This window comes from Eleutherodactylus coqui, chromosome 6 (assembly GCF_035609145.1).
Source record: "Eleutherodactylus coqui strain aEleCoq1 chromosome 6, aEleCoq1.hap1, whole genome shotgun sequence".
Taxonomy (NCBI): domain Eukaryota; kingdom Metazoa; phylum Chordata; class Amphibia; order Anura; family Eleutherodactylidae; genus Eleutherodactylus; species Eleutherodactylus coqui.
In genome coordinates this window covers 231937170-232009258 of record NC_089842.1, presented here as the reverse complement: position 1 = coordinate 232009258, position 72089 = coordinate 231937170, and the positions used below count along the sequence as shown (strand labels likewise).

Sequence of the window (72089 nt, the reverse complement as noted above, 5' to 3'; positions counted from 1 at the left end):
CTGGTATTCTATTTGAAAAAGATCAGAATCTTGTTGCAAAAAATTAAAAAAATTAAAAAATGGCTTGCAAAAAATTTAAAAATGGCTGAATTTAAAAATGGCTGACTTGCAATACCTAGATCACCTATGCCTTCTCCTCCCCCCCTTTGAAACAGGGTACGCAATTGGAACAAGAGCACCCGGTTTCAAGGTAGTATAACATTGTAAAAAGATTTGATGGATGCAGATAAGGCCTGTAAGATGTTAGCACCTATAACAGAAACATGAGTTACACCGGGGAAGAATAACCTACAAAACATCTATTCATATTTGAAATGTGATATCCCTTTAAGTGAATTCATTATTAGTCTGATCCTGCCTGCAATATCTTATAAAATCTGAGACAGGAGAAAAAAAAAAAAACTTTTACTAGCTGCTCAAGCTCCTCACCCCTCCCTTGTGCAAGAGGGATGAAACATTACGTACTATTACATCATCTAGCTCCACCCCTTCGATATTGGCACATTGCGACTTTTTTCAGAACTCACTTCAGCTTAACAGTCCAAGCATCCACATCACAACCAAGCAAAGTCCCATGCACGGGGAGGGAACTTTTATTCCCAGTCATTACCTGCATCACACATTCCACACAGCCCGAACACGGGTCACTAACTCTCATCCATCCATTCTCTCAAGTCTGCTTCGTCACCCCCCTTGGAGGTGTACCAGTACACACAGATGCACGGACAAAAAAAAGTTTGACAAACATACATACATCAGCTGAAAAACACCGAGGTGAGTGCTATAATTTTATAAAGTACATGATTCTATTGAGATGAGATTGTGAATGAGCGCTATCTTTGAGAAATTATGTGAAAAAGTTTGCTGAGTGACTGAAATATTCTATATTTCTTATCTACTGAAGCTATTATATGCTGTATTAAACGCTGAAGTGTTTTAGTTTCTGTGACCCTGAATTTGGAGTGAATTCTGAAAGCCCCCACCTTTTTTAAAACAAACCGTTATCTCTCTATGAATATGAAACACAGACTGAATTGTTTTAGCGTAAACTATTGCCTGACCTTGCAACATTCATTTTCAACCCCTGTATAAGTAAGAATATAACTTAGAAATTGCTATATTTCCCTGCCTACTAAGACAGTATAATTAATTAAATTCATTTCAAGCCTTCATTCCTTTACAGCAAGCAGAGATATTATCCAGGGTTATTATTGCATTCTTTCTCTCGCTTCGTTATCTCTTGACCTTGAAAAGCTTACACAGACTCGCAGCTACATGTCAACAAAACTCTTCTCCCCTAAAAGCAAGCTCAGTTAACTATTTGCACATACAGTATATATATATATATATATATATATATATATATATATATATATATACACATATATATCCATATCTATTATCTATCTTATATTATATTGTATTATACACATTTTCATCTCTCTTTGCCAACAAATCACATGCATTGTAACTTTCTTATCGACTTGCTTGTTCCCCTTATTTCTCTCCCCTACCTAACTGCCAATATAACCTTTAATAGACACTCTCCTGACGCCCTCTTGATCACTTACTGTACTTTTCAACATTTCACTTACGGATACTTTCTTAAACAAATAATGTGTACATACCTAACTTACTCTGACTGTCTCTCTCTCTCCTCTCCAGCACTTTCTAGAAAACCTTGATGTTCCAAGGCACCTCTCGGTCCTAAAGACCTCCTCCCAGATACCATTTTGTAATCTGCCGTGCGGGTCGGTGTCACACATTTTCATAAGTTTTCTTACATTTTACAGATTCATCCACACGGCGGCAGCCCTTGAGGGGCTCTGTCTTCTTTAATAAGATCTTACGCATATTAGAACATCAACAACAATAATAATAACACGCTCCATAGAGTGCATCCCTCTTAATTTTCAAATTGTCAGCCCCTTATATACCGGCAAAACAACCGAGGGTCCCTTCTCTTTATGGAACCAGCCTCATAAAATGCATCTCTCTGAAATCAAATCGTTAGCCCCATATATAAGGCAAAACGACCGAGAGTCCCTTCTCTTATGAAGCCTGTCTCACAAAATGCATCCCTCTCTGCTAAACCATTAACAACTAACTAAACTAAACTGAGGGTCCCTTCTCTTGTGAGACTAAATGAAAAGAAAGAGAGAAAAAAACTTCTGCAGATACAACAATCTCCACTATTATTAAAACGTTAAAACTTCAAAGTACAAATAGACTACAGACTAGTTTCTGGGTGACCTATTGGTGCGCATATCACGGTCAGTGGTCCATGACGGCAAACCCGGAGCCCACACGAGTTACCGTGTAGAACTCTTAACCCAACCCGTCCGGTCACAAACCACAGATAGTCAGTCCCGCTGCAAGACTCGCAGTGTAAAACACAACATAAATATATGCCGGTCTTACCTGGAGTTCTTGTGAGTTGATCAGGCTCGGTTTGCAGCAGGACGGCTTCCCCGTGGCGTGGATCCAGGTGAATTGCGCTGTAAGCTCCTGGTTTTACCGCCCCAGTTGGTTGCGCCATTTGTCAGGGTAATAAAATTCTAAGTACAGCACCAACAGGGCCCACCCCACTTGCCCCGCTGCCGGCGGTAACAAGAAAACACCACACAGAGGTCTGGTATCATTCCTCACACGGGACATGGCTGCGCTTTGCCGACGTGCTTTATTACAGATTACATGAGATCTTATACCCTTTGTCCCATCACCAACAAGGGGTGATGGGCTCATAACCATATATGGGCAGTCCGGATTTCCGGCCTGAGACACTGAAAATCATATAACAGTCATTATCTTGATACTGGCGCCTCTGGCTTACGTACAGAAAATCACGTATTCAATTAACTCCAGTGCAAATAATCACCCACTCAATTCTAAGAAAACGGCCAAGCATGCATTCTCCATATATGGGAAGTCCGGATTTCCGGCCTAAGACAGTGAAAATTATGTACATAGTGGAACATCTTGATATCTTGCTTCTGGGAAAACGGCCAAGAACACGCGGCCTTGTGTCTGGTTCCGTATCTTCTCTGAATTTCTAGAAACATCTTGTCTTCGCCTTGCAAAGCCTTAGGAATATCTGATTTAAGGCGACATATAAGTTTTTTCTCTCATTTGGAATTGAATAGAACTTGCATACAGGTATAAAACATAAAAAAACATATGGCAATATATATATATACCCTCACAAGAGTATAGGCGAACCCCTGAAGCATTTCTGTACAAAGAGTGTAGGCGAACCCTTAAAAAATTTGTGTACCAAGGGTACAGGTGTACCCCTGAAAAATTGTTGCACCACGAGTATAGGCAAACACCTGAAAAATTTGTGTACAAAGAGTATAGGCGACCCACTGAAACATTTCTGTACCAAGAGTATAGGCGAAACCCTGGAACATTTCTGTACCCAGAGTGTAGGCGAACCTCTGAAACATTTGTCTACCACGAGTGTAGGCGAACCCCTGAAAAATTTGTGTACCAAGAGTGTAGGTGAACACTAGAGATGATCGAGCACCAAAATGCTCGGGTGCTCGTTATTCGAAATGAACTTTTCGCGATGCTCGAGGGTTCGTTTCGAGTAACGAACCCCATTGAAGTCAATGGGCGACCCGAGCATTTTTGTATATCGCCGATGCTCGCTAAGGTTTTCATTTGTGAAAATCTGGGCAATTCAAGAAAGTGATGGGAACGACACAGAAACGGATAGGGCAGGCGAGGGGCTACATGTTGGGCTGCAACTCAAGTTCACAGGTCCCACTATTAAGCCACAATAGCGGCAAGAGTGGCCCCCCCCAACAACTTTTACTTCTGAAAAGCCCTCATTAGCAATGCATACCTTAGCTAAGCACCACACTACCGCCAATAAAGCACAATCACTGCCTGCATGACACTCCGCTGCCACTTTTCCTGGGTTACATGCTGCCCAACCCCCCCTGCACGACCCAGTGTCCACAGTGCACACCAAAGTGTCCCTGCGCAGCCTTCAGCTGCCCTCATGCCACACCACCCTCATGTCTATTTATAAGTGCGTCTGCCACAGGAAAAGCAGGCACACACTGCAGAGGGTTGGCACGGCTAGGCAGCGACCCTCTTTAAAAGGGGCGGGGCGATAGCCCACAATGCTGTACAGAAGCAATGAGAAATATAATTCTGTGCCACCGCCATCAGGAGCTGCACACGTGGGCATAGCAATGGGGAACCTATGTGCCACACACTATTCATTCTGTCAAGGTGTCTGCATGCCCCAGTCAGACCGCGTTTTTTTATAAATAGTCACAGGCAGGTACAACTGGGAATCCCCAACTCCGCAATGGGAATTCCGTGTGCACCCACAGCATGGGTGGCTCCCTGGAACCCACCCGCTGTACATAAATGTATCCCATTGCAGTGCCCTGGACAGCAGAGCTAATGTCAGATGAAATGCAGGTGGGCTTCGGCCCACACTGCATGCCCCAGTCAGACTGGGGTTCTTTAGAAGTGGACACATGTAGTTACAACTCCCTGTGGACCCACAGCATGGGTGGCTCCCTGGAACCCACCGGCGGTACATAAAAATATCCCATTGCATTGCTCATCACAGCTGAGGTAACGTCAGATGTAATAGAGGTGGGCTAAAAATTAATTCGATTACACTGTAGGCGAGGGCCCTCAAAAATTGGTGTATCAACAGTACTAATGTACCTCAGAAAAATTGCCCATGCCCAACCAAGAGGGCAGGTGAAACCCATTAATCGCTTTGGTTAATGTGGCTTAATTGGTAACTAGGCCAGGAGGCAGCCCAGTTAAAATAAAAATTGGTTGAGGTGAAAGTTTCAACGCTTTAATGAGCATTGAAACGTATAAAAATTGTTTAGAAAAATTATATGACTGAGCCTTGTGGGCCTAAGAAAAATTGCACGTTCGGCGTGATTATGTGAGGTTTCAGGAGGAGGAGCAGGAGGAGGAGGAGGAATATTATACACAGATTGATGAAGCGAAAAGGTCCCCGTTTTTGATGGGGATACAGAACGATGCTTCCATCCGCGGGTGCAGCCTACGTATTGTTTAGGTATCGCTGCTGTCCGCTGGTGGAGAAGAGAAGTCTGGGGAAATCCAGGCTTTGTTCATCTTGATGAGTGTTAGCCTGTCGGCACTGTTGGTTGACAGGCGGGTACGCTTATCTGTGATGATTCCCCCAGCCTCACTAAACACCCTCTCTGACAAGACGCTAGCCGCAGGACAAGCAAGCACCTCCAGGGCATACAGCGCGAGTTCAGGCCACGTGTCCAGCTTCGACACCCAGTAGTTGTAGGTGGCAGAGGCGTCACGGAGGACGGTCGTGCGATCGGCTACGTACTCCCTCACCATCCTTTTACAGTGCTCCCGCCGACTCAGCCGTGACTGGGGAGCGGTGACACAGTCTTGCTGGGGAGCCATAAAGCAGTCAAGGGCCTTAAAGAGTGTTGCCCTGCCTGTGCTGTACATGCTGCCTGATCTCTGCGCCTCCCCTGCTACCTGGCCCTCGGAACTGCGCCTTCGGCCACTAGCGCTGTCGTATGGGAATTTTACCATCAGTTTGTCCGCCAGGGTCCTGTGGTATAGCAACACTCTCGAACCCCTTTCCTCTTCGGGTATGAGAGTGGAAAGGTTCTCCTTATACCGTGGGTCGAGCAGTGTGTACACCCAGTAATCCGTAGTGGCCAGAATGCGTGTAACACGAGGGTCACGAGAAAGGCATGCTAACATGAAGTCAGCCATGTGTGCCAGGGTACCTGTACGCAACACACGGCTGTCCTCACTAGGAAGATCACTTTCAGGATCCTCCTCCTCCTCCTCAGGCCATACACGCTGAAAGGATGACAGGCCAGCAGCATGTGTACCCTCACCAGTGGGCCAAGCTGTCTCTTCCCCCTCCTCCTCATCTTCCTCCTCCTCCTCCTCCTCCTCACCGCGCTGAGATACAGACAGGAGGGTGCTCTGACTATCCAGCGACATACTGTCTTCCCCCGGCTCTGTTTCCGAGTGCAAAGCGTCTGCCTTTATGCTTTGCAGGGAACTTCTCAAGAGGCATAGCAGAGGAATGGTGACGCTAATGATTGCAGCATCGCCGCTCACCACCTGGGTAGACTCCTCAAACTTTCCAAGGACCTGGCAGATGTCTGCCAACCAGGCCCACTCTTCTGAAAATAATTGAGGAGGCTGACTCCCACTGCGCCGCCCATGTTGGAGTTGTATTCCACTATAGCTCTACGCTGCTCATAGAGCCTGGCCAACATGTGGAGCGTAGAGTTCCACCGTGTGGGCACGTCGCACAGCAGTCGGTGCACTGGCAGATTAAACCGATGTTGCAGGGTGGCAGCATCCGTGTGGGACTTGCGGAAATGTGCGCAGAGCTGGCGCACCTTTCCGAGCAGGTCTGACAAGCGTGGGTAGCTTTTCAGAAAGCGCTGAACCACCAAATTAAAGACGTGGGCCAGGCATGGCACGTGCGTGAGGCTGCCGAGCTGCAGAGCCGCCACCAGGTTACGGCCGTTGTCACACACGACCATGCCCGGTTGGAGGCTCAGCGTCGCAAGGCAGCGGTCGGTCTGCTCTGTCAGACCCTGCAGCAGTTCATGGGCCGTGTGCCTCTTATCTCCTAAGCTGAGTAGTTTCAGCACGGCCTGCTGACGCTTGCCCACCGCTGTGCTGCCACGACGCGCGACAACGACTGCTGCCGACGTGCTGCTGATACATCTTGATTGCGAGACAGAGGTTGCGTTGGAGGAGGAGGAGGAGGAGGGTGGTTTAGTGGAGGAAGCATACACCGCCGCAGATACCACCACCGAGCTGTGGCCCGCAATTCTGGGGGTGGGTAGGACGTGAGCGGTCCCAGGCTCTGACTCTGTCCCAGCCTCCACTAAATTCACCCAATGTGCCGTCAGGGAGATATAGTGGCCCTGCCCACCTGTGCTTGTCCACGTGTCCATTGTTAAGTGGACCTTGGCAGTAACCACGTTGGTGAGGGCGCGTACAATGTTGCGGGGGACGTGGTCGTGCAGGGCTGGGACGGCACATCGGGAAAAGTAGTGGCGACTGGGAACTGAGTAGCGTGGGGCCGCCGCCGCCATCATACTTTTGAAGGACTCCGTTTCCACAACCCTATATGGCAGCATCTCCAGGCTGATAAATTTGGCTACGTCCACGTTTAACGCTTGAGCGTGCGGGTGCGTGGCGGCGTACTTGCGCTTGCGCTCAAACACTTGAGCTAGCGACGGCTGGACGCTGCGCTGACAGACATTGGTGGATGGGGCCGAGGACAGCGGAGGTGAGGGTGTGGGTGCAGGCCAGGAGACGGTAGTGCCTGTGTCCTCAGAGCGGGCTTGGATCTCAGTGGCAGGTTGGGGCACAGGAGGAGAGGCAGTGGTGCAAACCGGAGGCGGTGAACGGCCTTCGTCCCACCTTGTGGGGTGCTTGGCCATCATATGTCTGCGCATGCTGGTGGTGGTGAGGCTGGTGGTGGTGGCTCCCCGGCTGATCTTGGCGCGACAAACCTTGCACACCACTGTTCGTCGGTCGTCTGCACTCTCAGTGAAAAACTGCCAGACCTTTGAGCACCTCGGCCTCTGCAGGGTGGCATGGCGCGAGGGGGCGCTTTGGGAAACAGTTGGTGGATTATTCGGTCTGGCCCTGCCTCTACCCCTGGCCACCGCACTGCCTCTTGCAACCTGCCCTGCTGCTGCCCTTGCCTCCCCCTCTGAAGACCTGTTCTCAGTAGGCGTAGCAAACCAGGTGGGGTCAGTCACCTCATTGTCCTGCTGCTCTTCCTCAGAATCCTCGGTGCGCTCCTCCCTCGGACTTAATGCCCTTACTACTACCTCACTGATAGACAACTGTGTCTCATCGTCATCGGCCTCCTCACCCACTGAAAGGTCTTGAGACAGTTGCCGGAAGTCCCCAGCCTCATCCCCCAGACCCCGGGAACTTTGCAATGGTTGGGCATCAGTCACGATAAACTCCTCTGGTGGGAGAGGAACCACTGCTGCCCAATCTGAGCAGGGGCCCGAGAACAGTTCCTGGAGTCTGCCCGCTCCTCAGAATGTCTCATTTTCATGGAGTGAGGAGGCTGGGAGGAAGGAGGAGCAGCAGCCAGAGGATTCTGAGTTGCAGCAGTGGACGGCGCAGAACTCTGGGTGGACGATAGGTTGCTGGAAGCACTTTCTGCCATCCACGACAGGACCTGCTCACACTGCTCATTTTCTAATAAAGGTCTACCGCGTGGACCCATTAAATGTGCTATGAATGTGAGGACGCCAGAAACGTGCCTCTCTCCTAATCCCGCAGCAGTCGGCTGCGATACACCAGGATCAGGAGCTCGGCCTGTGCCCACACCCGGACTAGGGCCTCCGCGTCCTCGGCCGCGCCCACGTCCTCTAGGCCTACCCCTACCCCTCAGCATGCTGTATTACCAGGAATGCAGAAACACAACACTGTAATTAAATTTGCCGCTTATTGGCCTGTGGTTGGAGGCTGAGTTCGCTTACGGAACGCCAGGAAATAATGTGGCGCAAGCCTGCTGTAACACTTAGCTGGCTGCGTATGATTTTGGAGAACTACTACCCCCAGCAGACACGGACCCCGAACACTGAGCACAGTGACAGGCAGGCCAAATAGATTTTTTGCCAATATTTTTTGGAAAAGGACCACTGCGTATATTCAATCAATAATATATGTCTTCTGGCCCTGCCTACACAATTCTGTCCCTGGAGTGTGTGACAGAAGTAAAGAGTGTTGCACTGTTATTAACTGCAACAGAGCGGTGATTTCAGAGCCAGGAAATAATTTGCCGCACGCCTGCTGTAACACTTAGCTGCCTGCGTATTTATTTGTAGAACTACTACACCCAGCACACACGGACCCAGAACACTGAGCACAGTGACAGGCAGGCCAAATAGATTTTTTGCCAATATTTTTTGGAAAAGGACCACTGCGTATATTCAATCAATAATATATGTCTTCTGTCCCTGCCTACACAATTCTGTCCCTGGAGTGTGTCACGGAACTGCACTGTTGCACTGTTATTAACTGCAACAGAGCGGTGATTTCAGAGCCAGGAAATAATTTGGCGCAAGCCTACTGTAACACTTAGCTGGCTGCGTATGATTTTGGAGAACTACTACCCCCAGCACACACGGACCCAGAACACTGAGCACAGTGACAGGCAGGCCAAATAGATTTTTTGCCAATATTTTTTGGAAAAGGACCACGACGTATATTCAATCAATAATATATGTCTTCTGTCCCTGCCTACACAATTCTGTCCCTGGAGTGTGTCACGGAACTGCAGTGTTGCACTGTTATTAACTGCAACAGAGCGGTGATTTCAGAGCCAGGAAATAATTTGGCGCACGCCTGCTGTAACACTTAGCTGGCTGCGTATTTATTTGTAGAACTACTACACCCAGCACACACGGACCCAGAACACTGAGCACAGTGACAGGCAGACCAAATAGATTTTTTGCCCAATATTTTTTTGAAAAGGCCCACTGCGTATATTCAATCAATATAATATATGTCTTCTGGCCCTGCCTACACAATTCTGTCCCTGGAGTGTGTGACAGAACTGCAGAGTGTCGCACTGTTATTAACTGCAACAGAGCGGTGATTTCAGAGCCAGGAAATAATTTGGTGCAAGCCTGCTGTAACACTTAGCTGGCTGCGTCTTTATTTGTAGAACTACTACACCCAGCACACACGGACCCAGAACACTGAGCAGCACAGTGACAGGCAGGCCAAATAGATTTTTTGCCCAATATTTTTTGGAAAAGGACCACTGCGTATATTCAATCAATAATATATGTCTTCTGGCCCTGCCTACACAATTCTGTCCCTGTAGTATTACTGCAGGGCGCAATGCTCTGCACAGCCGATATACCAAAAAAAAAAAAAGTGCAACACTGCAAAAAGCAGCCTCCACAGTACTGCACACGGTTAGATGTGGCCCTAAGAAGGACCGTTGGGGTTCTTGAAGCCTACACTAACACCTAACACTCTCCCTACAGCAGCTCCAACACGATACCACTGTCCCTCAGCTATGTCACAATGCATCTGAGGCGAACCGCGGGAGGGGCCGATTTTTATACTCGGGTGACACCTGATCTCCCCAGCCACTCACAGCAGGGGGGTGGTATAGGGCTTGAACGTCGCAGGGGGAAGTTGTAATGCCTTCCCTGTCTTTCAATTGGCCAGAAAAGCGCGCTAACGTCTCAGAGATGAAAGTGAAAGTAACCCGAACATCACGTGGTGCTCGTTACGAGTAACGAGCATCTCAAACACACTAATACTCGAACGAGTATCAAGCTCGGACGAGTACGTTCGCTCATCTCTAGTGAACACCTTAAAAAATTTGTTTATCAAAAGTATAGACGAAGCACGGAAGAATTAGTTTGCTAAGAGTATAGGTGAAGGCCTGAAACATTTCTGTACCAAGAGTACAGGTGTACCCCTGAAAAATTGGTTTACCCAGAGTGCAGGTAAAACCCAGAAACATTTTTTAAAGCTAGAGCTCGTTGTTGCTTAATTTTCTAACAGGGCTGGGAGGCAGACCTCTGAAAAAATTAGTTTTAACAGAGCCTTTTGGCCCTCTGAAAAATTGGCTGTTCAGCGTGATGTCATGCTGGATAAGGAGGAGGAAGAGGAGGAAGATCAGAGAGGGATAGACAAAACTACTTCTCCCCTTTTTTTGAGGTGATAGAGGATGCATGGTTCTCCTGTTCCAGCTTAAAGAATCTTTATGTTCCGCTGCTTTCCAGCGGTGGAGAAGAGAAGTCAAGGGAAATCCTTTGTTCATCTTAATAAGTGTAAGCCTGTCGGCGCTGTCAGTTGCCAGGCGGGTACGCTTATCTGTAATTAACAGCACTAAACACCCTCAGCAGCACTAAACACCCTCTCTGATAAGACACTAGAGGCAGGGCAGGTCAGCACCTCCAAGGCATACAGCGCAAGTTCCTGCCACGTGTCCAGCTTTGACACCCAATAGTTGTATGGAGCAGGGGGATCACAGAGAACGTTGATACGGTCGCTTATGTACTTCCTGACCATCTTTTTACACTGTTTCCTCCAACTCAGCCTAGACTGGGGAGTGGTGACACAGTCTGGCTGGGGAGCCATAAAACTGGCAAAGGCCTTGGAGAGTGTTCATCTGCCTGCGCTGGACACGCTGCCTGTTCCCTGCGCCTTCCCTGCTAGTTAGCCCACTGAAGTACGTCCTCTACCGCTAGGGCTGTCAGATGGGAACTTTAGCATCAGCTTTTCCACCAGGGCCTTGTGGTATTGCATCACTCTCATACTCCTTTTCTCTTCAGGAATGAGAGTGGAAAGGTTCTACTTATACCGTGGGTCAAGAAGGGTGAACACCCAGTAATCCTAGTTGGCCAGAATGCATCTAACACGAGGGTCACAGGAATGGCAGCCTAACATGAAGTCAGCCATGTGTGCCAGGGTCCCAGTACACAACGCATCGCTGTCCTCACTAGGAGGATAATTTTCATGATCCTCCTCCTCTACAGTCCATACATGCTAAACAGATGTGAGAGAAGTAGTGTGGGTACCCTCTGCAGTGTGGGCAGCAGGCTCTTCCCCCTCCTCCTGCAATACGAGCTGAGAATCAGGTGTGAGGGTGGTCTGGCTATCAAGCGACATATTGTCATCCCCCATCTCCTCTTCTAACCGCAAAGCATTGTCTTTTATGCTTAGCAGCAAACTTTTCAGAAGGCAAAGCAACGGGATGGTTACGCTGATAATGGCCGCATCGCCACTCACCTTTTGTGTAGACTCCTCAAAGTTTCCTAGGACCTGACAGATATCTGCCATCTATGAGTTCTTGGGTGCATGGCTGCTCAAAATCTCTCCTTTTCCTGGAGTGACCAGGCTGGGAGGAAGGAGTTGCAGCCTGAGGATTCAGAGGTGCAGTACCTTGCCTGGCATGAGTGGACTGCGTGGAAGACTGGGTGTTGAATAAAGTACTGGAGGCGCTATCCGCTATCCACGTCAGCACCTGATCGCACCGTTGTGCTTTTAATAATGGACTACCACGCGGACCTGCAAAATGTGAGATGAAGCTGGGGAGGGGAGATTCACGGTGCTCTACTAATCCCTCAGCAGCAGGCACTGTTTCACCCCGCTGAGGCCCTTGGCCTCTGCCCATACCCTCATTCGGACACCTACGTCTATGTCCAAGGCCTCGACCCTTACCCCTAGTCTTCATCATGTTGGTAAAAGTGTATACTGCTGTTGAATAGTGCCAATTCACAGCCCCCCAGAGACTGGTATATACTGTACGCTCTTAACTGGCACAGAAAAATTAAAAAATGTATACTGCTGTTGAATAGCGCCAATTCACAGACCCCCAGAGACTGGTACAGTATATACTGTACACGTAGACAATATTTGAATAGGGCTTCCGTGAATGGTTGGATGCTCAATTTTAAATAACACATTTCAGCATATCCTATTCTCATCTGTTTTTGTGGGCAATAATAGAATATGCAATATTGGTCCCCCATAAACATTGAATAGCACATGCATGGTGTCCATGTTTTCTCCAATGTCTGATGTGTCCTGTTTTTATGGGTGCAACGTAAGTATGCCTGTGTGAATAAGCCCTTACTTTTAGGAGTTCTAGAAGCACTGTCTGCAATTGCACCTTCATTATTCTGGCTTGGAAAAGTTGAACACAAATTCATTACATGATCCAGTGGCTATAGAAATTTTATGTTGAAAAATGTGAAATTTCACTCACTGCTTTTGAATTTTTAAGATTCTACACTGCATCTCGTAGCTGAAGTATTTGGTGTTATATTTTGTAGGGCACAGTTTAGAACTTTGTAGGTTGTGGGTTTCGGATGTTTTGTGGAACCCACAGAAAGGCTTCATTTCGCAACCCCACTAATGTGGAGTTCAGTGTTCTCTCCAGGGGACTTCTGTCCTACTAAAACACTTGACAAAACAGAACTCTGCAGTGAAATGGAGGAATATTTCAGGAGACTAAGCCTGAAGAAGTTCTTCCATGACAAAGAGAGACAGGACTTTCAAGCTCCCAAACACAGAAGAAACCAAGGGCCAATAAGAAGTCTGATTGAATCCGCCTCCAGGCTGCAACCCAATTTTGGACAAATAAATAGACTCCCTTAGGAATGTGGTGCAATCTACTATTCTGGACAAGCAGAAAAGGTAAGCATGTAATATTATTTTGCAGGAAAGAAGGTCCATCTATGCACTCAGAGACAACATGAGATCACCATTAACCCTGCAGATGAAGGTGGTGCTATAGTCCTTATGAACACATCAGACTACAAGAAAGAAGCAGACAGACAACGGATGGGCACTAGATACTACACCAAAATGGATCACGACCCGACTCAAAAATATGTGAGAGAATTGAGAAGGGTCGTCAGAATCCTGTTTGTGGGCTCCACAAAACCTTTGGACTTGATACCGGAGAACCCCAGCATTGGGACATTCTACATGTTTCCAAACCTACACAAAGCTGGCAACCTAGGGAGGCCAATTATATCAGGTGTGGGAACCCCCACTGAAGGAATCTCAGGATGGGTAGTTGTCCTGAAATCACTGGTGAGAAACACAACCAGCTATTTGCAAGACACCATGGACCTACTGAATAAGCTATCAACCATAGACCCCCTCTCCAATGGCGCCATCCTGGCCATCATGGATGTGGAATCCTTATATTCCAAAACCCCACACAAAGATATACTGACTGCCTGCCAGGCACACCTCGAGGCTAATGGGGTTGCCTCTGAATCCATCTTACAACTCATGAAATTCATCCTCACACACAATTATATCTCCTTTCGCAAAGAGATATTCCTGCAACTCACCAGAATCACTATGGGCAGTAAAATGGCACCGCAATATGCCAACCTTTTCATGGCAAAACTGGAGAGTGGCTTTCTGGCCTCCTGCTCCATCAAACTATTGGACTACTTCCGCTACATTGATGAGATCATAATCATCTAGACAATCATCTAGACTAACACCGAATAAGAATAAAATTCCATGAGAAATTCAATACATTTCACCCCACCATAAACCTGACATTAAGCTACTCATATACTGAAATCAACATTTTGGACACCACCATAAAAATTTCAAACACCTCAATACAGACATTACTATACCAAAAACGATTGATCGACCTCAGATGGGACAGTTTCCATCCGAAACACATCAAAAGGTCCATTGTCAACAGCCACACCGTCATATACAACCGTATCTGCTCCAACACAATAGACAAAGAGGAACATCTATACCATCTTAAAGGGGTTGTCCCGCGGCAGCAAGTGGGTCTATACACTTCTGTATGGCCATATTAATGCACTTTGTAATGTACATTGTGCATTAATTATGAGCCATACAGAAGTTCTAAGAAGTTTTTCACTTACCTGCTCCGTTGCTAGCGTCCTCGTCTCCATGGTTGCCGTCTAATTTTCGCCGTCTAATGGCCAAATTAGACGCGCTTGCTCAGTCCGGGTCTTCTGCTTTTTTCAATGGGGCTCCGTGTAGCTCCACCCCGTCACGTGCCGATTCCAGCCAATCAGGAGGCTGGAATCGGCAATGGACCGCACAGAAGCCCTGCGGTCCACCGAGGGAGAAGATGCCGGCGGCCATCTTCACCGGGTAAGTAAGAAGTCACCGGAGCGCGGGGATTCAGGTAAGCGCTGTCCGGTGTTCTTTTTTGACCCCTGCATCGGGGTTGTCTCGCGCCGAACGGGGGGGGGAGTTGAAAAAAAAAAACCCGTTTCGGCGCGGGACAGCCCCTTTAAAAGGACATTTTTAAATCAGGGCTACCATCCCACCTCAATTGATGACCAAATCACCAGAATCACCAGGATACCCAGAAATCAACTACTCCAATACACAGAGAAGGAAGAAAACAATCATGTTCCTCTGGTAGTGACCTACAATTCACAGCTAGAAGTACATAGGAAAACCGCAAAAAAACCTTCAACAAGGATGACCGTCTGCAAACCATATTCCCAGACCCTCATCTTCTCTCTTACAGACAACTCCAAATTTGAGAAACTTTATAATCAGGAGTGCATTGCGCTCTGTCACACAAAAAGGAACTTATGCCTACAAAGTAATGATGTAAGGCCTGCTCACATGTACAGACCACAGACAGAATATAAATCCCTAACACACAGCAGAGCTATAAGATCCCTGGGACATTCACATGTTCCACATCCGATGTTGCAATAAATGTTCTGTTGGGGGTCTTTATGTTGGAAAAACAGGGCAAAAACTGAAAGTGAGAATAGGGTCTCACCGCCACACAATTAAAGAAAGACAGAATTACCTGTGGCCAAGCACTTTTCTAGTCATGTTCTCAACATAGAACACATGAAAGTCACCATGTTAAAAGGCAATTTCAAATCAGAATTTGGGAGTACAAATTTTGACATTTTCAACACAGGCCTAAATTCTTCAAAATTTATGCATGACTGCAAAGTATAAGAAATCTATACATAGATAACAAAGTCAAGCAATAAATAAAAGTCCCACCTTTCTGCTGCATGCCGACTCTCATAAATTCTCCTTGGGTATACTCACTTGCCTTCTTACCTCTCGGTCCTAGTGGTTATTCATGTGTAAAAAAGCCATCAATTAGGGAATAGAGATGAGAGAGCGTACTCGTCCGAGCTTGATGCTCGTTCGAGTATTAGGGTACTCGAGATGCTCGTCACTCGAGACGAGCACCACGAGGTGTTCGAGTCACTTCCATTCTTCCCAGAAAATTTGGCGCCGTTTTCTGGCCAAAAGTAACACAGGGAAGGCATTACAACTTCCTCCTGTGAAGTGCCAGCCCTATCCCACCCCCCTGCGGTGAGTGGCTGGGGAGATCAGGTGCCACCCGAGTATATAAACTGGGCCCGCCCGCGGCTCGCCACAGATGCACGCTGAGAGACATTAGGGAAAGTGCTGTCTTGCTGTAGCTGCTATAGGGAGAGTGTTAGGCTGTTATTCTTCGTCTTCAAGAACCCCAACGGTCCTTCTTAGGGCCACATCTGACCGTGTGCAGTACTGTTGAGGCTGCTTTTAGCAGTTTTGCTAATTTTTTTTTTTTTTGGTATATCAGGTGTGCAGACCATAGCGTCCTCAGTCTGCAGTCATTTTACAGAGTATAAGGGCAGTACTGGTGAGGCAGGGACAGTGGTACAGGGAAAGAGGTATACTGGCTATATAGGCAGTGGGCTTTTTCAAAAAAATTGGGAAAAAATACTATATTTGGGCTGCCTGTGACCGTCTTCAGTTTACTGCGTGTCTGCTGGGGGTAGTAGTCGCTCATTATTACCCAGCCAAGCCTGTGACCATGTACAGTTTACTGCATGTCTGCTGGGGGTAGTAGTCGCTTGTGTGTGCAGCAGACGCTGGGTCGTGTGGGGCGGTTGGGCAGCATGTTACCCAGGAGAAGTGGCAGCGGAGTGTCATGCAGGCAGTGATTGTGCTTTGTTGGAGGTAGTGTGGTGCTTAGGTAAGTTGTGCCTTGCCAATGAGGGTTTGTCCGAAGTAAAAATTGTTAGGGGGGGGGGGCTCACTCTTGCCGCTATTGTGGCTTAATAGTGGGACCTGTGAACTTGAGATGCAGCCCAACATGTAGCCCCTCGTCTGCCCTATCCGTTTCTGTGTCGTTGTCATCACTTTCTTTAATTTCCCAGATTTTCACACATGGAAACCTTAGCGAGCATCGGCGATATACAAAAATGCTCGGGTCGCACATTGACTTCAATGGGGTTCGTTACTCGAAATGAACCCTCGAGCATCGCCAAAATTTCGTCCCGAGTAACGAGCACCCGAGCATTTTGGTGCTCGCTCATCTCTAATTATGATCAACATTTGTTTAACTACAACACCCCCAATGAAAAATAAGCAATGAAGTATAGAATATAGAATAAAACAGAAATATAAAGCATTTTGCTAAATGTTTCTGTCAAATGATGTTATAAATACAGCCCAAATATGTATATATTAATATAAATTAAAAGCCGGAGATTCAAAAAAGAAAAAAAAAAGCACTGCGCATGCGCCGGGTGCTGAAGAAAGAAGATGCGGCCGTGCTGAATCTGGAGAGGTAGGAAACTTACCTTCTCCTCTCCATGTCCACGGGCACGCATGAATACCGCTGCAGGATTCGGCCGTGGAATCTGTGCGTGCAATTGGACATTGGGACTAAACATCTCAATTAGGGCTCAGTCAGACGGGCGTTTTTAGCCGCGATTTGCGCATGCGCATGCGTCCGGCGATTTTTTAAAACCATTGCTTTGCAATGGTATCGGACACATGAGCGCTTTTTATGCGCTCGTCCGATAAATTATAGAACAAAAAATCGCAGATCGCACCTATCTGCGATCTGCGATTCCTGTTCTCTTCTCTATATGCGCTCAATGGGGCCGGCGGCAGCAGCGCCGACCCCAATGAGAACATATAGAAGACAGATCATTCTTCTCTGCCACAGCTGTAACAGCTGTGGCAGAGAAGAACGATGTTTGCCCATTGAATTCAATGGAGCGGCAATACAGCCGCTCCATTGAAAGCAATGGGCTGCCGGCGTGCGCGGGGTGAATTGTCGGGAAGGGGTTAAATATATAAACCCTTCCCTGCAATTCATCCTAAAATGTGTTAAAATAAAAAAAAATTGTATACTCATCTTTCCGCTGCAGCCGGAGTCCAGCCGCGGCCGCTGTCAGTTCTCCTGAACTGCTTCTCGGCACTATTCAGCCGGCGGGGCTTTAAAATCCCCGCCTGCTGAATGATCTGCCTCTGATTGGTCACAGCCTGACCAATCAGAGGCCGGTTTCACTCACACACCCATTCATGAATTCATGAATGGGTGAGTGACTGCTGCCTCTCAGCGCTGAGCCAATCAGGGGCAGGTCTGACTCACACACCCTTCACACCCACTGCAGGACGGCCGCTCGGAGCTCCGGCTGCCGGCAGGTGAGTATACAATTTTTTTTTATTTTTACACATTTTAGGATGGATTGCAGGGAAGGGCTTATATATTTAAGCCCTTCCTGACAATTCATCCCGGGCTCGCCCGCAGCGCATTGCTTTCAATGGAGACGCCTGTATTGCCGTCTCCATTGAATGCAATGCGCTGGACAGCTCCGGCCCGTTTCTAATGAAACGCGGCTAGGAGCAGATTTTCGGGCGATTTGCGGGCGACTTGCGCGCACCGGTCACGCGATTTGCGGATGCGCATCCGTCATGCGATCCGCAAATCGCGCGAAAAAACGCCCGTCTGACTAAGGCCTTATAGAGCATAAAGTTGAAGGCATTTCGGAGAAACATGCTATGGTATCAATAAAGCAAATAGTGAACTCTCTGGCTACAAATTACACTGGCAAAAATAAAACAAGAAACATTTTAAGACAACTTGCCATGATTATTTTCAAAAAGATTCACCATATAGGCAGTAATTGCATAATGGGTTTTTTTGTACAGTGTTGTTTATAATTGGAAACCAAGAATTGTACATATTATTGTCCAGGAGAATACAAAATTGATCAGTCGGGGAATAATTATTTTAGATGTTACAGCATGAATGTACATTTCCAAACAACATAATATCCCCTCTTGTCCTCATTTTCTTTTTAAGTAAAGAATATAAAAAGAGGAATGTTCAGATTGCATATATCTGCTATGGTATAGAGATGCGGTGTGATGCCAAATGAAATATTAGGTTTTCTAATTTTATGGATTTATTAAATTCGAGTCAGTAGGCTACAAGTAAGTAAAATAAATGTTTTATCTATAAAAATATAGTAACAAAGTTTTCTACCCTTGAAATGTAATCCAAATCAACCTATTGATATCCCATTTAGTAAATTAAAAAGGCCTCATAATAGAACTCTAACTGGGGTTTCAAATAATTGCATTACTAAAAAAAAAATATTACTAAAATAAATAAAACATTTGTGGCAAATCAGGGCATTATTACTTTCTTCTTGTAATGATGTGGAATCCAACTGCTCTAACTCCAGTTATCACTAGAAAAATCTGACAGAGACACTATGTAGCACTTCAGCTCCTGTTGGTATTACTCAGCTTTTTTACAGGCTGCCTTTTTATAGTCAATGGACGACCATGCAGCCTGAAAAAAAATTAAGCCTGAAGTAGTACTGTGCTCTACTAGTACTGCTTTCACGTTGTCCTAGGAAAACAAAACAGGCAGCATTTTATGTTATTTTAAAAAGTGGTTATGTTGTATATCTACACTGGATGCCCACTTTATAAGAGCCCCCGACCCTTTCACAATTGGAACTTCCCTATATGAAAATTAGAGCCGCCATTTTTTAATGTGTTTTTTCTTATTTTTTTTTTACTCTATCATAATATACTATGTATATTGTCCATTTATAATATTGTACATCCTACATCCTATGCCCGAATAACACGGGAACAAAAATACATCATCCAAAGCAGATAGCTGAGTGTTTTCGTAAATTTTGGGAAAAATTATACAACCTGAAAGATGACGCCTCTACTCCTCAACCGACACAAAAAGAAATCTGGTCCTTTTTGTCTAGAGTTAATCTCCTGACCATCTCAGAAACCCAAAAGCACTCCCTGAGTGAGCCTATCTCACATAAAGAGATCTTAGACACAATTAAATTACTAAAATCCCCAAAATCCCCAGGACCAGATGGATTCTCTAATGAGTACTATAAATATTTCGCTGATCAAAGTATAGAACAAGGCAAATTGCCGACAGAAATGCTGGCAGGTACCATTCCCAAATCCGGTAAAGATCCCTCCTCTCTGGCTAATTTCAGGCCTATTTCTCTTTTAACCCCTTGAGTGGCGGGTTTCCTACCACCCTGTCGTGCCCACCAGGGCAGGTGTTTTAAAATGGTCTAATCATTGAATTTCAACTAATTTTGCAGTTGCGTCTCAAGAGCCATAACTTTTTCATTTTTCCATTGACACGGCCATATAAGGGCTTGTTTTTTTGTGGGACAAGTTGTGATTTTTTTAAACAGGGGGGAGGAAAAAAAGAAATGGGGAAAAAAGAAAAAAAGGGTCCATGTCATTAAGGGTTTTTAATAATGTATTAACTTCCTTCGCTGGGTCATTACGATGCATGGATACCACATGTGTGATTGTATTTTTGATTTTTAACAAAGTAAAGAGAGACAAGTATTTTTATTATTTTTTTAATAATTTTTTAACTTTTTTTTTTAATTTTAAATTTTTATTTATTTATTTATTTTTCGTCCCTTTAGGGGACTTCCACAGGGACCCATCAGGACCCCCTGATCACATTCCGGGGGTACGATGGTGACAGCCCTTTACATGCTGCAGTGACAGCCCTTTACATGCTGCAGTCACATAGACTGCCGCATGTAAAGGGTTAACACAGCAGAGATCGCAGGTTTTCTCTGATCTCTGCTGTAAGAGCAGGTACCTAGCTGTCCTCTCACAGCCAAGCACCAAGCTCTCCCTGCCACAGAGACCATCGGCTTGCTTCTGACAAGCCGATGGTCTCTATGGCAACCTGTAAACAAAGCAGGAGGTTGCCGGCATATCGGCAATATCTTCTGCTGGTTTTTCGAAGCCCTTGCACTGCTCTCTGTGGGTCTGTGCAGGCAGAGCACACTGTCACAGCTTGTGGCATTGTGCTCTGCAGCTCCCATAGTGATACATAGCCCGGAAATCTTCCGGGCTATGTCACTATGAGCAGTGGAGCTCGTCCCGGAAAATTTCCGGGCGTGCCACTCAAGGGGTTAAATGAGTGGGCATTTCTTCCCTATCCTCCCTGATTTATGCAAAAATTATTACCGCAAAAAATCCATATCGTTCAGCGAATCTAAATAGGATCCCCCTCTAGCTCCCCATGAAAGCAACTTTAGAGGCCTGGGGCAGACTTCTTAAAACTTCAGAAGGCACTGTTTCCCACCAACTAAAACAAATCCCTATGGAAACTCTAGGAACTCTTATCCACAACCTGCAAATTGACCCTTGGATCGAGAGGGGAATCAGATATATAGCAGAACTGTTTAAAGACAATATCCTTAGGTCCTTTACATCTTTAATGGAGGAATTCGGAATTCCAAAAGCAGACCTATTCAAATACTTTCAAATTAGCTCTTTTTTTTACAAAAGACTCTTATACATACATTTAAATTCCAACGCTCAATCTATACAAGTATAATGATGAGTAGACAAATTAAAAACCCTACAAGACACTTCTACGACTTTATGGTGGGAGATATGAAAACAGGGAAGAAGTGCCATCTTCTAAATTGGGAAAGAGATCTGGGCATAAATTATCCAACAGAAGTATGGCTAAAATCTTTCAGATACACAAAACAAGCTTCCAGTTGTGCAAATTTGATAGAGGTACAATTGAAAATACTAATGAGATGGCACTACACCCCCTTACAACTTAAAACTATACACTTAACTACAGAGGCCTCGTGCTGGAGAAAATGTGGCCAAGATGGCTCACTTTTAGAGATGAGCGAACTTCCTGGTCCGAGCTTGATACTCATTTGAGTATTAGCGTGTTTGAGATGCTCGTTACTCGTAACGAGTACCACGCGATGTTCGAGTTACTTTCACTTTCCTCTCTGAGACGTTAGCGCGCTTTTCTGGCCAATTGAAAGACAGGGAAGGCATTACAACTTCCCCCTGCGACGTTTAAGCCCTATACCACCCCCCTGCAGTGAGTGGCGGGGGAGATCAGATGTCACCCGAGTATAAAAATCGGCCCCTCCCGCGGCTCGCCTCAGATGCGTTGTGAGATAGCTGAGGGACAGTGCTATTGGTGCCGCAGCTGCTATAGGGAGAGTGTTAGGAGTTAGTGTAGGCTTCAAGAACCCCAACGGTCCTTCTTAGGGCCACATCTAACCGTGTGCAGTAGTGTGGAGGCTGCTGTTAGCAGTGTTGCACTTTTTTTTTTGGTATATCGGCCGTGCAGAGCATTGCGCCCTGCAGTAATACTACAGGGACAGAATTGTGTAGGCAGGGCCAGAAGACATATATTATTGACTGAATATACGCAGTGGTCCTTTTGCAAAAAAAGATTTGAAAAAAATCTATTTGGCCTGCCTGTCACTCTCCTCAGTGTTCTGGGTCCGTGTGTGCTGGGGGTAAAATTTCTCCAAATAAATACGCAGCCAGCTAAGTGTTACAGCAGGCTTGCGCCAAATTATTTCCTGGCTCTGAAATCACCGCTCTGTTGCACTTAATAACAGTGCAACACTGCAGTTCCGTCACACACATCAGGGACAGAATTGTGTAGGCAGGGCCAGAAGACATCTTATAGATTGAATATACGCAGTGGTCCTTTTGCAAAAAAAGATTTGAAAAAAATCTATTTGGCCTGCCTGTCACTCTGCTCAGTGTTGTGGGTCCGTGTGTGCTGGGGGTAAAATTTCTCCAAATAAATACGCAGCCAGCTAAGTGTTACAGCAGGCTTGCGCCAAATTATTTCCTGGCGTTCCGTAAGCGAACTCAGCCTCAAACCACAGGCCAATAAGCAGCACATTTAATTACAGTGTTGTGTTTCTGCATTCCTGGTAATACAGCATGCTGAGGGGTAGGGTAAGGCCTAGAGGACGTGGGCGCGGCCGAGGACGCGGAGGCCCTAGTCCGGGTGTGGGCACAGGCCGAGCTTCTGATGCAGGTGTATCGCAGCCGACTGCTGCGGGATTAGGAGAGAGGCACGTTTCTGGCGTCCCCACATTCATAGCACATTTAATGGGTCCACGCGGTAGACCTTTATTAGAAAATGAGCAGTATGAGCAGGTCCTGTCGTGGATGGCAGAAAGTGCTTCCAGCAACCTATCGTCCACCCAGAGTTCTGTGCTGTCCACTGCTGCAACTCAGAATCCTCTGGCTGCTGCTCCTCCTTCCTCCCAGCCTCCTCACTCCATGAAAATGAGACATTCTGAGGAGCGGGCAGACTCCCAGGAACTGTTCCCAGGCCCCTGCTCAGATTGGGCAGCAGTGGTTCCTCTCCCACCAGAGGAGTTTATCGTCACTGATGCCCAACCATTGGAAAGTTCCCGGGGTCCGGGGGATGAGGCTGGGGACTTCCGGCAACTGTCTCAAGACCTTACAGTGGGTGAGGAGGCCGATGACGATGAGACACAGTTGTCTATCAGTGAGGTAGTAGTAAGGGCATTAGGTCCGAGGGAGGAGCGCACCGAGGATTCTGAGGAAGAGCAGCAGGAGGACGATGAGGTGACTGACCCCACCTGGTTTGCTACGCCTACTGAGGACAGGTCTTCAGAGGGGGAGGCAAGGGCAGCAGCAGGGCAGGTTGCAAGAGGCAGTGCGGTGTCCAGGGGTAGAGGCAGGGCCAGACCGAATAATCCACCAACTGTTTCCCAAAGCGCCCCCTCGCGCCATGCCACCCTGCAGAGGCCGAGGTGCTCAAAGGTCTGGCAGTTTTTCTCTGAGAGTGCAGACGACCGACGAACAGTGGTGTACAACCTTTGTCGCGCCTAGATCAGCCGGGGAGCCACCACCAGCAGCCTCACCACCACCAGCATGCGCAGACATATGATGGCCAAGCACCCCACAAGGTGGGACGAAGGCTGTTCACCGCCTCCGGTTTGCACCGCTGCCTCTCCCCCTGTGCCCCAACCTGCCACTGAGATCCAACCCCGCTCTGAGGACACAGGCACTACCGTCTCATGGCCTGCACCCACACCCTCACCTCCGCTGTCCTCGGCCCCATCCAGCAATGTCTGTCAGCGCAGCGTCCAGCCGTCGCTAGCGCAAGTGTTTGAGCGCAAGCGCAAGTACGCCGCCACGCACCCGCACGCTCAAGCGTTAAACGTGCACGTAGCCAAATTGATCAGCCTGGAGATGCTGCCGTATAGGGTTGTGGAAACGGAGTCCTTCAAAAGTATGATGGCGGCGGCGGCCCCGCGCTACTCAGTTCCCAGTCACCACTACTTTTCCCGATGTGCCGTCCCAGCCCTGCACGACCACGTCTCCCGCAACATTGTACGCGCCCTCACCAACGCGGTTACTGCCAAGGTCCACTTAACAACGGACACGTGGGCAAGCACAGGCGGGCAGGGCCACTATATCTCCCTGACGGCACATTGGGTGAATTTAGTGGAGGCTGGGACAGAGTCAGAGCCTGGGACCGCTCACGTCCTACCCACCCCCAGAATTGCGGGCCACAGCTCGGTGGTGGTATCTGCGGCGGTGTATGCTTCCTCCACTAAACCACCCTCCTCGAACGCAACCTCTGTCTCGCAATCAAGATGTGTCAGCAGCAGCAGCACGTCGGCAGCAGTCGGTGTCGCGCGTCGTGGCAGCACAGCGGTGGGCAAGCGTCAGCAGGCCGTGCTGAAACTATTCAGCTTAGGAGATAGGAGGCACACGGCCCACGAACTGCTGCAGGGTCTGACAGAGCAGACCGACCGCTGGCTTGCGCCGCTGAGCCTCCAACCGGGCATGGTCGTGTGTGACAACGGCCGTAACCTGGTGGCGGCTCTGCAGCTCGGCAGCCTCACGCACGTGCCATGCCTGGCCCACGTCTTTAATTTGGTGGTTCAGCGCTTTCTGAAAAGCTACCCACGCTTGTCAGACCTGCTCGGAAAGGTGCGCCGGCTCTGCGCACATTTCCGCAAGTCCCACACGGACGCTGCCACCCTGCGCACCCTGCATCATCGGTTTAATCTGCCAGTGCACCGACTGCTGTGCGACGTGCCCACACGGTGGAACTCTACGCTCCACATGTTGGTCAGGCTCTATGAGAAGCGTAGAGCTATAGTGGAATACCAACTCCAACATGGGCGGCGCAGTGGGAGTCAGCCTCCTCAATTATTTTCAGAAGAGTGGGCCTGGTTGGCAGACATCTGCCAGGTCCTTTGAAACTTTGAGGAGTCTACCCAGGTGGTGAGCGGCGATGCTGCAATCATTAGCGTCACCATTCCTCTGCTATGCCTCTTGAGAAGTTCCCTGCAAAGCATAAAGGCAGACGCTTTGCACTCGGAAACAGAGGCGGGGGAAGACACTATGTCGCTGGATAGTCAGAGCACCCTCCTGTCTATATCTCAGCGCGGTGAGGAGGAGGAAGATGAGGAGGAGGGGGAAGACACAGCTTGGCCCACTGGTGAGGGTACACAAGCTGCTGGCCTGTCATCCTTTCAGCGTGTAAGGCCTGAGGAGGAGGAGGATCCTGAAAGTGATCTTCCTAGTGAGGACAGCCATGTGTTGCGTACAGGTACCCTGGCACACATGGCTAACTTCATGTTAGGATGCCTTTCTCGTGACCCTCGCGTTACATGCATTCTGGCCACTACGGATTACTGGGTGTACACACTGCTCGACCCACGGTATAAGGAGAACCTTTCCACTCTCATACCTGAAGAGGAAAGGGGTTCGAGAGTGTTGCTATACCACAGGACCCTGGCGGACAAACTGATGGTAAAATTCCCATACGACAGCGCTAGTGGCAGAAGGCGCAGTTCCGAGGGCCAGGTAGCAGGGGAGGCGCGGAGATCAGGCAGCATGTACAGCACAGGCAGGCCAACACTCTTTAAGGCCCTTGACAGCTTTATGGCTCCCCAGCAAGACTGTGTCACCACTCCCCAGTCACGGCTGAGTCGGCGGGAGCACTGTAAAAGGATGGTGAGGGAGTACGTAGCCGATCGCACGACCGTCCTCCGTGACGCCTCTGCCCCCTACAACTACTGGGTGTCGAAGCTGGACACGTGGCCTGAACTCGCGCTGTATGCCCTGGAGGTGCTTGCTTGTCCTGCGGCTAGCGTCTTGTCAGAGAGGGTGTTTAGTGCGGCTGGGGGAATCATCACAGATAAACGTACTCGCCTGTCAACCGACAGTGCCGACAGGCTAACACTCATTAAGATGAACAAAGCCTGGATTTCCCCAGACTTCTGTTCTCCACCAGCGGACAGCAGCGATACCTAAGCAATAGGTAGGCTGCACCCGCGGATGGAAGCATCGTTCTGTATCCCCATCAAAAACGGGGAACTTTTCGCTTCATCAATCTGTGTATAATATTCCTCCTCCTCCTCCTGCTCCTCCTCCTGAAACCTCACATAATCACGCCGAACGGGCAATTTTTCTTAGGCCCACAAGGCTCAGTCATATAATTTTTATAAACAATTTTTATACGTTTCAATGCTCATTAAAGCGTTGAAACTTTCACCTCCACCAATTTTTATTTTAACTGGGCTGCCTCCTGGCCTAGTTACCAATTAAGCCACATTAACCAAAGCGATTAATGGGTTTCACCTGCCCTCTTGGTTGGCCATAGCCAATTTTTCTGATGTGGACCCTCGCCTACAGTGTAATCAAAGGAATTTTTAGCCCACCTGCATTACAGCTGACGTTACATCCGCTGTGTTGGGCAATGCAATGGGATATTTTTATGTACCGCCGGTGGGTTCCAGGGAGCCACCCATGCTGTGGGTGCACAGGGAGTTGTAACTACATGTGTCCACTTCTAAAGAACCCCAGTCTGACTGGGGCATGCAGTGTGGGCCGAAGCCTACCTGCATTAAGCACGACATTACTACCTCAGCTGTGTTGGGCAATGCAATGGGATATTTTTATGTACCGCCGGTGGCTTCCTGGCACCCACCCATGCTGTCGGTCCACAGGGAGTTGTAACTACATGTGTCCACTTCTAAAGAACCCCAGTCTGACTGGGGCATGCAGTGTGGGCCGAAGCCCACCTGCATTAAGCACGACACTACTACCTCAGCTGTGTTGGGCAATGCAATGGGATATTTTTATGTACCGCCGGTGGCTTCCTGGCACCCACCCATGCTGTGGGTCCACAGGGAGTTGTAAATGCAACTGTTTCCACTTCAAAAGAACCCCAGTCTGACTGGGGCATGCAGTGTGGTCCGAAGCCCACCTGCATTAAGCACGACATTACTACCTCAGCTGTGTTGGGCAATGCAATGGGATATTTTTATGTACCGCCGGTGGGTTCCAGGGAGCCACCCATGCTGTGGGTGCACAGGGAGTTGTAACTACATGTGTCCACTTCTAAAGAACCCCAGTCTGACTGGGGCATGCAGTGTGGGCCGAAGCCCACCAGCATTAAACATGACATTACTACCTCAGCTGTGTTGAGCACTGCAATGGGATATTTTTATGTACCGCCGGTGGGTTCCAGGGAGCCACCCATGCTGTGGGTGCACACGGAATTCCCATTGCGGAGTTGTACCTGCCTGTGACTATATATATAAAAAAACCGCGGTCTGACTGGGGCATGCAGACACCTTGACAGAATGAATAGTGTGTGGCACATAGGTTCCCCATTGCTATGCCCACGTGTGCAGCTCCAGATGGAGGTGGCACAGGATTGGATTTCTCATTGCTTCTGTACAGCATTGTGGACTATCGCCCCGCCCCTTTTAAAGAGGGTCGCTGCCTAGCCGTGCCAACCCTCTGCAGTGTGTGCCTGCTTTTCCTGTGGCAGACGCACTTATAAATAGACATGAGGGTGGCGTGGCATGAGGGAAGCTGAAGGCTGGGCAGGGACAGTTTGGTGTGCGCTGTGGACACTGGGTCGTGCAGGGGGGGGTTGGGCAGCATGTACCCCAGGAGAAGTGGCAGCGGAGTGTCATGCAGGCATTGATTGTGCTTTGTTGGAGGTAGTGTGGTGCTTAGCTAAGGTATGCATTGCTAATGAGGGCTTTTCAGATGTTAAAGTTGTTGGGGGGGGGGGCACTCTTGCCGCTATTGTGGCTTAATAGTGGGACCTGGGAACTTGAGATGCAGCCCAACATGTAGCCCCTCGCCTGCCCTATCCGTTTCTGTGTCGTTCCCATCACTTTCTTGAATTGCCCAGATTTTCACAAATGAAAACCTTAGCGAGCATCGGCGATATACAAAAATGCTCGAGTCGCCCATTGACTTCAATGGGGTTCGTTACTCGAAACGAACCCTCGAGCATCGCGAAAAATTCGTCTCGAGTAACGAGCACCCGAGCATTTTGGTGCTCGCTCATCTCTACTCACTTTCACACATATTCTGGTCCTGCCCTTTAATTTTAAATTTTTGGAAGAATATCTATGTTATCTTAAACAAACTGACAAAACAGACGGTCTCAAATACACCAGACGCGGCTCTGCTACTCTTGGATCTAGAGAAAATAGAACCTGAGAGTAAACGGCTGATTGGACACATTTTGATGGGAGCAAAACTATTGTTAGCCAGGAAATGGAGAACTGCGGAGCTCCCTACAGTGAAAGAGCTGATACAATTGATCTCAGAACATAGCATATATGAGAAAATCTTCGCCCTTAAAAACAATAATCTGGTTAATTATGAAAATATGTGGAATCCTTGGAACAAAATGTTTCCGTTGTGATGTCTAAAAGTTACGTTTGACAAGTAAGGTTGTCTTGTCTGATTTTAATTTTCTTTCTTCCTCCTCCCCTTTTCTTTCTCATCCCCCTTTTGCTCTCACTGAATTTAACTGTAACTCTTTCTCCTCTTTCTTATTTACAAAATATATCGTACTGAAAATTGACACTCTACAGAGAACAAGGATGTAACCACCTGTTGAATCTATTTAGCCACTAAAGTTCAAGCAATATCTGTATAATCTTGCAAAGCAAGATACAATAAAAATCTATTGAAAAAACAAAAATCACCAACCGATCAAACTACCAGTTTGACTTTGTCAATTATGGTATGTTTTAGTTTGTTTTTCATATGCATGTGTTCACTTCAAGAGTCAGTATATTAACCCCCATTACTTTTTAATAATTTTAGTGTTGTTTTATTACTCTGCAATGTTTTTCTGCGCTTTCACTTGCCTGTAATTCCAAACAAGTGTCTTGAAGAGTTATTATTATTACTAGCTGATATACCCAGCTTTGCCTGAGTTAATTTGGTACTGGTGTTTACCTGGTATTCACACGGAAAATCTTATGAAGTCGTGTTACTTTGGAGATATCGAGGAAAAAAATACTTTCGGATGGTTGTTTGCGTTACCCAGGATACACCACGTGGAGGTAACCATGCAACATTTCCTTTATATAAAATGACATCAGGAAGTGAGAGAATTAGATTACTTATGCAAAATTTGGATGCTAATTCTTTGGCGTTTAGAATTGAATAATCGAGTTGGGACCCATTAACTTTTCCTATTTATGACATAATTAATGCTCGTGCCAAATTTCAAGTTTCTATGACATCGGTAAGTGAGAGAAGTAGATTACGTACGTAAAATTTGGATGCCTATTTTTTGGCGCTTAGAATTGAATAATCGAGTTGGGACCACTTATCTTTTCCTATTTATGACATAATCAATGCTCGTGCCAAATTTCAAGTTTCTATTACATCAGGAAGTGAGAGAATTAGATTCTGTACGTAAAATTTGTACGCTAATTCTTTTGTGATTAGAATTGAATAATCGAGTTGGGACCTATTCACTTTTCCTATTTATGACATAATCAATGCTTTTGCCAAATTTCATGTTTCTACAACATCGGGAAGTAAGAGAATTAGATTACGTACGTAAAATTTGGATGCTAATTATTTTGTGCTTAGAATTGAATATTCGAGTTGGCACCCATTAACTTTTCCTATTTATGACATAATCAATGCTCGTGCCAAATTTCTATTTTTTATGACATTGGGAAGTAAGAGAATTAGATTCTGTACCTAAAATTTGGATGCTAATTAGAGATGAGCGAACGTGTTCGTCCGAGCTTGATATTCGTGCGAATATTAGGGTGTTCGGGATGTTTGTTATTCGTAACGAACACCATGCGGTGTTCGGGTTACTTTCACTTCCTTCCCTGAGACGTTAGCGCGCTTTTCTGGCCAATTGAAAGACAGGGAAGGCATTACAACTTCCCCCTGTGTTGTTCCAGCCCTATACCACCCCCCTGCTGTGAGTGGCTGAGGTGATCAGGTGTCCGCCTGATATAAAAGTCGGCCCCTCCCGCGGCTCGCCTCAGATGCCGTGTGAGTTAGATGAGGGACAGTGCTGTTTGTACCGGAGCTGCTGTAGGGAAAGAATTGGTAGTTAGTGTAGGCTTTAAGACCCCCAAAGGTCCTTATTAGGGCCACTGATAGCTGTGTGTTGGCTGCTGTTAGCAGTGGCAATTATTTTTTTTCTCAAAATCGCCTCTGCAGAGCGTTGCACCCGGCATTAGGGACAGAAGTGCTGCATAGGCAGGGAGAGTGTTAGGAGTGAGTGTAGCCTTCAAGAACCTCAACGGTCCTTTCTAGGGCCATATTTAACCGTGTGCAGTACTGTGCTGGCTGCTGTTAGCTGTGCTGCATTTTTTTTTTCTTCTCAAAATCGCCTCTGCAGAGCATTGCACCCTCCATTGATACTGCAGGGAAAGAATTGTGTAGGCAGGGCCACAACACAGTTATTATTCATTGAATATACGCAGTGCTGCCTTTTGGTGGAAAAAAATTGAAAAAAATTCTATTGGTCCTGCCTCTGTCCGTCCTAAGGGCGGTGGACACGTGTCGGCTGCGTGTGCAACGTTTAAAAATCAGACGCACCCAGCTACGGTTTACTGCTGGCTTCGCCATTTGCTTTCCTTAATTGGGAAAAAAAATACCTGCTCTGCCAGAGTTAATAACTCTGCTACCCTCACGTTCTGTGCCACATTAGCAGGGCCACAGCACAGTTATTAAACTTCTCATGTTCATTGAATATACGCAGTGCTGCCTTTTGGTGGAAAAAAACTGAAAATAATTCTATTTGTCCTGCCTCTGTCCGTCCTAAGGGCGGTGGACACGTGTCGGCTGCGTGTGCAACGTTTAAAAATCAGACGCACCCAGCTACGGTTTACTTCTGGCTTCGCCATTTGCTTTCCTTAATTGGGAAAAAAAATACCTGCTCTGCCAGAGTTAATAACTCTGCTACCCTCACGTTCTGTGACACATTAGCAGGGACACAGCACAGTTATTAAACTTAGATTATTCATTCACTAGAGGCAGTGGGGCCTTTCATTTTCAAAAAAGGGAAAAAATTATATTTGGCTGCAGTCTTGCGCCAATTTATTTCCTGCCTGTGAAATCAAATCACTGGTAATACAGCATGCTGAGGGGTAGGGGTAGGCCTAGAGGACGTGGACGCGGCCGAGGACGCGGAGGGCCAAGTCAGGGTGTGGGCACAGGCCGAGCTCCTGATCCAGGTGTGTCGCAGCCGACTGCTGCGCGATTAGGAGAGAGGCACGTTTCTGGCGTCCCCACATTCATCGCCCAATTAATGGGTCCACGCGGGAGACGGTTATTAGAAAATGAGCAGTGTGAGCAGGTCCTGTCCTGGATGGCAGAAAGTGCTTCGAGCAACCTATCGTCAACACGCAGTTCTGCGCCGTCCACTGCTGCAAATCCGAATCCTCTGTCTGCTGCTCCTCCTTCCTCCCAGCCTCCTCACTCCACTACAATGACACCTGCTCAGGAGCGGGAACACTCCCAGGAACTGTTCTCGGGCCCCTGCTTAGATTGGGCAGCAGCGGTTCCTCTCCCACCAGAGGAGTTTATCATCACTGATGCCCAACCATTCGAAAGTTCCCGGGGTCCGGGGGAAGAGGCTGGGGACTTCCGCCAACTGTCTCAACAACTTTCTGTGGGTGAGGAGGACGATGACGATCAGACACAGTTGTCTTGCAGTGAGGTAGTAGTAAGGGCAGTAAGTCCGAGGGAGCAGCGCACAGAGGATTCGGAGGAAGAGCAGCAGGACGATGAGGTGACTGACCCCACCTGGTGTGCAACGCTTACTCAGGAGGACAGGTCTTCAGAGGGGGAGTCAAGGGCATCAGCAGGGCAGGTTGCAAGAGGCAGTGCGGTGGCCAGGGGTAGAGGCAGGGCCAGACCGAATAATCCACCAACTGTTTCCCAAAGCGCCCCCTCGCGCCATGCCACCCTGCAGAGGCCGAGGTGCTCTAAGGTCTGGCAGTTTTTCACAGAGACGCCTGACGACCGACGAACAGTGGTGTGCAACGTTTGTCGCGCAAAGCTCAGCCGGGGAGCCAACACCAACAGCCTCACCACCACCACCATGCGCAGACATATGATGGCCAAGCACCCCACAAGGTGGGACGAAGGCCGTTCAGCGCCTCCGGTTTGCACCCCTGCCTCTCCCCCTGTGCCCCAACCTGCCACTGAGATGCAACCCCCCTCTCAGGACACAGGCACTACCGCCTCATGGCCTGCACCCACACCCTCATCTCCGCTGTCCTCGGCCCCATCCAGCAGTGTAGTTCAGCGCACCGTCCAGCCGTCGCTTGCGCAACTGTTGGAGTGCAAGCGCAAGTACGCCGCCACGCACCCGCACGCTCAAACGTTAACCGTCCGCATAGCAAAATTCATCAGCCTTGAGATGCTGCCATATAGGGTTGTGGAAACGGAGTCCTTCAAAAGTATCATGGAGGCGGCGGCCCCGCGCTACTCAGTTCCCAGTCGCCACTACTTTTCCCGATGTGCCGTCCCAGCCCTGCACGACCACGTCTCCCGCAACATTGTACGCGCCCTCACCAACGCGGTTACTGCCAAGGTCCACTTAACAACGGACACGTGGACAAGCACAGGCGGGCAGGGCCACTACATCTCCCTGACGGCACAGTGGGTGAATTTAGTGGAGGCTGGGACAGAGTCAGAGCCTGGGACCGCTCACGTCCTACCCACCCCCAGAATTGCGGGCCCCAGCTCGGTGGTGGTATCTGCTGAGGTGTATGCTTCCTCCACTAAAGCACCCTCCTCCTCCTCCTCCTCTGTCTCGCAATCAAGATGTGTTAGCAGCAGCATGTCGCCAGCAGTCGGTGTCGCGCGGTGTGGCAGCACAGCGGTGGGCAAGCGTCAGCAGGCCGTGCTGAAACTACTCAGCTTAGGAGATAAGAGGCACACGGCCCACGAACTGCTGCAGGGTCTGACAGAGCAGACCGACCGCTGGCTTGCGCCGCTGAGCCTCCAACCGGGCATGGTCGTGTGTGACAACGGCCGTAACCTGGTGGCGGCTCTGCAGCTCGGCAGCCTCACGCACGTGCCATGCCTGGCCCACGTCTTTAATTTGGTGGTTCAGCGCTTTCTGAAAAGCTACCCACGCTTGTCAGACCTGCTCGGAATGGTGCGCCGGCTCTGCGCACATTTCCGCAAGTCCCACACGGACGCTGCCACCCTGCGCACCCTGCAACATCGGTTTAATCTGCCAGTGCACCGACTGCTGTGCGACGTGCCCACATGGTGGAACTCTACGCTCCACATGTTGGCCAGGCTCTATGAGCAGCATAGAGCTATAGTGGAATACCAACTCCAACATGGACGGCGCAGTGGGAGTCAGCCTCCTCAATTCTTTTCAGAAGAGTGGGCCTGGTTGGCAGACATCTGTCAGGTCCTTGGAAAGTTTGAGGAGTCTACCCAGGTGGTGAGCGGCGATGCTGCAATCATTAGCGTCACCATTCCTCTGCTATGCCTCTTGAGAAGTTCCCTGCAAAGCATAAAGGCAGACGTTTTGCGCTCGGAAACAGAGGCGGGGGAAGACACTATGTCGCTGGATAGTCAGAGCACCCTCCTGTCTATATCTCAGCGTGGTGAGGAGGAGGAGGAGGAGGAAGATGAGGAGGAGGGGGAAGAGACAGCTTGGCCCACTGCTGAGGGTACACATGCTGCTTGCCTGTCATCCTTTCAGCGTGCATGGCCTGAGGAGGAGGAGGAGGAGGAGCATCCTGAAAGTGATCTTCCTAGTGAGGACAGCCATGTGTTGCGTACAGGTACCCTGGCACACATGGCTGACTTCATGTTAGGATGCCTTTCTCGTGACCCTCGCGTTACACGCATTCTGGCCACTACGGATTACTGGGTGTACACACTGCTTGACCCATGGTATAAGGAGAACCTTTCCACTCTCATACCCAAAGAGGAAAGGGGTTCGAGAGTGATGCTATACCACAGGACCCTGGCGGACAAACTGATGGTAAAATTCCCATTCGACAGCGCTAGTGGCCGAAGGCGCAGTTACGAGGGCCAGGTAGCAGGGGAGGCGCGGAGATCAGGCAGCATGTACAAAACAAGCAGGGCAACACTCTCTAAGGGCCTTGACAGCTTTATGGCTCCCCAGCAAGACTGTGTCACCGCTCCCCAGTCAAGACTGAGTCGGCGGGAGCACTGTAAAAGGATGGTGAGGGACTACGTAGCCGATCGCACGACCGTCCTCCGTGACGCCTCTGCCCCCTACAACTACTGGGTGTCGAAGCTGGACACGTGGCCTGAACTCGCGCTGTATGCCCTGGAGGTGCTTGCTTGCCCTGCGGCTAGCGTCTTGTCAGAGAGGGTGTTTAGTGCGGCTGGGGGAATCATCACAGATAAGCGTACCCGCCTGTCAACCGACAGTGCCGACAGGCTAACACTCATCAAGATGAACAAAGCCTGGATTTCCCCAGACTTCTCTTCCCCACCAGCGGACAGCAGCGATACCTAAGCAATACGTAGGCTGCACCCGCGGATTGAAGCATCGTTCTCTATCCCCATCCAAAACGGGGACCTTTTTGCTTCATCAATCTGTGTATAATATTCCTCCTCCTGCTCCTCCTCCTGAAACCTCACATAATCACGCCGAACGGGCAATTTTTCTTAGGCTCACAAGGCTCAGTCATACAATTTTTCTAAACAATTTTTAGACGTTTCAATGCTCATTAAAGCGTTGAAACTTTCACCTGAACCAATTTTTATTTTAACTGGGCTGCCTCCTGGCCTAGTTGCCAATTAAGCCACATTAACCAAAGCCATTAATGGGTTTCACCTGCCCTCTTGGTTGGGCATGGGCAATTTTTCTCAGGTACATTAGTACTGTTGGTACACCAATTTTTGGGGGCCCTCGCCTACAGTGTAATCAAATTAATTTTTAGCCCACCTGCATTACAGCTGACGTTACATCAGCTGTGTTGGGCACTGCAATGGGATGTATTTATGTACCGCCGGTGGGTTCCAGGGAGCCACCCATGCTGTGGGTCCACAGGGAGTTGTAACTGCATGTGTCCACTTCTAAAGAACCCCAGTCTGACTGGGGCATGCAGTGTGGGCCGAAGCCCACCTGCATTAAACATGACATTACCTCAGCTGTGATGGGCAATGCAATGGAATATATTTATGTACCGCCGGTGGCTTCCTGACACCCACCCATGCTGTCGGTCCACAGGGTCTTCACAATAGGGAGTTGTACCTGCCTGTATCTATGAATTAAAAACCCCGGTCAGGTTGGGGCATGCAGTGTGGGCCGAAGCCCACCTGTATTTAATCTGACGTTAGCTCTGCTGTCCAGGGCACTGCAATGAGATACATTTATGTACAGCCGGTGGGTTCCAGGGAGCCACCCATGCTGTGGGTGCACACGGAATTCCCATTGCGGAGTTGTACCTGCCTGTGACTATTTATAAAAAAACGCCGTCTGACTGGGGCATGCAGACACCTTGACAGAATGAATAGTGTGTGGCACATAGGTTCCCCATTGTTATGCCCACGTGTGCAGCTCCAGATGGAGGTGGCACAGGATTGGATTTCTCATTGCTTCTGTACAGCATTGTGGACTATCGCCCCGCCCCTTTTAAAGAGGGTCGCTGCCTAGCCGTGCCAACCCTCTGCAGTTTGTGCCTGCGGCTCCTCTGGCAGACGCACTTATAAATAGACATGAGGGTGGCGGGGCATGAGGGCAGCTGAAGGCTGGGCTGGGACAGTTTGGTGTGCGCTGTGGACACTGGGTCGTGGGGGGGAGGGGTTGGGCAGCATGTTACCCAGGAGAAGTGGCAGCGGAGTGTCATGCAGGCAGTGATTGTGCTTTGTTGGAGGTAGTGTGGTGCTTAGCTAAGGTATGCATTGCTAATGAGGGCTTTTCAGAAGTAAAAGTTGTTGGGAGGGGGGGGCACTCTTGCCGCTATTGTGGCTTAATAGTGGGACCTGGGAACTTGAGATGCAGCCCAACATGTAGCCCCTCGCCTGCCCTATCTGTTGCTGTGTCGTTCCCATCACTTTCTTGAATTGCCCAGATTTACACAAACGAAAACCTTAGCGAGCATCGGCGATATACAAAAATGCTCGGGTCGCCCATTGACTTCAATGGGGTTCGTTATTCGAAACGAACCCTCGAGCATCGCGAAAAGTTTGTCTCGAGTAACGAGCACCCGAGCATTTTGGTGCTCGCTCATCTCTAGTTAGGACCCATTAGCTTTTCCTATTTATGACATAATCAATGCTCGTGCCAAATTTCAAGTTTCTATGTCATTGGTAAGTGAGAGAAATAGGTTCTGTACATAAAATTTGGATGCTAATTCTTTTGTGCTTATAATTGAATAATCGAGTTGGAACCCATTAAATTTTCTTATTTATGACATAATCAATGCTTGTGCCAAATTTTAAGTGAGAGAATCATATTATGTACCTAAAATTTGGATGCTAATTCTTTTGCGCTTAGAATTGAATAATTGAGTTGGGACTAGAGATGAGCGAGCACCAAAATGCACGGGTGCTTGTTTTTCGAGTCGAACTTTTCGCGATACTCGAGAGCTCGTTTCGAGTAACGAACCTCTTTGAAGTCAATGGGCGACTCGAGCATTTTTGTATATGACAGAAGCTCTGATAGGTCTTCACTTGGGAAAAAACAGAAAACATCCGAAATCCATGGAAACACCACAGAAACGGATAGGGCAGGGGCAGCATGCAGGGCTGCATCTCAGACTCCCAGGTCCCACTATTAAGCCACAATAGGGGCAAGAGTCTGCCCCCCTCCCCCCCTAACAATTTTTACTTTCGACAAACCCTCATTAACAAGGCACACCTTAGCAAAGCAGCACACTACCTGCAACCAAGCACAACCACTGCCTGCGGGTCACACCGCTGCCTCTTCTCCTGGGTTACATGCTGTTCAACCCCTCGCACGACCCTGCATCCACAGCGCACACAAAAGTGTCCCTCCGCAGCCTTCAGCTGCCCTCATGCCACACGCTCGCTTCATAGCTACACCACCCTCATGTCTATTTCCAAGTGTGTCTGCGATGAGGAGGAACCGGAGGCACACACTGCAGAGGCTTGGCAGGGCCAGGCAGCAACCCTCTTCGAAAGGGGGTGCGATAGCCCACAATGCTATTGAGAATTGATGAGAAATTGACGCTCGTTCTTAACGGAAGCAGGCCCAGGGTCAAGCACGTTCCCAGCCTCCGTCTTGTGTGACCCAAGGTGCCGCGAGTTACATAGCAATGGGGAATCTATGTGCCTACACACGATTCATTCTGTGTTGGTGTTGGATAGGTTAATTGACACCGCAAGGGGAAAGCCATCTGCACTTTGCCCCCTACCCAAGTCAGTCAGTGTCTTTGTGCCAGACAGGTAAATCACAAAGTCTGTGTGCACCCACAGCATAGTTGGGTCCCAGGCGACCCAAGACATGAACTATGAAAAAATCAGAGTGCTCAAACATGGCAGACTTTCACTGCGCCGAGGACATAAGCCTCTACACAAATCCTCAGCAATCGCAGGTATGAAGCGGACTTCGATGCTAGTTCAGCTGCGAAGGTCACAGTAAATCACTTATGTTTTCTTTCACGGCTCCAATGACTGGATTAGCCAGGAAAAAGTTCCACAGGCCCAACCTGGAGCAGTTGCAGTTCCCCTGGGACATAGGCCTCAGCCCACACCCTCAGCAAATGCGGGCATGAAGCGGACTTCGATGCCAGCATAGCATTGAACGTCTCATTAATGCAGTAACGCTCCTCTTCTTTGGCCTAAACCAGTGTATCAGATAACTGTGGTAACATGAGAGCAAATACATGATGCCCAGTGCTGATCCCCTGAGCCCAAGCAGGAGGAGGGTGTGGCCTTACAAGGCCAAGAAACCATGACCAGGACCTACTGTAGCCTGTGTGGGAAGTATGTGAGCAAGCCCTTGGTCCGGCTCGGTCCCAGCAAACACACTGTGATACCCAAGGTGCCGCGAGTTACATAGCAATGGGCAATCCGGGTCCCCTCACACTATTCATTCTGTGTTGGTGTCGGATAGCTCAATCGACACCGCAAGGGGAAAGCCATCTGCACTCTGCACCCTACCCAAGTCAGTCAGTGACTTTGTGCCAGACAGGTAAAATACCGCAATAGGAAGTCTTTGTGCACCCACAACATAGGTGGGTCCTCGGCGACCCAAGCAATGAACCATGAAGAAATCAGGGTGCCCAAACATGGCAGACTTTCACTGCGCCGAGGACATAGGCCTCTACACAAATCCTCAGCAATCGCGGGCATAGAGCGGACACCGATGCTAGTGCAGCTGTGAACGTCTCATAAGTGCAGTATCGCTCCTCTTGTTTTGGCCAAAGCAATGCCCCAGATAACTGGAGTAACTGTGGCTTTGGCCCACAATTCATGCCCTAGTCAGTGAGTGTTTTTGGGCCAGATAGGTAAAACACCGCGATGGGAAGTCTGTGTGCACCTATAGTATAAACAGACCCCTGTAACATTCCAGTAGAAAAGGTATAAGCAAACCCCAGTAACATTTCGGTTGCAGTAGTATAGGCAGACCCCAGTACCATTTCTTTAGTAGAAGTATAGGCAGACCCCTGTAACATTTCGGTAGCAGGAGTATAGGCAGACCCCTGTAACATTTCGATAGCAGGAGTAAAGGCAGACCCCAGTAGTATCATTTCTGCAGAAGTATAGGCAGACCCCAGTAGTATCATTTCTGTAGAAGTATAGGCAGACCCCTGTAACATTTATGGAGCAGCAGTATAGGCAGACCCCTGTAACATTTACATGGCAGAAGTATAGGCAAACCCCAGTAGCAATCTTGTAGCAGAAGTATAGGCAGACCCCTGTAACATTTAAGTGGCAGCAGTATAGGCAGACCCCTGTAACATTTCTGTAGCAGCAGTATAGGCAGACCCCTGTAACATTTACGTGGCAGAAGTATTGGCAGACCCCTGTAACATTTATGGAGCAGCAGTATAGACAGACCCCTGTAACATTTACGTGGCAAAAGTATAGGCAGACCCCAGTAACAATCTTGTACCAGAAGTATAGGCAGGCAGACCCTAGTAAAATTTCTGTAGTAATAGTATAGGCCAACCTCTGAAACATTGGGGTACCATGAGTGTAGGCGAAGGCCGGAAAAATTAGTTGGATAAGAGTGTAGGCGTGGGCCCGAAAAATTAGTGTACCAAGAGTACAAGTGTACATCTGAAAAATTTATCAACCGAGAGGGCAGGTGAAACCCATAAATATTTTTTGAAAGATACAGCTCGCTGTTGCTTTATTTGTAACAGAGCCTGGAGGCAGCCCTGTTAAAAAGAAATTGGTTCATGTTAAAGTATCAATACTTTTGAAACTTTGAAAAATTGTAAAAAAAATTGTTAGATGAGCCTTTTGGGCCGCAGAAAAATTGGCCGTTCAGCGTGATGACATGTTGTTTCTGGAGGAGGAGTAGCAGGAGGAGGACTAATATCAGAGATAGATTGACAAAGGTAAATGCCCCGTTTTTCTGGTGATTGAGAAGAGTGCTTTTTTCTGCGGTTGCAGCAAAAAGAATCTTTTAGGTTCTGCTGCTCTCCGCCGGTGGAGAAGAGAAGTCTGGGGAAATCCAGGGTTTGTTCCTCTTTATGAGTGTAAGCATGTCAGCACTGGCAGTTGACAGGCAGGTACTCTTGTCCGTGTTGATTCACCCAGCTGCACTAAACACCCTCTCTGACAAGACGCTAGCGGCAGGGCAAGCCAGCACCTCCAGGGCATACAGCGCAAGTTTGTGCCACGTGTCCAGCTTTGACACCTAATAGTTGTATAAAGCAGAGACATCACGGTGGATGGTGGTACTATCGGCTACATACTCCCTCACCATTTTTTTTCAGTGCTCCCTTCAACTCAGCCTTGACTGGGGAGTGGTGACGCAGTCTTGCTGGGGAGCCATAAAGCCGGCAATGGCTTTGGAGAGTGTTCCCCTGCCTGCGCTGAACATGATGCCTGATCTCCGCGCCTGCCCTGCTACTTGGACCTCAGAACTGCGCCTTCTGCCGCTAGTGCTGTCAGATGGGAAGAGCATCACTTTGTCCGCCAGGGCCCTGTGGTATTGTATCACTCTCATACCCCTTTCCTCTTCGGGAATGAGAGTTGAAAGGTTCTCCATGTAACGTGGGTCGAGAAAGGTGTACACCCAGTAATCCATAGTGGCCAGAATGCGTCTAACGCGAGGGTCACGAGAAAGGCAGCCTAACATGAAGTCAGCCATGTGTGCCAGGGTGCCAGTACGCAAGACATGGCTGTCCACGCTAGGAAGATGACTTTCAGGATCCTTCTCCTGCTCCTCCTCCTCCTCCACAGCCCATACGCGCTGAACAGATGAGAAGCAAGCAGCATGGGTACCTTCTGCAGTGTGCCAGGCTGTCTCTTCCCCCTCCTCCTGCTCCTCCTACTCTTCCAAAACACGCTGAGATATAGACATGAGGGTAGTCTGGCTATCAAGCGACATACTGTCATCCCCCGTCTCCTGTTCCAACCGCAAAGCGTCGGCCTTTATCCCTTGCAGCGAACTTCTCAGCAGGCATAGCAGCGGGATGGTAACGCTAATGATTGCAGCGTCGCCGCTCACCATCTGGGTAGACTCCTCAAAGTTTCCGAGGACCTGGCCAACATGTGCAGCGTAGAATTCCACCGTGTGGGCACGTCGCACAGCAGTCGGTGCTCTGGCAGATTAAACCAATGTTGCAGGGTCCTCAGGGTGGCAGCGTCCGTGGTGGACTTGTGGAAATGTGTGCAGACGCGGCGCACCTTGCCAAGCAGGTCAGATAAGTGCGGGTAGTTTTTCAGAAACCGCTGAACCACCAGATTGAAGACGTGGGCCAAGCATGGCACATGTGTGAGGCTGCCGAGCTACAGAGCCACTACCAGGTTACGTCCGTTGCCACACACAACCATGCCCGGTTGGAGGCTCAGCGGCGAAAGCCAGAGGTCGTTCTCCTCTGTCAGACCCTGCAAGAGCTTGGGGGCTGTGTGCCTCTTGTCACCTAGGCTGAGTAGTTTCAGCACGGCCTGCTGACGATTGCCCACCGCTTTGCTGCCGTGGCGCACCACACCGACTGCTGGCGACGTCCTGCTCACATTTCTTAATTGAGAGGTAGAGGTTGCGTAGGAGGAGGAGGAATGGGAGGGTTTAGAGGAGATGGCATAGACCGCCGCAGATACCTGAACCGAAGAAGGACACGCAATTCTGAGTTTGGGTAGGATGGGTGCAGTCCCAGGCTTAGCCTCGGTCCAAGCCTCCTACAAATGCACCCAATGTGCCGTCAGGGAGATATAGTGGCCCTGACGGACAGTACTTGTTCACGTGTCTGTAGTTAAGTGGACCTTCCCAGTAACCGCGTTGGTGAGGGCACGATTGATGTTGTGGGAGACATGCTGGTGTAGGGTTGGAACGGCACACCGGGAAAAATAGTGGCGACTGGGGATCGAGTAGCGTGGGACCGCCGCCGCCATCACGAGTTTAAAAGCCTCCTTTTCCACAAGCCTGTATGGCAGCATCTCCAGGCTGATTAATTTGGCAATGTGCACGTTTAAAGCTTGAGCATGCGGATGCGTGGCGGCGTATTTGCGCTTTCGCTCCCACGGTTTCATTAGCGACGGCTGGACGCTGCGCTGAAAGACATTGCTGGATGGGGTCGAGGACAGCGGAGGTGTGGGTGTGGGTGCAGGCCGGGAGGAGCTCGTGCCTGTGTCCTGAGAAGGGGTTGGATCTGAGTGGCAGGTTGGGGCACAAGGGGAGAGGCAGTAATGTGACCCAGAGGCGGTTACCGGCTTTCGTCCCACCTTGTGGGGTGCTTGGCCACCTTATGCCTGCGCATGCTGGTGATGGTGAGGCTGGTAGTGGTGGCTCCCGGGCTGATCTTAGTGCGACACAGGTTGCACACCACTGTTCGTCGGTCGCCCACGCTCTCACTGAAAAACATCCACACCTTTGAACACCTAGACCTCTGCACTGTGACTTGGCGCGAGGGGGTGCTTTGGGAAACAGTTGGGGGATTCTTCGCTCTTTTCCTGCCTCTACCCCTGGCCACCCCACTGCCTCTTCCAACCTGTCCTGCTGCTGCACTTACCTCCCCCTCTAAAGACCTGTCGTTAGTAGGCTTAGCAAACCAGATGGGGTCAGTCACCTCATCGTCCACCGGCTCTTCCTCTAAATCCTCTGTGCGCTCCTCCCTTGGACTTACTGCCCTTACTACTACCTCACTGATAGACAACCGTGTCTCATCATCATCGTCCTCCTCACCCACTGAAAGCTCTTGAGACAGTTGCCATAAGTCTTCAGCCTCATCACCCGGACCCTGCGAACTTTCCAAAGGTTGGGCATCGGTCACGACAAACTCCTCAGGTGAGAGAGGAACCATTTTTTCCCAATCAAGGCAGGGACCTGAGAACAGTTCCTGGGAGTCAGAATGTGTCATTTTCATGGAGTGAGGAGGCTGAGAGGAAGGAGGAGCAGCAGCGAGAGGATTCAGAGTTGCAGCAGTGGACGGCGTAGAAGACTGGGTGGTCGATACATTGCTGGATGCATTTTCTGCCATCCACGACACGACCTGCTCACACTGCTCTGTTTGTAATAAAGGTCTACCACGCAGACCCATAAATTGTGACACGAAGCTGGGGACCCCAGAAACTTGCCTCTCTCCTAATCCCGCAGCAGCCGGCTGTGATTCACCTGGACCAGAAACTCGGCCTGTGCCCACACCCTCACTTGGACCACCGCGTCCTCGTCCACGTTCCACGTCCTCGAGCCCTACCACTACCCCTCACAATGGTGGATTACGAATAGAGCAGACACAGAGTGGTGTAAATAATTATGGAATTATTGGTGTACAGTTGGAGGCTGACAGCGGTATTGTAACGCTAACTCCAGGCAGAAACAAAGAATACGGAAGGCGTCAAACAGGCCTAGCTGTGCAATAGTGATGTACTGCAACTCCGCCCAGACACCCAGTAAATTTCAGATGGTCAGGGGTAGCCCAACAAAGGAGCTTTTTTTTTTATTCGAGCATCTCGAACACCCTAATGCTCGAATGATCATCAAGCTCGGACGAGTGTGCTCACTCATCTCTAGTTGGAACCCATTAACTTTTCCTATTTATGACATAATCAATGCTCGTGCCAAATTTCAAGCTTCTATGACATGGGGAAGTGAGCGAATTAGATTACTACGTAAAGTTTGGATGCTAATTCTTTTGTGCTATAATTGAATAATCGAGTTGAGACCTATTAACTTTTTCTATTTATGACATAATCAATGCTCGTGTCAAATTCCATGTTTCTACGACATCAGGAAGTTGAAGAATTAGATTCTGCACGTAAAATTTGGATGCTAATTCTTTTGTGCTTAGAATTGAATAATCGAGTTGGGACTCATTAACTTTTCCTATTTTGGACACAATCTAGGCTCGTGCCAAATTTCATTTTTCTATGACATCGGGAAGTTGGAGAATTAGTTGTGAGTCAGTGAGTCAGTGAGGGCTTTCGTCTTTATATATATATATATATATATATATATATATATATATATATATATATATATATATATATATATATAGATAACTGTTGTACTCATGGTCTAAAAAGTTTGCACAACAGTATTTCATCCAGCCCCTGCCATGCGCATTTTCCCCTCTATGATTGTCAGTCATAACTAGTGACTCATTTCTCCTGTTTATATATCACTAATGTTTCTATTATTGAATATTATTTCATTTATTTTCGGCTATATGACCATTGAACTTTTCTGAGCGTACTAGTTATTCGGCGACCCAGGCGCTGCATTCCCATAGGGACTATTTATTATTTAGGACCTTGTAAGCCACTATCCAACACACATCTTGATGTATAGACAACTTGGATGTGTTTTTCCTATCATGCGATCTACATAAATAGCTTTTTGTAATTCCTATCCTATGCAGTATCCCTTTATACTTTTTGAGCTTTATGGGCTTTTATACTCTGGTCAGGAGACTGGCTGCTTATTAACCAGAAAACTAGCCACTGCAATCCAACATGTCTCTACTTTTGATGTTGCAAAACTATATGAGTACGGCCATTGTACCTACTGATTGCTTATCAACCAAGATGATTCTTCTTAACAACACACTACAGCCACAGAATAAATGGAATATGATTCACTACCAACTCCGATGTAGCTCTTAAAAGGGTTATCCAGTTGTAAACCATTAATGGCATATTTGAAGGATAGGTCATCAGTAGTAGATCAGCTGGTCTACTGCCTGGGACCCCCACCAATCAACTGTTCGCCAAGCCAGTGCTGATTTCTGCAGGAAGCAGTCAGCTCTGTTCTCACTTCAGTGGCGATATTTGGTGTTACAGACAAAGTTCCAATTGAAGTGAATGGGAACTTTGCCAGTTATACCAAACCTGGCCACTGTAGTGAGATTGGAGCTGTCTGCTTCCTGCAGAAATTAGCTCAGTGTATAAGAGATGTGGAATCCAACTGCTCTAAATCCAGTTATCACTAGAAAATCTGACAGACTCTAGAAAAACTATGCAACACTTCAGCTCCTGTTGGCATTACTCAGCTTTTTTTGCAGGCTGCCTTTTTATAGTCAATGGCTGACCATGCAGAGCCGCCATTTTTTAAAGTGTTTTTCTCTTATGTTTTTTATACGTATATTGTCCATTTATAATTTTTGTTTTGTTTTGTTTTTTTTTTGTTTTTCATTTCAGGTGGCCACTGCTGAGGCATTTTGGGTGAAGCACATCTAACAAGCCCCCCCCCCCCCCATATCATTTGTACATGTATCTGTGGTGTTCAAGCAAGTATAGCCCAATATTTTCTAAAACCGCAAGCAGTCCATTTAAGGAGCTTCTACAACCAATCACAGAGCTCAGGGGGTCTACACATTTGTGGTAACATATTCCATGGATACATCTTGGATTTTTTTTTTCTTTTTAATGAATAAAATCTTTTAAAACAAGTTTTTTAAAATTTATTAGCGTTTTGTACAAAATCATATTTTGTATTTTTATTACACTGTTTGTTGTCCATTACAGGTTCTCTGTAATGCAGAACAGAACCATTGTGAATGAGTTTTTTCTTTTGGGCTTTTCCCGCTTCCACTTGTTTCAGCATTTACTCTTTTGTCCTGTTCTTCTGGCCTATATTATTTGTGTTTTTGGAAACTTTACTATTATTCTTTTAGTTAGAACTGAGCCATCTCTTCATTCCCCAATGTACTTCTTCATCAGTATATTTACTGTTTTAGAAATAATGTTTGCCTCAGTAACCATTCCAAAACTCTTGGCTATTCTCATTCAAACTAAGAAAAGCATCTCGTTTTTTGGTTGCTTTCTTCAGATGTATGTCTTTAATGCCCTGGGAGAGACAGAGTGCTATCTTTTAGCTTTAATGGTCTTCGACCGACATCTAGCCATTAATAATCCATTACGGTACTCAGCCATAATAAATAGTCAATTCTGTCGTCGACTGGCTATTCTGCCATGGCTTCTTGGTTTTACTACCTCTTTTATACCTAGCATTTTTACTTTTCTATTGGACTTCTGTGGACCAAATGTGGTTGACCATTTCTTTTGCGACCTGGCACCAGTGCAAAATTTAGCTTGTTCCGACCCATTTATTAGTAATATAACAACCAGTATGGCAGCTGTTCTGGCAACTGTTTTGCCCTTTTTTACTATAATAGGTTTCTACATTCACATTATATATACTATATTAAAGATTGAAAGCTCTGAAGGTAAATCGAAAGCCTTTTCAACTTGTTCTTCCCACCTTATTGTAGCATCTCTGTTTTATGGTTCAGCTATTATTGTCTACGTCAGGCCTAAAGGCAGTCACTACGACAAGTTTCTTGCTCTTATGTATACTGTTATAATACCAGTTCTGAACCCATTTATTTATACATTTAGAAATAGAGAAGTAAAGATTGCTTTAAGAAAAAGTATTACACAGTTTATGAAGTTTCCGAGTTGACACAGCATGTCATGACGTCCAGCTCACTTGCAAAATGGATGGATTTAACTGATGTTCCACTTTGAAAGCCCTAAAGTGGTCTACTATGGCATATCAACATCTAACTCTGGGACACCTATCTTGTGTTGTAGCCACCACTGTCCCTACCTATCTGTATATGGTGGGCAGGTATGGTTGGAAAATACAGAAATAGCTGAGCATTTTCCAATACACTGTTATGTAACTCCCAGAGAAGTGAATGTTAGCTACGAAATAGTGTGGCACAGTGGGCAGAAACTGGGTAACTTTCTGTGCTATGCTGTTTCCTTGAAGTGGTTGTCTGAGAAAAAAGATGTTTTTCCAAAGGGGTCTTCTAGTGTATAAACATAGTAAAGAGCTCATAGAAGTCATACTCGCTGCCCCCGCTTGTCTTGTGCCAGTGGCTCCGGGCCTCCTTGCTGACATCATCTTTGCAGGCGGCACTCAGCTTGAGCCGTCTCCAAACTTGCCGCTGCAGCTAATGACAGAGCTCTGTCATTAGTTGCAGTAACAGATTTATGGAACATCACAGTCGGAGTCCAGGAGCAATGGCTAGGAACTTGTGGGGAGTGGTGAGCATGATATCAATTAGCTATTTATTGTATTTACACACTGGGGAACACCTTTGGAAAAAAACTTTTATCTTGAAAACTCCATTAACTCTCATTCACATTTATGGAAGTTATAGAAACAGAGTTGCCTTGCCCTGCTCAGTTGTTTCCATACTCCTGGTCACCCAGCCACCTTGTAGGCAGCACTATTCCCATTGTGGCCATGTGCGACTGAGTTCACATCACAGTTACCCATCCTGATCCACATCACAGGCCTCTCACCCAGCCAGCCAGAAACCTACTGCATATTGATGTGGGGCAAAAACTCCCAAACAGCTGTCTGTAAATGGGTATGTTTTTCTTCTGGAGAAGACTTTGGCTTTGGCTTGTATTTCTAGTCATGTTATGAGTCCTGTATAAGAATCAGACACTGACTTGTAGGAAAGCTCCTTTTTATTAGCTAGCATTGTTCCATCTCCCATTTGCTTACCAAATTTCCCAGAGGAGCATTGCTTGGCCTTTTAAAGGGGCACTAAATTTTCAGACAACTATGCTCATATATTAGCTTGTGTTAATCTCATCATTTAGGTAATAAAAATTCTGCTGCTTTACCACTGTAAACCATGTTTGAAATAGCAGCCATTAGGGGTCTCCCCTTCTAGCTTCTCTGCAATCCACTCTCTGTAATTAGGTACAGAGCTTGTGAAGTAACAAAGACACAGGGACATTTCCATATAAATTGGGGATAATTTAGGGTTCTCATGTAGGCTCTTAGGGGAAAGCCTATCTTCGTAAGTGGCTCTTTTGCACTCAAATGCTGCTAGCTGCTAGCTAAGTGTCATTGCAGAGGTGTTGTTCCATCTTCCTTAATTGCATATTTCTCATAGTAGCATGGAGGACCTTAAAGGTCTCCTCATTCACTTCCTAAGTGTTTCCTCACTTGAGATGAGCGAGTATACTCGCTAAGGCTAACTACTCGAGCGAGTAGTGTCGTGGATTTCCTTTTGCGTCCAACGACTTACTCAATTAGGAATATTTACACACTTCCAGATTAATTCTGAATTGATTATGCGCATAAGAAGTTTTCACACTGACACAGGTTCAGCATGTATAAGCTTCCTCAATTCTGCTTTATTTTTGGGCGCGCAGCCTCTTTTAAAGAGTTTAACATATCTGCCCATCTGGGCAGGTCAAAGATTACATAGATACAACGTATTGTTTGATTATTGGATAAGCATCTTGCAATTCTTCCATCCTCCGGTCATCTGTGATTGGCCATCAGGTGGTGGACGAGATGAATGGGTTGTCTCGGACCCACGTGTGGTTCCTTCGATATGATTGGATACTACAGCTTGAACTATTTATTGCACAACCCCCCCGTGTTATTTGCATAAGTTTCCAGGAAAACTGCTTGGGTTATTATTGTGGTAGCTGTTTCAGACTGTGGTTATCTGTCTGATTTTTACTTCTTCTAAAGTTACAAAACAGATGGGGAAAATATAACGTGTTTATGTTAAATATTACCTTGTCAGCAGAGTTTAGGGAATAGAAGTTTCATTAAAGGAAGTAGAAATATTGCATACATGTAAGAACATATATCTATATTTGTATCAGAACAGAAGGCAAATGGTAAAGTACTGTCATTTGTTATACAGAATGCTAAATGTATAAAAACAGGTTCACTGTCCACTACAAAGGTCCACAGTCCAAAATATAGATATATTGGGTTTCCACCACAGTAGTGCCTTAGCCGAGTAACCTCCCGCTGGTCTGTAAAGATTTGGCTGCCGGCGCGGGTGACAGGTGAGTTGTGGCGGTGAGCAGGGGGGAGCGGGGGGAGAGAGAGAGAGAGAGAGATCTCCCCTCCGTTCCTCCCCGCTCTCCCTCGCCATTCCCTGCCTGCCGCCGGCCCCCAAATCTTTACAGAGGAGCGGGAGGATATTCGGCTAAGGCACTACTCGCTCGAGTAGTTAGCCTTAGCGATTATACTCGCTCATCTCTATTCCTCACACATCTTCTAAGTGCTCCCCTTAAGAAATGATACCCTTCCCAAGAGAACTGGTGACACCGTTAGTTTTGGAGTAGTTCAGGCAGTGGGAGCACAGGTTCCTGAAGTCTATCATGCTGCTACAAGAGAGACATCTACTTGCACTGAGAGAAAATCACTGAGAGTGGGGAAGAAGAACTCAGTAGGGGAGTTCAGAGCAGTGGGTCACCAGTGTTTTGGGACAGATAGGTCAATGATGCTAGAGAGAGAAGAAGCAGTGACATCATACATTATTTCCAGGAACCCGATGCTATAGAGTATGCCAATGGTGGTTATGCATTGGCTGAACTTAAAGAACAAGTGTAAGTGGAGACCAGTCTCTAGGACAGTACTATAGTGTGCATACTTAAAAACAGCCTACACTCCCTAGCTTCATGTCACATTTTGCAGGTCTGCATGGTAGACCATTATTAAAAGTACAACAGTGTGATCAGGTGCTGATGTGGATAGCAGATAATGCGTCCAGTAATTTATCCACCACCCAGTCTTCCACGCAGTCCACTTACACTAGCCAAGGGGCTGGACCTCTGAATCCTCAATCTGCTCCTCCTTCCTCCCAGCCTAGTCACTCCAGTAAAAGGATAGATTTTGAACAGGCATACTTACAGGAACTGTTCTCAGGTGTCCTCCCTGAGTTGCAAACAACAGTTCCTGAGGCACCTGAGGAGTTTGTCTCAGGGTGATGAGGGTGGGGACTTCCAAGTAGTGTCTCAAGAGGTATTTTTGGATGATGAGACACAGTTTTCTGGCAGTGAGGTTAGGCCATTAAGCCTGAGGAAGGAGCAGAATGAGGATTCCGAGGAAGAGCTGGTGGATGATGAGAAGATGACCCGAACTGGTTTGGTAAGCCTACTGAAGATACCGCTTCAGAGGGGGAAGCAAGTGCAGCACTATAACAGGTTGGAAGAGGCAGTGGGGTGCCAGAGGGAGAAGCAGGTCAAGAGCAAATTATCCCCAACTGTTCCCCATAGCACCTCGTCGCGGCAAGCTCCCGTGCAGAGGGCTAGGTGTTTGAAGTTCTGGAGGTATTTTAAGGAGAGCGCGGACGACCGACGAACAGTGGTGTGAAACCTGTGCCACACCAAGATCAGCAGGAGAGCCACCACTACCAGCCTCACCAACACCAGCATGCACAGACATATAATACCTAAGCACCCGACGAGGTGGAACGCAAGCCATTCACCACCTGTGGGTCACACCACTGCCTCTTCCCCTGTGTCACATGCTGGTACTGAGATGCAATCCCCCTCCCAAACCGCAGGCACGAGCATCTGCCGCCCTACAGCCACACCTTCACCCGAACGGTCCTCCACTGCCTCCACCAATGTGTCCCAGCGCAGCGTTCAGCTGTCCATAGTGCAAAGATTGGAGCGCAAGCGCAAATATGCAGCCATCCACCCGCATGCACAATCGCTAAACATGCATATCAGCCACCTGCTGAGCCTGGAGTTGCTGCTATATAGGCTGGTAGGAACTGAGGCTTTCTGCAACCTCATGGGGGCAACGTCCCCACTCTACTCGGTCCCCAATCGCCACTATTTTTCCCGCTGTGGTCCCCACCCTACACCAGCATGTGTCTAGGAATATTAACCGTGCACTCACCAACGCGGTTACTGGAAAGGTCCACTTAACCACCGACACGTGGACAAGTACTGCCGGCCAGGGACACTACCTCTCCCTGATGGCACATTGGGTTCACCTGGTGGAGGCTGGGACCGAGTCTGACCCTGGGTTCGCTCACATGCTACCCCCACTGAGGATTGCGGGTCCTTCCTCCATCACGGTTTCTCCATCTTATTATGCCACCTCCTCCTCCACCACTCAATTACCATCTGTGAGCATGTCGCCTTCAGTCGGTAGCTCGAGGCACTGCAGTACTGCCATTGGTAAGCATCAACAGGCTGGGCTGAAACTCCTGATCTTCGGTGACAAGAGGCACACTGCCCAAGAGCTGTTACAGGGTTTGACGGAGCTGACAGATCTGTGGCTTTTGTCGCTGTACCTCCAACCAGGCATGGTCGTGTGTGAAAATAAGTGTAACCTGGTGGCGGCTCTGCAGCTTGGCAGACTAACACACGTGCCATGCCTGGCCCACATGTTCAATTTGGTGGTTCAGCGCTTTCTTAAAAACTACCCCAATTTGTCTGAGCTGCTCAGCAAGATGCGTCATGTCTGCGCACATTTCAGAAAGTCCACCACAGATGCTACCAAGCTCAGGACACTGCAATACCACTTCCAGCTGCCAGTTCACCGACTGTTGTCCGATGTGGCCAAGCGCTGGGATTCAACTTTGCACATGCTGGCTAGGGTTTACGAGCAGCATAGAGCCATTGTCGAATACCAGCTGCAACATGCCCGTCGAAGTGGTAGACGACCTCCGCACTTCTTTACAGAGGAGTGGGCATGGATGTCTGACATCTGTCAGGTGTTAGGAAACTTTGAGGAGTCAACTCAAATGGTGAGCGGCGATGTGGCCATTATCAGCGTGACCATGCCGCTGCTTTGCCAGCTGAGAAGGTCACTGCTAAGCATTAAGGCTGATGCTTTGCAGATGGAACAAGAGATGGGGGCTGACAATATGTCACTTGATAGCGACACCACCCTCGGGTCTCTTTCTCTGTGCGAATTGGAGGAGGAGGAGGAGGAGGAGGAGGGGGAGGAGGGGGAGGCGGTGGAAGAGACTGCTGCCCACACTGCAGAGGGTACCCATGCTCTTTCCTTCACATCTGTTCAGCGTGTATGGGCTGAAGAGGGGGAGGAGGTGGAGGAGGAGAGTGAGAGTCATCCTCCTAGTGAGGAAAACGATGTGTTGTGTACTGGGACTCTGGCACACATGGCTAACTTCATGTTAAGCTGCCTTTCCTGTGACCCTTGTGTTGCATGCATCAGAGAGGGTGTTTAGTGCTGCTGGGGGGTTATCACGGATAAGCATACCCACGGCTCAACTGACAGTGCCGACAGGCTTACACTTATTAAGATGAACAAAGCGAGGTTTTCACCTGACTTCTCTTCTCCTCTGATCTTCCTCCTCCTCCTCCTAAACCAGCATGTCAGCACGCTGAACAGCCAATTCTTCAGAGGGACAAAAGGCTCTGTAAACACTATTTTTTTTTACACTAATACACAGATATATATACATACACACACATAATTAACTACCTCTAGGATCATCAATAGGTATATATATATATATATACACTACCGTTCAAAAGTTTGGGGTCACATTGAAATGTCCTTATTTTTGAAGGAAAAGCACTGTACTTTTCAATGAAGATAACTTTAAACTAGTCCTAACTTTAAACAAATGCACTCTATACATTGCTAATGTGGTAAATGACTATTCTAGCTGCAAATGCCTGGTTTTTTGTGCAAAATCTACAAAGGTGAATAGAGGCCCATTTCCAGCAACTATCACTCCAGTGTTCTAATGGTACAATGTGTTTGCTCATTGGCTCAGAAGGCTAATTGATGATTAGAAAACCCTTGTGCAATCATGTTCACACATCTGAAAACAGTCTAGCTCGTTACAGAAGCTACAAAACTGACCTTCCTGTGAGCAGATTGAGTTTCTGGAGCATCACATTTGTGGGGTCAATTAAACGCTCAAAATGGCCAGAAAAAGAGAACTTTCATCTGAAACTCGGTAGTCTATTCTTGTTCTTAGAAATGAAGGCTATTCCATGCAAGAAATTGCTAAGAAATTGAAGATTTCCTACAACGGTGTGTACTACTCCCTTCAGAGGACAGCACAAACAGGCTCTAACCAGAGTAGAAAAAGAAGTGGGAGGCCGCGTTGCACAACTAAGCAAGAAGATAAGCACATTAGAGTCTCTAGTTTGAGAAACAGACGCCTCACAGGTACCCAACTGGCATCTTCATTAAATAGTACCCGCAAAACACCAGTGTCAACATCTACAGTGAAGAGGCGGCTGCGGGATTTTGGGCTTCAGGGCAGAGTGGCAAAGAAAAAGCCATATCTGAGACTGGCCAATAAAAGAAAAAGATTAAGATGGGCAAAAGAACACAGACATTGGACAGAGGAAGACTGGAAAAAAGTGTTGTGGATGGATGAATCCAAATTTGAGGTGTTTGGATCACAAAGAAGAACGTTTGTGAGACGCAGAACAAATGAAAAGATGCTGGAAGAATGCCTGACGCCATCTGTTAAGCATGGTGGAGGTAATGTGATGGTCTGGGGTTGCTTTGGTGCTGGTAAGGTGGGAGATTTGTACAGGGTAAAAGGGATTCTGAATAAGGAAGGCTATCACTCCATTTTGCAACGCCATGCCATACCCAGTGGACAGCGCTTAATTGGAACCAATTTCATCCTACAACAGGACAATGACCCTAAACACACCTCCAAATTGTGCAAGAACTATTTACAGCAGAAGCAGGCAGCTGGTATTCTATCGGTAATGGAGTGGCCAGCGCAGTCACCAGATCTGAACCCCATTGAGCTGTTGTGGGAGCAGCTTGACCGTATGGTACGCCAGAAGTGCCCATCCAACCAATCCAACTTGTGGGAGATGCTTCTAGAAGCGTGGGGTGCAATTTCACAAGCTTACCTCAACAAATTAACAGCTAGAATGTCAAAGGTGTGCAATGCTGTAATTGCTGCAAAAGGAGGATTCTTTGAGAAAGCAAAGTTTGATGTAAAAACAATGTTATTTCAAATACAAATCATTATTTCTAACCTTGTCAATGTCTTGACTCTATTTTCTATTCATTTCACAACGCATGGTGGTGAATAAGTGTGACTTTTCATGGAAAACACAAAATTGTTTGGGTGACCCCAAACTTTTGAACGGTAGTGTATATATATATATAGTGAGACAGACAGAGAGAGAGAGACACACACAGAGAGAGAGAGAGAGAGAGAGAGAGAGAGAGAGAGAGAGAGAATGAATTGCTGTCAGCGTAAATGGGGGAAAATTATACATATATTAAGTTTCAGAATTAAATTGAATTCCTGGTGGGCTTTGATAATTTTTGTAAACAAGACATATTTGATTACTGTGAAGTGCCTGTAGGTCTTCAGCAGCTGACAATTCCTCAGAATTGTGAATGCATACGTGTAAACCAATTTTACCATGTCAGAGACGGTGAATTGGAAATGACTCATGTACTGATATGATGGTACTGCCCTTATGTCACTAATGTATGAATAGCAGTTGCAGTTGAGTTGCCCCCATTTCCCATAAGTATGGGATGGATGCCAATGTTTGGATGCCGGCCGGCTAAAAATTTTTGTTTCTCTGAGTGATAAAAAGTTTTTTTTGAGATAGGTGGGATTCAGATTATTCACCATCGTGACCTGGGTATGGTGACTTGGGTATGACAACAAAGTGAGCCATTATAATAAAACCGTGAGTACTATGAATAAGATTTGTATCATCACCCATCTTGGTCACTTTGGGGTGGTATCAGCCCCAGAGGGTACAAGACGGAGGTGGATTTTTTCGCCTAGTGACACGTCGCGATGGCACTGGGGTGGTATTAGCCCCAGAAGGTTGTACATAGACAAAGGGGGAGGGGGGGTGGCATCCAACTATGTGATGACACTTGAAGGCTCACTGGGAAATGAGGGGGAAGGGGAAGTATGTGTTCAAAAGCCCACTGGAAAAGTGTACAGAGCTTATACAAGTTAACATTGAAAATGAAAATCTTCGCAAGCATCTTTATGCTAGGACAATAGCCATCCAGGAAAAGAGAAGGACTATAACACAGTTGAAAAAGATTGGGCGAAGATATAGGATGCTGTATGAACAACTTAAGGTCCAGCATAAAAGATTAATATCGCTAACTTGTTACACTACTGTATGGGTGAGACGTCTGACTGAAGAGTGTAGGAGCCCTCCACGCTCCCCTTTCACATAATGAGTTCAGAGTGCAGTATTATATATTTTTTGGTTATCTGCACTGTTGATAGAATTTCCCTCTACATTTAATAACTGCATATCTATATAATATTTGTATATTGCTTATTTATTTTTTTGTGATTCTGTCTCTCTCACAACCAATAGGTGGCCACTGCTGGGTACTAATGGTTTTGGTAAGAACAAAATGTCAGCATTACAATGTAGGCACTTAGTTTTAGCTGACCAGACAGAATGCTGCTTCTAACCACCCTTGGTAAATAAGTATTTCACCTGGGGAGGAAGCTTGAGAATATTTTGTATTTTTTTTTAGATTATTAAAGCAGTTAGAGTAATAGGGTGCACCACTGTCACCTCACTGCATTACCCTCATGTCACAAGAAACTGAGGGGTTTGAATATGTAAAAGATGAACTGATCGCTAACGCAGATTTCAAGTTTTGTTTTGTAGATGGCTCAGGATTCCAGGAAAATGGCAGGCACCGTGGTATGCAGTAGTCACACAGAATGAGGTGACAAAAGCAGAACCATTTCCACCTCATCTGTTAGCACAGGAGGCGGAAGAGAAGGCCTTGACAGAAGCGTGTAGAGCGGCAGAGGGTAAGACAGCAAACATATACACAGATTACAGCCTAATATGCAGGCTCTAAGGTTGCTTACATAGCTAGGGATAATAAAGGATGACTATATAGAAGCAAAAGGAAATGTGCGTGTGGGTGCTGCTGACAAGGCAACTGCGGTGAGACCTAGGCGAGAGGGTTAGGTCAACGTCCAAACCTGTAATCCCAGGCCCTCCAGTGAGCTTGATAATTGAGCCGCTGGACGAAGGCAGGGGCAAGCCAGATGCGCACTGGCCTGTGGGAAGAGACCACTGATTATGTCTCTCTCAGGCCCTCTACTCGATGATGGCCCACTGTGCACATGGAAAAACACACCAGTCAGACTGATATGTGAAACCTCATGTCTCAACATTGGATTGCTCCTGGATTCAGCATGGTCGCAGCCAGGCATACCCAGGCGCATATCACCTGTGCTTTACATAACACACCTGGGCCACTCTACGCACTTCTAAAGGTTGCAAATTTGTGTGTGTGTATATATGTGTGTATATATATATATATATATATATATATATATATATATATATATATAGTAACTAGCTGATACACCCCGGCTTCGCCCGAGTTAATTTGGTACTGGTGTTTATCTGATGGTCACACGGAAATCTTATGAAGTCGTGGTTACTTTAGAGATACCGGAAAAACATATGTTCACCATTTTGCATAGTTCTCTGCGTTACCCAGGAAACCCCACGGAAGGTAACCATGCGACGTTTCCTTTATATAAAATGACATCAGGAAGTGAATTAGAATACGTATATAAAATTTGGACGCTAATTCTTTTGCGCTTAGAATTGAACAATCGAGGTGGGACCCATTAGCTTTTCCTATTTATGACATAATCAATGCTCGTGCCAAATTTCCCGTTTCTATGACACCGGAAAGTGAGAAAATTACACTCCGTACGTAAAATTTGGACGCTAATTCTTTTGTGCATAGAATTGAATAATCGAGTTGGGACCCATTAGCTTTTCCTATTTATGACATAATCAATGCTCCTGCCAAATTTCAAGTTTCTATGACACCGGGAAGTGAGAGAATTAGATTCCGTATGTAAAATTTGGACGCTAATTCTTTTGCACATAGAATTGAATAATCGAGTTGGGACCCATTAAATGTTCCTATTTATGACATAATCAATGCCCGTGCCAAATTCTAAGTTTCTATGACATTGGGAAGTGAGAGTTTTAGGTTATGTACGTTAAATTTCGGCGCTAATTCTTTTGCACTAGAATTGAATAATCGAGTTGGGACCCAATTACTTTTCCTGTTTTGGAGATAATCTATGCTTGTGCCAAATTTCGAGTTTCTACGACATTGGGAAGTTGAAGAACTTTTGGCGAGTCAGTCAGTGAGTGAGTGAGTCAGTCAGTCAGTCAGTGAGGGCTTTCAGCTTTATATATATAGATGCCATATCTGTGTTGACAGATTATCTGTATACTTTAAGGCCTATCCGATCAGGTATTGTTTTGCCATTACAGAAGTAGCAGCCAAATTCCTGAATTAAGCAATTTTGTTGGAATGGGGTTCCAGAGACAATGCAAGTGCAACACCTCTTTTCACTCTCCCTACCACCCTTTGGGTCTGCTTCCAGTACAGGGCAGTATTTTCAGCAGCAGTTGCAGATACAGTATGGTACCTTCTCTGGGTATGTCCAGGCCTTGTAGTAACATTCATATATGATGCATAAACAAGTGTTTGCTTCCTTTCCAGATCCTGACTCTGGGAATACAACACATGTTCTGGAGCCAGGATATTGGAAACATGTAAGAAAATCTCCGGGACCAAGCTACGAGGGTCCTTACCAAGTTCTGATGACAATAGCCACTTCAGTAAAGCCTGAAATGCAAAAAACCGACTGGGTTCATGCTAGTCACTGCCAGAGAGTGACCATGGCATGAGAGTAACCATATATCATCGTATCCTGTGTAAAATAAATGTAATGCTTATCCTCACAATAATAATGAGGAAGGGCTAATGGTATGACACCCCACTGGGAGCAATAGGTATTGCAGTCTGACAACTGAACTCCACTGATATGACCTCAGGCCAAAGTCGATAAGGCTCAGGCAGTAAATCTACGGGCCTAGTGGATGCCATGCATGTTTATTTTCCTCAGTGTTTAATGTTTGGATTATGATAAAATGTGTTAAAAATATTACTATGTTAGCTTAGCTACTCAGCTTAAATTGCTTAAATATTAGAATGTTAATGCTATAGAATGTAGGTTGAGAGATGTACCGTATATACCGGCGTATAAGACGACTTTTGAACCCCGAAAAATCTGCTCTGAAGTCGGGGGTCGTCTTATACGCCGGTAATACAAAAAAAAAAGAAAGTGTAAAAAAAAAAAGATCATTACTCACCTCCCCCGGCGTTCTGCGGCGCTGCTGCAGGCTGTCTCTCCCTCCTCGTTCCCGGCAGAGCATTGCTTTCTGGACGCAGGGCTTGAAATCCCCGCCTCCAGAAAGCTAATACTGTGATTGGCTAACACACGCTGTCAGCCAATCACAGCCATTCAATGACATCATTGAATGACTGTGATTGGCTGAAGGCACGTGTGTTTTAGCCAATCACAGCCATTCAATGTGTCATTGAATGGCTGTGATTGGCTGACGGCCCTGCGTCCAGAAAGCAATGCTCTGCCGGGGACCAGGAGGGAGCGACAGCCTGCAGCAGCGCCGCAGAACGCCGGGGAAGGTGAGTAATGATTTTTTTTTTTTTTTTTGCTCCACTGTATTCCCGGCGTATAAGGTGACAGTTGGGGGGTCATCTTGTACGCCCCGTCGATTTATACGCCGGAATATATGGTATGTATACTCAGTTTAACTTAATGAGCATTTGTAAAAACTATAAAGTAAAGTGAAAAATACTTACAAATGACAAATGACACATTGAGACTGAGAAACAGACAAAACTTTAAAGGACTAATACTTATATATGTTCTTTTAACATTTTGGAAGTGTTGTCCCTCCAGTACCATCTCCAAGGAGAAATCTCCATGATGACTATCATACTGGTTGACCTGATTGATGAAGCTATTGAACCATAGAGCAAAGCAGCAAGTACTGTTTGCTTACAAGAGTGTATTCCGCATGAATTATGGACAGCTGAACAAAGATGGACTGTACTTTGAAATGTGTTTTTAAACACCTCTTTACAATATTGTGTTCTGCTTCTGCTTGTCTCATGTAGACTCACGCATGCTCCTTCTCCTACTCAGGGATAGCACAGCTGCCATAGGTTCCAGCGAGGGGTTGCTCTACAGGGTGTTACCTTGTATAGGAAAAGGGTGTGGACTCCTGAAGAGAGCCCAGGGCGTTCATGTCCTTCTCCCAGTGGTAGGTATGGCAACCTGCCCCTGTAGGATAGTTTAGTTTGGGGTCGGGAAGGAGAGTGAGCAGTTTGCATGGAATAACATAGTAGGACAGCAGAGGTGATCACAAAACACTGAAAACAATGCAATACCTATTTGTGTAACATTGCCAGATTGATTATTCACATGACTTAATTTATTATGATGATAAAATTGTATATGTGTATTTGGGTTAACATATATTGAAATATTAAGAGTAGCTGTAATAGGGCTGATCGGGAAGATAATAAAGTGCTCAGAACTTTTGGATTTAGGAGTTACATTATAATGTGTAAAATTTAGAAGTTGAGATATATATTGTTACAAACCCTAGAGCTGTCATGATAATGCAGAGACAGGGGTTTAAAGGAAAGCCTCAAGGCACAAGTACCCGCTAGCGCCCCCTATTTTACAGTGATTGACCTTAGCAATTTATGTCAGCCTTTATGTCAGTTGTATTGCACCCTGATTCACAATATCTCTTTGCATTCACTTTCAGGGGTAAACAGTACACTTGGACAGTTCTGCCACAAGGAGCGCAGAATTTTCCAAATATGTACACACAGGCTCTACACACTTTTCTGTAGGCCTGGCCCTGGCCACAAGGGGTGGTCTTGCTACAATATGTGGATGATTTGTTACTATGTGCTGACAATCTCTAAATTTGCCAGCAGGCATCAATCTCACTGCTCCATTTGCTAGCAGATGATAGACGTAAAGCTTTAAAAGACAAGCTTTAGTTCTGTAAGTAGAAGGTAATCTTTCTTGGTCACTGCCTGTTATGAGGAACCAGGCATTTGGCGGAAGAAAGGAAAAAGGCTATTCAAAATTTGCCTCTCTCAAATTCTGCTGCAAAGCTTCGAACCTTTTTCGGCTCTTACTACAACTCCCTTCACTTTTTTTCTAAAGAAGCAATCACTAACTTTCATCTGCTAAAACAGGCTATCACTTCTCCTCCTGCACTGGGTCTACCCAACTACCAACTTCCTTTCCGACTTTACTGTACAGAACTGTCTGGACATGCTACAGCAGTACTTTGCCAACAACAGGGTGGCAGGCCACAGCCTGGGGCCTACTATTCAGCCAGACAGATCTGCTTGCAATGTGCACTCCTCATGCCTACTATCTTGAATCCGGCTACTCTATTACCAGTGGATTATCCAGATTCCAAAAGGGGGGAGGGAGGAGGGGAAGGAGGGATAAAACATTATGAAAATTCAGAAATTGATGATGACACATTTGATGATGACACACACGAGCACGATTGCATAGAATTGATGCAACAAGAAATAGCAGGTTTTGAAAATGTTGCAAAAACCATTAGATAATCCTGATTTTGAACTTTTTGTAGACGGTTCTCGTTATCAGGGTGAAGATGGCTGATTCCACTCTGGTTATGCAGTCGTAACACAACATGACACGGTAAAAGCAGAGTCTCTGCCTCCGCATGTCTCAGCACAAGAAGCGGAATTAAAAGCACTCACAGAAGTGTGTAGAGTGGCTACAGGTAAGACAGCTAATGTGTACACTGACTCCAGGTATGCTTTCGGCATTGCTCATGATTACGGCCCCATATGGAAGGCCAGACAATTTTGAACTTCTGCTGGACAACCTATTAAGAATGGTGCTGCAGTGAAAGAATTAATGAAAGCACGGTTATGGCCAGATAAGATAGCAGTACTAAAGAGCAAAGCACAACAGCAAAGAATGCTGCAATGCAACCATGGAAAAAGAAAGAAGAAAAGGGGGTTTTTGCTATGCAGCATACAGACCCCGACCCAGTCACAAGAGAGACATTTTGTTCTGATACAGATACAGAGACATTTTGTTCTAAAGCAGACACAGGGTAACCTGTTTCATCTGATATGGACATTATTAAGACTTTCTCAACACAAGCTAACAAAGAGGAAAAAGACAAGTGGACGAAAGCTGGGGCCAAGGAAGATGACGGCATATGGAGAACTGTTACCAGAACTTGCCTCCCACGTGCCTTGTTCCCTATGATGGCCCAGCTGATTCATGGAAGAACACATCTATCAAGAACAGCAATGATCGCAACATTAGAGAAATTCTGGTTGGCCCCCAGTTTTTCTGTAGCTGCCGCATCATTTGTCCAATTTTATATGATTTATGCCGTAAGCAATCCTGGGCAAAAAGACAAAGTACCCCATAAACACGCGCCTGGATCACTCTACCTGTTTCAGAGACTGCAAATTGACTACATTCAACTGCCCCGTGTAGACAAGTATGAATTTGTGTTAGTATGTGTGGACATGTTCTCGGGGTGGTGTCAGGCAACTGCCCAAGTGACCGAAAAGAAACTGATGAACGAGATAATCTGTAAGATATGGGGTACCTGAGGTGATCGCATCAGATAGAGCTACCCATTTCACAGGAGAAATAATGAAACACATAATGTTAGCTTTGGGCATCACTCAGGCCACACACTCCATACCACCCACAGAGTAGTGGTAAAATGGAAAGGCTGAGTGGTACCCTGAAATTAAAAATACAGAAGATCATGAGGGAGACTGGCAAACCCTGGACTGAGTGTTTGCCTTTGGCCCCTTTCTCTGTAAGATATGTCCCTAACAAGAAAACAGGCTTGTCTCCTTATGAAATTTTGTTTGGAAGTGTGCCAAGACTGGGATTGTATTTTTCCACAGCAACTGCAGGCCCCATATGGCACTCAGATCATGTTATCACGTTAAGTAAGAAACTTAAAGTTACACACGACCAAGTGTTCTCTTCCATTCCAGATCCAGACTCTCTTGAAGGTACACATGAATTGCTGCCTGGTGATTGGGTAGTGATAAAAAGACACGAGCAAAAGCACTGGAACCACGATTTGATGGTCCCTTCCAAGTTCTCCTGACCACCTCTACCTCAGTAAAACTAGAAGGAAAACCAAATTGGATACACTCTTCACACTGTAAAAAGGTCCAGATACCAGGGGAAGTATGCGGATCTTAGTCTTCTCAGCATGTATTGCAATTTGTCTTACAGGTATATTGTGGTATTGGAAACCAAATGAAATAACAAAGGTGGGAAGGAGATGGTCTGTATGGACGGAAGGGTGTCCCAATATGTGGGAATATTTGGCAATAGATGTATTAAATATTCCAAGTATGTGTATGCCTAATTTGAGAAGTGGAAATGATATTTTACGGACATGTTTGTTATCAGATCCTACACCTGTGAAAGTGCTCAGAAATATATTTACAGCAATACATAATGATAGTTTAGTAGAAGAATCCGATGTAACTAGCATGAATACTTTCTTAAATTTGTATGAATATTGTCCAGAGTGTAGGGAAGCAGAAAATACTGAATGGACTAATATGACTAAGTTTCAGGTTAAGAACGTAGCTGAGGCCGAGGTGTGCTATAATTTCACTTGTGACCCTGAGGAAATTGGGAAATGTCAGCAAATTGAAGCACACCCCGAACAGGCTACTGATGATTCTCAAATACTCTGTAATCGTACAGTAAATCAATGTGAGAAGGTAACAAATGAAATGCGTTGTAAAGTGATTTGTTAGAAGCTCCAATCATTTTCGACATGTTAAATTACCAACTGGTTGGGTTTTATCATGTGGAAATCTCACTTATACATATATTCCAGCAAATGTTACAGGAGGACCATGTGCACTGTCCCGTTTGAGTATTTTTATGTAATAGAAACGAGAAGAACGTAACAAAGTAAAAAGAGAGATAAAAGGGATAGATGGAAGTTGTGAAGGTCCACCAACCCTCCTTAGCGACACAGAAGTAAAGGTGTTAGGATTTTCTATAGTAGGAGTCTGGGGGCTAGCTGTATATAATGGGAGAGTCATAAATGGTATAGCTTGTGATTTAGCAAAAGGTTTAAATACTACCTCTCAAGCTTTAGACCTCCTCCTATTGGATGTACAAGGAGTAAGAAAGGCCGCCCTGCAAAATAGAGCCACTATAGATTACCTATTGCTGACACTAAATCATGGTTGTGAAGGGTTTGAGGGGATGTGTTGTTTTAACCTCTCTGACCATTCGGAATTTGAAAGAAATATCCAATAGCATAAAACAAGATGTGGATCAGGGATGGTTCAGTTGGTTGCTCTTATGGTTCAGCCTGAGCTGGATAAAGAAAGTATTTTTGATATTTGCAATAATAGTTGTGGGATTAATTTCGATTTGCTGTTGTGTACAATGTATTCCAAATGTGGTGACTATATGTCTGAAGTGTGTACCAAAAAGAAGACCATCCTATTATGGGAATAACATAGAAATGTCACGTTTATATAAGAACTAATGCTTGTGTTTGTTTGTTCATATCTGAGGAATCAAGTAATATAAAACAGCGAATATACACGAATTAAAAGAAAAACATCTTGATCATCGCAAAGAATACAATGAAGGACTTACGATTTTATGATAATCTTCAATGAATTTAAAAACAGTCATATTGAGGAGCTGTATCGGTGGGAACCCGGCCCGAAGCAAGAAGAGAAAATAGGGAAAAAGTCCGGCTCGGAGGGCTCCACCCTCCTTGAAGTACCACAACGTCTCCTCGCATGGACTATTAGCGTCTCCTTGCATGGACTATTTTAAAAAGGGGGGAATTGTGGGGGAAATTACCCAGGACCCCAACTTTTGTGATATTATGTTAGATTCTACTTTTCAGAAAAATCATTTCTTGTATTAGAATCTCCAGGCTTTGCTAGAATGTCAGCTTGACTTAACCAGCAATAAACCATAACTGGTGACTAGTCATGAGATGGTTGAAGTACAGATATAAGATTGATAAGACAGAGCTACAGAAAGATAACAGATAAAGTAACATAAATTGATAGGTATAAGCAATATACTTACCTCAAAATAAATCCATAGAAAGTAAACACACTAAACCGCTGAAGAATGGAAAATTTTAGGTATTACGAATAGACTTTGATTAAACATGTGGCAGGCTATTGAATGATGTAAACACCTATGTAATGTTTGGCTCAGAATCAACATCACTTTAATTATATGATATGCTTATAAAAAGACCTCTTTGTAACACCAATAAACTCGAAGTAGATGAATTGTACATTCCATGCACATGTACGGTCTGTCTCTTCCTGCCGATCGGTATTACTTAAACCATGATGAGTACTCATTTCAATTTGGACGCCGGATGACATACTAATGGGAGTTTTTCCCTAACAGTCCCCAACTGCTGGGTAAGTCCATCTGTATTTACAGATGCAGCACTATGCATCTGACTGTTGCTGGCAGACTGATGTGGAATGTGTCTCCGCGGATCACGGACTTACCACGGCCAGCGGTCGGCAGTGTCCGGGTGGAGATGGGAAGCCCTCTGCCATCCTGTGCTGTCTCAGGTGGTGAGGGGAGGTGCAGCTGTGCTCCCTTGCGGTTGCAGTCTTGGGTGCTTGTCGATTAATGGTATCTTTTTACTTTGAGCATATCTAATTGCATGTAAAAGGTGAATTGACTTATCCTTGCCCTCTTGACCCACCACAACACCAGAATGTTTTTCATTAATCAAATTTGGGGGGAATTTATTTATCTTTCTGGTGAGGAGTTTTACCAGTAATTTAATATCAAAATTTAATAAAGAAATGGGTCTATAACTACCACACTGGACGGGGTCTTTTACTTCTTAATGTATTAGTGTGAAAAAGGCTTCTTGTGCCTGTTTGAGTAGAGATGCTCCTTTTAAAATTGCATTAAACGATAGGGCAAATTGTGGTAATATTATCTCTTGGAATCTTTTATAGTATATCAGAGTGAAACTATCGGGACCAGGGCTTTTATGTAATGGAAAGCTGTTTAAAGCTGAGGACCATTCTTCAAGTGAAACTGGCTATGTATAGACCTCTAACATGTGCTTTGTGAGTTTCCCATACCAAAGGGATATCACTGACTAGACACCTAAAATAATGAATTTTATTAGATACAAACCAAAAAGATGGGAATAGTAGAAAAATCACCCATCCATTGACAAACATACATATAAAGCAACCAGAAAAAAGACTGATGTTATGATCAATGGTCCCTATGCATAATTCAGCAATAAAGCCAATACGCCTAAGAGGAGATAGATAGATTCTCTTCCAGTTAAATAACCGGAATAAACTTTAGTGCACTGGTGGGGTCTGCAGTGCTACCCAACAGTTTATTGGACTAGAAAATTCAGGCACTAAGTTTTCCTATAATCTTGCACAAATTAGGTCCACTATTCTTGCCCACTATATGTTGGTCGGAAGTGGTCCCAACTTGGCTACTAACACTAATGGTTTAATGCATTTCAATAGAGGTATAAACTTCAGGGACCTAAATACCCTCATACAGTGTTAGAGTACAAACCCAATTGTGGTATGTCCCAGATGTAACTGGGTATCATATCCCATGATCAGGAAAGATGGTATCACTTAAAGCCCCTGAGCAAGCTCCTCCTAAGGTGTCATGTGAAAAGCCGCAGAACTAAGGTGCCGCTTCAAGACATTCCTATATGTAAGGCATTGGCCTCCCTTTCTGCATTTCCCACAGGAAAGTTCCAAATAGAATACAGTTTCGGGCAGTCTTGAAGAGTAATGGTGGTATGAGACGCAAGTTGTCACAGTAGATATCTTGAGTACTATCACTTTAAGAGAGTTTATGCTGAATTAGTAGGAAATGCTTATATGCACAAACCCTGCTACGGAGCAAAACAATGTTAACCCTTTCCAATCCATTTATTTTTTCTCACCCATTCTCCCAGCTCCAAATAAATTGGAGCTGAGGAGAATGGATGAGAAAAAATACATTTCCCCTGCACCCTCCTGAACTGACAGAGTTCAGGAGGGTGCAGGGAGGGACCTACTTACCTGTCCGGCATCTTCCACATTCTCCTTCTGCCTCCCGGCTCGGCGATCATGTGACCGCTGGGGTCAGGTGGCACCTGGCGGTCACATGATCGCCTGGCCGGGAGGCAGAAGGAGAATGTGCAAGACACTGGTCAGGTAAGCAGGTCCTCCCATGGTGCAGGCTCCCGGCTCGGCGTTCATGTGACCGTTGTGGGTCAGGTAACACCGGCCGTCACATGATCGCCAACCGGAATCTCTATGCATTACATAGCGCTAATTGAGCGCTATGTAATGTGTAAAGGAGAAGGCAGAAAGGGTTAAAAACCCTTTCTGCCTTCTCCTCAGGGGTCCTCGATGAGGACCAGTGCAGGAGTGCATCTGCACCCGATGTGTCTGATGATCGGGGTGCAGATGCACTCCTGCACTGCAGTGTCGGGCCTGTCCCGACATCGAAGCTGTGGAGGAAAATGATGATGCCGGGGCAGGCCCGACATTGGATTGGAAAGGGTTAATATTGCTTTCTGTTCAGATTCATTTTTTTTTTTTAATGTGCTGCTCTCACTCTATCTGTAATCTCCATGCCATCACATAAATTGCCACTGATCATGTACCACCCACATATACTCTGGATATTCCAATGGAAACTCATGTACCTTGCTGGTTCCAAAGAGAAGTGAATGCGATGTAATGGTGGTATAAGATGCTAGTTGTCACAGTAGATATCTTGCCTATTCTCTTGAGTGTGCTGTTCAGTAAAAAAAAAAAATTCTTATAAAAAATGTGCTGCCTCCATCCCCATGTGTCATCTCCGCACCATCACATAAAGCTCCACTGGGCATGTACCACCTGTACGTTACAACAATATCTTACTTTCTTTGATGTTAATACTCGAACGACAATCAAGCTCGGACAAGCATGTTCGCTCAACTCTACCTAAAACCAAAGTTGCACAGAGCCCCCAAACCAAGATGTGCACTACTATTCTCTTTGAAGATGTTATCTGAATGTCATACACAAAGCAGTGTATTTTAATGTATTTGTTTTTACATTTGCATCAATGATGAATGGCATTTTTTTGCAATCTTCTCAAGCTCTGGGTTTGGATTTTTTTTCTAGCATTTGTTGCATGAGTTTCTCATTAGAAGAAAAAGGGCAAAATAAACATAATGTGCCATCACTAATTCTCACTAGAATGAAAATATAAGGTCGCTGGGGAACTTGTTATGACTGTATTTATCAGTAATGGAAGAAAACATGATCATTTAAGGAATCTGCTAATCACTTCAAATATCAAGGGAAGAAGTTTCCCCCTGTGTACATTATAGGATGATATGTATAAGGTTGAACAACTGCTCCATATTTTAACACTCTTATGACAATGAAATAGAAGAATGCTTTGTGCGCGTTTTTTCCTATGAATACACACAGGTAGAAAGATTTCACGCTAGATAGGTAGATAGATAGATAGATAGATAGATAGATAGATAGATAGATAGATAGATAGATAGATAGATAGATATGAGATAGATAGATAGATAGATAGATATGAGATAGATAGATAGATAGATAGATAGATAGATAGATAGATAGGAGATAGATAGATAGGAGATAGATAGATAGATAGATAGATAGATAGATAGATAGATAGATAGATATGAGATAGATAGATAGATAGATAGATAGATAGATATGAGATAGATAGATAGATAGATAGATAGATAGATAGATAGGAGATAGATAGATAGATAGATATGAGAGAGATAGGAGATAGATAGATAGATAGATAGATATGAGAGAGATAGATAGATAGATATGAGATAGATAGATATGAGATAGATAGATAGATATGAGATAGATAGATAGATAGATAGATAGATAGATAGATAGATAGATAGATAGATAGATAGATAGATAGATAGATAGATATAGATATGATATAGATAGATAGATAGGAGATAGATAGATAGATAGATAGATAGATAGATAGATAGATAGATAGATAGATAGATATGAGATAGATAGATAGATAGATAGGAGACAGATAGATAGATAGATAGATAGATAGATATGAGATAGATAGATAGATAGATAGATAGATAGATAGATAGATAGATATGAGATAGATAGATAGATAGATAGATAGATAGATAGATAGATAGATAGATAGGAGATAGATAGATAGAAAGAGACTTATTTATATGGATTTATAATACCATGTTAAAAAATTACTAGTAAAAATAGATTTTAAAATGAAAGCAACAAAATAATATTGCGCAATGAATTCCTCCATAGCTGTGGGATGATTGAGGTGGCTAGGTGTAGAGTTCTCCAACCAGCCCATCACCACTGGTCTGCTGCATATAAATGCCAGCCCTTCTTGTGGAGGACACTGGTCATTTATTTCTTTAGCTATTTTCCTCATTTCCTCTCGGAACCCTGGTTTTTGGAGTAATGCATGTTGCACTGTGATGTTGCTTGCATGAGTTTCTTGGTGGAATTAACTGTTTGCTGGTATGAATAGCAATGTGTTCAGTGTCTGTGTAGGTGACCAGACACTTGGTGAAATCAGCTCCCTGTTCAAGGTGTTTGTCCCTTGTCTGTTTGTGTGTTTGAATCATGTCCTGTTTAGCATATATGTTTCATACCATCTAGAGTAAGCCAGGCTGCTAGGTTTCAGTGTGGGACCATCCCTTCTGAGATGATCACCCTGCTCTTGGGCAGGACACTTGGGGTGAAGTGGTCTTATTAGAGTAGGGACTCATGAGACAACAAGGAAAGCTGGTGAGTTTAAGCATCTTGGCCAAAGTATGAACTAGTACCCCATACTTTAGCTGTTCCATCTGACTCTGTGTGTTGGTATTCTAGGTAACTGTTTTGGTGTTTATCAGTCATTCTTGGATGTCTGCTCACAAGTCCTATTTGCAGTTCACTTTGTTATGGTGTTCAGTGTGTATGCACATTCCCTTGTCCCAATCCTTTCCCTCCAGTCCTTGTTTGAGTTGCGTCCATGTACGTTGTTGCTTCAGTGGCTTGCATGGATGTAACACCTTGTTTCTAACAATAACAATGAGAAAAAAACATGATCTTCCTGAAGAAAAAGTGGAAAAAAAGGAACAGAAAAACAGGAGGGGTAGACGGGAAAAAAGTAAGGGTGGATGGGGAGAGATACTGCGAAAAGGATTTGGAGCCATGATGACCTTTATATTTTATATGTTCTCTACTAGAAATTACATTTTGTATGTTGTAAGTATGTATATTTTTTCTTGTGTCCTACCACAAAATACAAGACAATTACCTAAACTGTTGGGATATTTCAGAGTATTATAGCAATCTTCGCTTTAAGTCACTTTAGTGCGCCCATCTTCTGGTCATTCTCTTATTTTTTTTTTTTTCCTATGTAGATTCCAATCCTTGTTTTGTCTTGCAAATATAGCTGAAATATACGGACTCGAAAACTGCCGTGCAGAAGTCCTCAAATGAAGTATTTAAAGGGGTTGTCCCGCGGCAGCAAGTGGGGTTATACACTTCTGTATGGCCATATTAATGCACTTTGTAATGTACATCGTGCATTAAATATGAGCCATACAGAAGTTATTCACTTACCCACTCCGTTGCTGGCATCCTCGTCTCCATGGCTCCGACTAATTTCTGTGTCTCCTGGCATCTTTAGACGCGCTTGCGCTGTCCGGTCTTCTGCCTGGTGAATGGGGCCGCTCCGGCGTGCTCACGCCGGAGAGCTGGTCTGCGCGTCGTCATCGTAGCTCCGCCCCGTCACGTGGTGCTGATCAGCCAATGAGGTGGCTGTATCGGCAGTGGAACGCAAGACAGGAGAAGAAAATCCACAGTGCACCGTGGGAGAAGACCAGCGGCGCCATCTTTAAAAGAAGAAAAGAAGAAGCTGCAGAACGGGGATGCAGGTAAGCGAAATGTTATTTTTAAAAACTAACAAATGCATTCTTTTTAACAGGGCATAATGCAGGGGTCTATTGAAAAAAAAAAATCGATTTCGCCGCGGGACAACCCCTTTAAGATACGTTTCTATTTTTAGAAGAAAGAAGGGAAAATATTTTTTTGTCTCAGTATATTGCAATATTAAAAATTATGCAGTTTTATGAAAGTTACCTTATGATGTTAAAAAAAGTAATTAATAAAATACATTCTTAGGGCGAGCACCCACTGGCGTTTTTTTACCTGCGTTTTGCGTTTTTCCTGCACAGGCATAGAGATAACATGTGTTCCTGTCCACTGGCGTTTTTTTTTGCGTTGCGTTTGCGTTTTTAACATAGGAACTGTCAGTTGCATATGTGTCCTTATTTTTCTCCTAATGCACCCATGAAAGTCAATGGAAATTAATGGAAAAGCCGCGAAAACGCCGCGAAAAACGCGCGGAAAAATCGCGGGAAATGCGTTTTTTTCCCACGGAAAACGCAAACGCCAGTGGGTGCTCGCCCTTAAAAACACATTTATACAAACATAAAGCACACATGTTTGTATCCCCATAGCAATCAAAGCATGTACTATAAATATACACTTTATTTGCTGGTTAGGTCTCTATAAAGGCTCAGTCACACGGGCGTTTTAATTTGCGAATTTATGAGTGCAGAACGGAAACGCACATAGAATTTGTGTGACCAAAGCGGGCAACACGCAGAAAAAAATGCACCTGGCCGCGTTTTTCCCGCACATAAAATGCGCTGCCCGTTATCACCTGCTGTGGCTGTGACAGGTACAGGAAGGAATTCCTTGGATGTGAAACCACTGGATGCTTTCACATCCATAGGTTTCATCTTTGGTCAATGGCGGCGGCCCCATTGACAAACAGAGAAGATCGTGATCCTCTGCTACAGCTGTGACAGATGTGGCAGAGGATTTCTTTATCTCCGCGGAGAGTTCCATTGTCACTGAACACTGTGACAGCATTGTCACAGTGTCCTGTGACAATGGTACTCCATGCGGAGGTGAAAAAATCCTCTGCCATAGCTGTTACAGCTGTAACAGAGGATCACGATCTTCTCCCATTGAATTCAATGGAGCCGGCACTACAACTGGCTCCATTGAAAGCAATGGGCTGCAAGCAAGCCCTGCAGTGATTTTCAGGGAAGGGCTTTAAATATCCCTAAAATGAGTAAAAAATTTAAAATATATATATATACTCACCTCTCCGCAGCTGCCAGGGCTCTGGCGCGTCTAACTGGGTCTTCTCCTACACTGCTGTGAAGTGATTTCAGCAGGCAGGGATTTGAAATCCCCGCCTGCTGAAAGGGCTGCCTCTGATTAGCTGAGCACTGTGACCAATCAGAGGCAGCTCTCTGTTGTCATTCAATAGCTGAATGCTGCCTTTGATTGGTCACAGTGCTCAGCCAATCAGAGGCAGCCCTTTCAGCAGGTTGTATTTTAAATCCCTGCCTGCTGAAAACACTTTAGAGCAGTGCAGGAGAAGACCCAGCTAGACGCGCCTGAGCCCCGGCAGCAGCGGAGAGGTGAGTATATATATTTTTTTATTTTTTTACATATTTTAGGGATGATTTTCAGGGAAGGGCTAATATTTAAAACCCTTCCCCGAAAATCACTGCAGTGCTTGCCGTCAGCCCATTGCTTTCAAAGGATCAGACTGTAGTGCCGGCTCCATTGAATTTATTAGGAGAATATTGCGCTCCTGTGCCACAGTTGTGACAGCTGTGCCAGAGGATCGCAATCTTCACTATATGTTCTCAATGGGATCGGCGCTGCTGCCCCCGGCCCCATTGAGCACAAGGCGAAACCTCTGGATGCAATAGCATGCAGAGGTTTTACATCCAAAAAAGACGGATGCCACTGTAATCTGCATTTTAAAATCCGCTGCCTTATATTTACTTCTGTGCATTTTTGTGCACAGGTAAATATCGGGCATCTGACCACTGCCATTCAAAAGTATTGGTTCTATAAAGATGCAGATCGCAAACGCAGGTAACATACACATATAAAAACGCCTGTGTGACTGTGCCCTAAGTGTAGAAACTAAAACTCTTCCCACAAAAATAATACTCTGTTAGAGTTCAGTCACGTGGGCGGAGGTAGGTGCATATCAGTGGCGATACACGTGTATTTCCGCGCGGAAAAAACGTCCACACTGCAGACGTGCGCACGTGTCAAAAAAAGAAAATATGGGGGGCGTGGCCTGATGCAGCGGAGGAAAGTCGAGTGAAGGAAAGCTCCGCTCTAAAGACCCACAGAAAGCGACTTTAAGCGACTCCAGCCCTGTCAAAACGTGCAGAGAGACTCACCACAACCTGGGGAAGAGATGCCGAAGAGAAGAAACTCAAAAACACCGCTTACCAAGGTGTCGGACTTCTTCTCCTCTCGGGGCCCGGCAAGACTGCAACGCAGCACCCAAGATGGCGCCGCTCCGAACACAGGCACCGGAGCTAGCGGAGAGGTGCTGCAATCCCCGACACATCTTCTGGAGGGAGCGATCCCGCGGGCTGTCAGCAAGGAGAAAGCACGTAGGAAGCAACCGAAAGAACTCCTCCAGGAGAGGGTGAGTGAGGAGAATGAAACACTGCATGTTAATGAAGCAGGTACACCCAAAATGACGCTGAGCTGCTCTCAGTCTCCATCTATCTCCCAGCACTCCTCCCCCTCCACCAGCCCTGAGAAGCAGAGACCCTGCCTTTCTCCTTCTCCTAGTATATGTCAACAAAGGCTACAATTTGGGGAAGAGCTAATAATGAATGTCCCATCTTCTGACGCTCCAGCCTCAGAAGATTTCATTAAAAATATGATACTAGCCCTTCACAGTTCCCTGCAAAAAGACATCCAAGCCCTATCAACCACAGCTAAC

The 72089-nt window shown here is 46.2% G+C and overlaps 1 protein-coding gene across 1 annotated transcript; it reads left to right on the top strand.

Moving 5' to 3' along the window:
- Positions 1-39917: 39917 nt before the first annotated feature.
- LOC136571875 (olfactory receptor 6E1-like) lies at positions 39918-45976 on the top strand. The gene is made up of 2 exons (XM_066572491.1): positions 39918-40063; positions 45040-45976. Exons 1-2 carry the CDS (start codon positions 39918-39920, stop codon positions 45974-45976), a joined length of 1083 nt encoding a protein of 360 aa, XP_066428588.1.
- Positions 45977-72089: the final 26113 nt, after the last annotated feature.

Excerpts from the sequence above, each read along its gene's own strand:
- LOC136571875 (XM_066572491.1), top strand. The coding sequence starts at position 39,918 with ATGGCTTTGGAGAGTGTTCCCCTGCCTGCGCTGAACATGATGCCTGAT. Across the intron at positions 40,064-45,039 it reads TTGTCCGCCAGGGCCCTGTG|GTTCTCTGTAATGCAGAACA; the intron begins GTATTGTATCAC and ends TGTCCATTACAG.